This window comes from Salminus brasiliensis, chromosome 10, assembly GCF_030463535.1.
Source record: "Salminus brasiliensis chromosome 10, fSalBra1.hap2, whole genome shotgun sequence".
NCBI lineage: Eukaryota > Metazoa > Chordata > Actinopteri > Characiformes > Bryconidae > Salminus > Salminus brasiliensis.
Window position 1 is genome coordinate 13,366,273 of NC_132887.1, and position 61,597 is coordinate 13,427,869.

At 38.5% G+C, this 61,597-nt stretch overlaps 5 protein-coding genes across 5 annotated transcripts in view; 3 read left to right on the forward strand and 2 right to left on the reverse strand.

The window, feature by feature from the left end:
- fndc4b (fibronectin type III domain containing 4b) overlaps positions 1–8,744 on the forward strand; it is a 9,520-nt gene extending 776 nt beyond the window's left edge. The window contains exons 2-6 of the mRNA XM_072689284.1: positions 4,903–5,018; positions 5,201–5,405; positions 5,946–6,035; positions 6,286–6,422; positions 7,174–8,744. Coding sequence (XP_072545385.1) covers positions 4,903–5,018; positions 5,201–5,405; positions 5,946–6,035; positions 6,286–6,422; positions 7,174–7,215 — 590 coding nt within the window. The 3' untranslated portion in view covers positions 7,216–8,744. The remainder of the gene's footprint in view (positions 1–4,902; positions 5,019–5,200; positions 5,406–5,945; positions 6,036–6,285; positions 6,423–7,173) is intronic.
- Positions 1–11,641, reverse strand: part of gckr (glucokinase (hexokinase 4) regulator) — a 22,941-nt gene extending 11,300 nt beyond the window's left edge. The window contains exons 1-2 of the mRNA XM_072689285.1: positions 11,439–11,641; positions 9,387–9,462 (exon numbers count right to left, since the gene is read on the reverse strand). The gene's annotated coding sequence lies outside the window, so the exon portion shown is untranslated. The remainder of the gene's footprint in view (positions 1–9,386; positions 9,463–11,438) is intronic.
- Positions 10,643–16,246, forward strand: znf513b (zinc finger protein 513b). Its single transcript, XM_072689278.1, has 4 exons — positions 10,643–11,858; positions 12,727–12,855; positions 12,989–13,693; positions 14,071–16,246. The coding sequence occupies exons 1-4, from the start codon at positions 11,819–11,821 to the stop codon at positions 14,859–14,861; spliced, it is 1,665 nt and encodes a 554-aa protein (XP_072545379.1). The 5' UTR covers positions 10,643–11,818; the 3' UTR covers positions 14,862–16,246.
- Positions 16,247–26,388: 10,142 nt separating this feature from the next.
- plaat1l (phospholipase A and acyltransferase 1-like) lies at positions 26,389–32,398 on the forward strand. The gene is made up of 4 exons (XM_072690341.1): positions 26,389–26,463; positions 27,618–27,747; positions 30,352–30,605; positions 30,862–32,398. The coding sequence occupies exons 1-4, from the start codon at positions 26,455–26,457 to the stop codon at positions 30,925–30,927; spliced, it is 459 nt and encodes a 152-aa protein (XP_072546442.1). The 5' UTR covers positions 26,389–26,454; the 3' UTR covers positions 30,928–32,398.
- Positions 32,399–39,517: 7,119 nt separating this feature from the next.
- Positions 39,518–60,665, reverse strand: ephx2 (epoxide hydrolase 2, cytoplasmic). Its single transcript, XM_072690342.1, has 19 exons — positions 60,461–60,665; positions 60,303–60,387; positions 59,971–60,127; positions 58,681–58,871; positions 58,255–58,377; positions 56,268–56,336; positions 54,532–54,627; positions 54,313–54,391; positions 52,622–52,656; positions 52,482–52,508; positions 49,735–49,820; positions 49,427–49,538; positions 48,219–48,293; positions 45,641–45,677; positions 44,526–44,628; positions 43,895–43,964; positions 43,391–43,471; positions 43,199–43,257; positions 39,518–39,793 (listed from the first exon to the last, which is right to left on the reverse strand). The coding sequence occupies exons 1-19, from the start codon at positions 60,556–60,558 to the stop codon at positions 39,709–39,711; spliced, it is 1,668 nt and encodes a 555-aa protein (XP_072546443.1). The 5' UTR covers positions 60,559–60,665; the 3' UTR covers positions 39,518–39,708.
- Between the last annotated feature and the right edge of the window lie 932 nt (positions 60,666–61,597).

Below are 61,597 nucleotides of genomic sequence, written 5' to 3' on the forward strand. Positions count from 1 at the left end.
GGTCAAGATTCAGTTCAGTGTTTGAAACTCTACAGAACTGTAATTATATTACAGGGATTGATTTGGCTCAGAAAATTTCCAATATTAGGACAAATGAGAAACATGAGCTTTTTTAAAAACAAAAATTGCTTCAAATAATGCAAAAAAAAATCTGAACTAATTTTAAAACCTCCAAAACCTTAACACTCATAACAGAACAAGAAGAATATACAGAATATATCTGCTGCCATTTATTTACATACACTCATCACGGACAGGCTTTCATTGATTTCTCTGAACTGTTCTTTTTTCATAGAAAGAATAAAAGAGAATTTGGTGCACAAGTTTTTGAAAATCAACACAGGATCAAAATGATACATACAGTCGCACAGATGTACATAGAGCACATCCAGTATTTTGATTAAATGTCCTTTAGCAAGACGCACCTTGGCCAGACGCTTTTATGGCCATCAGCAAGCTTTTGGCAGAGTTCTGGTTGGATATTTGTCCATTCTTCTTGACAGATTTGGTAGAGTTCAATTACATTTGTTGGTTTCCTGGCACAGAACCGATCTTTTAGCACAGTCCACATATTTTTAATAGGGGTGAGGTTAGGACTGTGGGAAGGCTATTTCATACGCTTACCGATCTTTGATCCATTTCTCAACCACCTTTGATGTTGTCCAATTGAGTCCAAGTTTCGACCATCTCTCTGATGGTTTGAGGTTATGCTGCAGGATTCTCCTTCTGCAATATTCCACCCACTTTATGCAGTGTACCAGTTCCACTGGCAGCAAAACAGTCCTAAAACTACCACCGCCATGCTTAACAGGTGGTTATGTTTTCTTGGGGTTGAATGCCTCATTTTTACTCATCTAAACAAATCTCTGGTCATTGTGGCCAAACAACAAAATCTTTGTCTCGTCTGACCTTTCCTCCAGATGTAAAAACTTTTGGTGATCTTGGAGCTGGAGCTTCTTTCTACATACAGTTGTTTAAACTAATGTTTTTGAAATCTGCAGTTATTTAGAAATTTCTCTCTATTTTATTGTACCAAGTGCTGGTCAGTGCAATAAGTGCTGTGAAACTAATCCTTTTTACTTATATATACTATACAAGTATAGTATATATACTATATTACTATATATATATATATATATATATATATATATATATATATTTCCGATCCTTTGTGTATAATTTTGACCTCCTGTTGATTTCAGAAAAAACACAAATGAAAACTATTCAAATCTGACTTTATTAGTTTATTTTATTTTTAAATGATTTCATTTATTAATAAACTGGTCATTGGGGATGCAGGAGCTATTGACTGTTCTATTGGTATATTCTTAATTTTAAAACATTGTTTTATAAACATGCTACATTTTACATACAATGTTAAACTATAAAAAAACAAATAATAACAAAAAATGTTAGTAAATTCACCTGGATTAGCATTATGTAGTATTATAGAATGTATCTGTAGATAACACAAGTTATAAATACAGTAGAATTAATAAAATAGAGATATTTTAGTGTGGTAGTCCAATGTTGCCTGAACATTCTGCTGTTCTGAAGCACAATCAATAAGTACATCAGCAAACAATAGCTTGGTCGAACATGGGGCAATATACAAGTATTCCAAATCATTATCTGCCAATACTGCTATGATTCCTGTATCATTCTACATCCCTACTGATCACTGACAAGGATATCCACAAAGACATGAAAATGAGAGACCCTCAGGAGAGAGATCCGTGATTCAATCTAAAATATTGTTTTGTTTCAAATGCTTATTTTTACCCCCAAGCTTTTAGTGCTGTATTGAAATTGTTAGACCCTTAGTCTCAACATATGTGTTTTTTATGGGCTGTTCACTCACATTGGATTTATGCACCGTGGATCCCATTAGGAATGTATTTTTATTCTTAGTGTTTAATAAGGGAGCACTTGAAGTGATTGAATTGAAAACTGTCACCAAGCCCAGCACAAGCAGGCATTAGGGAAATTGCCTTTACTCAGCTAGTTGTTGTGTTTAATTTAATGCCTACGTGGTAGAACTGAGAAAGGACCCTTTTGTAGATCATGTCATGTCAATGAGCTGTAACTAGCAGTCCAACAGAGGAAATGGTGCATGAAGTCGACATGTGCAGAATAATATGCCAGATTTTGCTGCTGAAGTCATTGGCATGGCTCAGGATACATTATCATGATGTATTGTTTTTCGTTCAGCTTTCATATTTTCATATTTTATGTTTTATCTTATATACTCAGTAAAAAGGCTCCATATGAAACAAACTTTGAAAAAATAGCTCTGCTTTAAAATTTTGTCTTGTACTCAGAGACTGATGTTTTCTGGCTCTGATAGCACTGTTTGATTGAGCTGTACAGAAAGTGCATGCATTTAGGTTGGCAGTTACATCATATTTCTTTGAGGAATTAGAGCAGTCTGGCCAGCATGCACTGAGCTTGCTCTCCCAGCAGCAATTTGGGATCGGCCTGTCTTTGCTGCTATTACCGTAATTTCCTTTCTCATGCCAGCACAGACTTTGATGTAGACTTCCAGCAATTTCATTTTCGAAGAGTAAAGTGTAATAACTACTAATGCGTCTTTTTCTCTTAATAATCCAGTTACGCCTGTGATGTAAAATGCAGGTGCAGTGAGTTGTGAATCTTTTAGCTGTAACTTAAGTGATTTGTAAACTTTAAAACGTTAAAAGAATATAATGTTAGAAGTTAAAAGAATAGAGGAAAGCCCTTAACTTAGCTTAACCCTAACTGTGTCTTTAACAGTAAAAAAACAACAAAAAAAACACACCTTGCATGTCCATTTTTGAAGCTACTAGTTGTTTTTTAGTAAGTATTAAAATTCCACGATATATGGACCAATTGAAATGCTCAAAAATGACTTGGAATGACTTTACATGAACTTCCATTGAAATTATAATTCCATTGTTAAAATGACAGATTTCTACAAAAGTAATGTCAATGAAAAAATTATATATATGTTTGCATAAATATTCACACCCTTCAAGGCAGTATTTAGTAAATGCACCTTTGGCTGCTATCACAGCAGTAATAGTCTGTGTAGATGGGTCTTTAATTCAGGCTTGCACATCTGGATACTGCAATTTTACTCCATTCCTCTTGGCAAAACTGCTCAGGCTCTGTCAGGATGTGCAGGACTTTGTCATGAACAGCCCTTTTCAAGTCCAGCCACAAATTCTTTCTCTTTTGGACTGAGGTCTGGGCTTTGACCTGGCTACTCCAGAACATTCACCTTGTTGTCTTTAAAGCATTTATTTGTATCTTTTGCTGTATGCTTCAGGTCATTGTCTTGCTGAGAAATAAATCTTCTGCCAAGTTGTGGTTCTCTTGCAGACTGAATCAGATTATCCTCTAGGATTTTCCTACATTTTGCTGCATTAATTTTACCCTCTACCTAAACAAGCCTTCCAGGTCCTGCTGCAGAGAAGCATTTATTGTAAATATACTTGCTCACTTGTTGGCAACAGAAAAACAGAAGTAAATAAAAATGCTTTCTCCAGGGTGTTTCTGTTGTTTACCTGAACAAAATTATGTTATACCTACAAGCTCAAAACGTTGTTAATACAATCTTCCGAGGTGGACATGAAGGCAGCACCATTTGCCTGGACACCTGTTAAATTGAGTCAGTCTCTTTACAGGGGATGAATATTTATCAATCACTTATTTTACATTAGATATTTTATCACATTACTGTAGAAAAAGACCATGATTTAATTTACAAAAGCAATAAAATGGGAAAATATCCAAGGGATATTTACTTTTTCTAGGCAATGCATCCTTATGTCTTAATAGCCTCATATACCCACCCTTTCAGAAAAATAGAGTCTGTGCTGAAGTCTCATTATATGGATGAGTGAGCAGAGTTCAGTGATCAGGGCATTGGATTGCAGCTGCCTTTGTCCAGTAGTGTCTTACTCTGCCAATTACAGAAGAGAACGAAACTCGGAATTGATTTGCATAATGGCCACAAGGGACTAACAGCTAAATCCAGAAACTGCTACATATTCATACATTCATGATAACTTGACTTTTCTCTGACAAAAACTTGGCTCTAATGCTTTTTTTTTTTAGCAAGAGACAATCTAATTAGAATAATATAAAACACTATACAGTCTCCAATGTGCTTATTCAAATTAAGTGTTTTTAAACAATATTCAATATTTTGTGAAGAACCTTTAAATTAGTAAATAAACGAGGTTCCATATGGTTTGTCTATGGTATTGCTCCAAGAACCATTCAAGCACCATTCTTTTCAGAAATGAGCCTTAAATATGGTTGTATTGGTTCTAATGGTTTCTATACAAGCTGCTGAATCTTGGAATTGAAATGAATAAATATGTGACTACAGAACATTTTATGACATTTCATTCTAAATCTACATTTATAAGTATTAATATGGAGTTGCCCACCTATCTAGTTGTGAAGAAAGTTTTACCAACAACTTATTCTTTCCAAACGTAAAGACAGACTGCACTGCTAGGTGCTTGGTTTATATATTTGTGGCAGTGGGCCTGAATAAAACACCAGAATTCAGTGATTCAGAGGAGGGTCCCAATACGTTTGTCTATATAGTGTAGTATAGTGTAGCACAATTGTTGTTTACCAAATTAGTGCTTTAATGATTTCAATTCCACATTTCAGGAATGACATATTATCAGTTTATATTTGGACTACAATAACCTCATAATGCTGTCATACTTTTTAATACTGTATTAGCCCAAGGATAATATCAGTGAGATATGCTGTATGAGTGAATTTGTTTTAGTACAGATATTTTACTTGAAAAGAATGTCTGTTTTAATCAAATGAAAGAAATGAATGATGGACTGTGATGTTAAAATTCTAATAAATGATTTGTATTTGTGACTCCCACAGATCGGCCTGCTGCTCCTGTCAATGTATCTGTCACTCTCCTGAGGACACATTCACCCACTGTGTCCTGGAACATCCCAGAGGGAGAAGCTGTAATTGGTTATGCCATCTCACTACAGGTTCAGAGATGCCATTAAAATGATACACAGCCCTAAGGGAATTCATTGTCTCAATTACTGTTGCATTAACTATGCTCACCTCTACAATAAATCAGATAATCTACGGTGGGCCTACATGTTGGTTGTGCTTAGTCTGTGTGTAATTTGTGTGTGTGTGGTTCTAAGTGTTTTGTTTGTTGCAGAGGCAGGATGGCCTAATGCAGCGGTTCATCAGAGAAGTTAATACCACCAGTCGCGCCTGTGTGCTATGGGACCTTGATGAAAACACAGATTACATTATTCAGGTCCAGTCCATCGGACTGCATGGAGAGAGTCAAGCCAGCAAGAGGGTTCATTTTCGAACTCTTGAGAAATCAGAGCATTTTCAGGCTAACCTGGTGGCTCAAGGTAATCTTAGGTTGTAGTCTTTATACACTGATCAGCCATAACAGTAAAACCACTGACAGGTGAAGTAATTAACATGACTTATCTTTTATTGGCAGCTGTCGCAGGGGAGTATATATTAGGTAGCAAGTGAATAGCCAGTTTGCAGAAAACGGTCTTGTGGAGTCCATATCTCCTTACACCAGGGGTGGGCAATTCCAGTTCCTGCATAGTTGTGTGCTTTTCCTGGTCAAGCATACCTGATTCAACTGACTGGTTAATTGTCAGGTTTCGTAGGTTTGTTAAAGCAGGGAAATTAGCTAACTGTGCAGGCCCCTGCTGCCTACCCCTGTCTTACACAATACTAGGCAGGTGGTTTTAATGTTATGGCTGATTGGTGTAGAACTACATAGGCTGCTGTCATTATGCTACACACAAACTGATTTTGCAAGATGCTTATTATATAATTATAAAATATATTTTATATTATACTTGTGTATGAGTCATAATGTCCTCACCCATACAGTCTTCTAATGTGTGTGTTTGTGTATGTAATCTGGTCAGGTGACCCATCAGTAGAAGGTCTAGACATTTCCAGAAGCCTTCTGACTGAAGAAATGGTTATCATCATAACTGTTCTACTAATGTGGGCAGGTGAATTGCTATTCTCATTTTGGGTTTTAGTTTGTTGATCCTGTTAACCATGTGTTTGATTATTATTACAGTGCTGATTTAATATTTTTACAATACAATGAAGCTGTTTTTCATTGAGTTTGAATTTAGAAACCCAGTAAAAGCATCTATTTGGTTTTGAGCTTGTTTGTGTAGTGCCTGGTGAGTATTTTAAGGTCAAGGAGATTTGATCTGCTTCCTTCTAATCAAAGGTATCTGTGTCTTGTTGCAGCTGTGATTGCTCTATTCTGTAGGCAGTACGATATTATCAAAGACAATGACTCCAGCAACCACAGCAAGGAGAAGACGAAACCACTCTCTGTACACAGCACCCCAGACTACCGCAATGGGGGTCTGCTGGGGAGCAAGGTGAGATTGAAGTATATTAATGATGGCATCGGAGCAGGGGAGCACACTCTGAATTAGCCAAGATCTACATTGGCCAATATTTTCTCATAATGCCTGTGTGCATTTAATTTGGATAAAGAACAAATAAACAGTGGCATTGTCTATATTTCCTGTTGCTTTAAAGAAAGGAAAATAAAATTGCCTGTGGGATAATTTAGTAGTAAAGTTTGAACAGAAAATTTGAAAAGAGCATGACCATTGCACCTCACATTAAATAAATAATATTAATACTAATCATAATAATATTATGCTTTGTGTATAGAGAACTTTGTTATGTTCTCTATGTTAAGTGTTTTACAGATAGTGATAAAGTTGAGTAGCAGCAGTTAAAGTTATTAATAAAAAGTAATATTATTAAAATAGACTGAGACACTTAACTAACAAATATATAAATGAACAAATTAAAGGACTGAGTCATCCTTGAGAACATATATGTTTTTTCATATAATAATCCAGGCCTAAAAAAGCCTAAACAAGTGCTACTCATTAAAAATATTTTTTAAGCCCATTATGATAATGGATAATGAATGAGGGATGTATAGCAGTGTGACAGGGATTTATCTCTATCCTATACATTATATTGTGATAGTTACATTTTTTGGTATTTTGACAATTCTGTAGGAAATTAATAGCAACCACTTTGTTTATTTTGTTTGCTTGTTTCTTGTATACAGTAATCAATGCTGTCGTGCTTGTTCTTATTTTTTCTTAGTTCCAGAGAACACCTTCATCAGTTAGCATCATCAAGGTCTGACCAGCACAGCAATGGGGAATCTGGTCTGTCTGGTTCTCAGGACGGAGTGCATAATGCCTTCTTTGTTTGGGAAACCAAAATAAATCACTGAGGCATCTTTCAGTACTAATATCAACCTGCTCTGCAATACACTACCAACAACTTGCAATACACTGTATTTTTGTACTGTATTCTAATGACAAATAATCTGCTGAAGAATGGCAACACCGCACTATCACTGCAAGGAATGTGACTATAAGAAGAGAATGTGTACAGAAGAGAGTGTGTTCACTAACACAACATTTCAGTTCAATATAAAATCCCAATCAGGATGGGGCTCAATTACAGGCCTGCATATTAACCTTACAGGTGTAATATATCAATAAAAGCGATGTCAAAGCCTAGATAAACAATGCATGCTAAATAATGCTGTTTATTATGAACCAAGCTAAAATCTTCTATGCAAAACATATACAAATGTCATGTCTATGGTCATTTTAACATGCCTAGAGGAAATATATCTGTGTACCATCCTGACTGAGGTTAAATGTGATCACATTTTACCATAAAATGTGATCATATTTGATTCTAATGATGCAATGTGTGACTAAGATATATTTATTCTATATGCTAATTAAAAGACATGGATTTCAGCTCAACCAGCAAAATCTTAAATGGCAATTCTATGTGTTATTATGTAGTGAACACATGGCAGAGTATGTTAGGCCCAGTTACCAGACACACACTAAGCAAAGTCCCGGGCGATCACACTGTTTACTGGGATCCTGAGGTTGTTAGTAGGGATCCTCAGTTCTACGAGTAATCTGTTTCATGAAAGCCTGCTTTTGATGTCAAGCTGCAATGAGATATAATGTCAGTAAAACTGCTGCATTTCAGTGGTAGTGTTTTAGCTTAGTGCTATGCTCTGTATAGAATGTGTTGTATTTAAAGAACTGGAGCATTAGAAGCAGTGGCCAGATGTTTTAAAGATAAGATGTCCTGTGTGTTGGAAGGGAATGGTAGTTTTGATGTAATGAGCATTTGTTTTTCATTGAGGAATTTAGTATATATTTTTTTCCAGTTTCCTGCCTAGTTCTGGATGGAGTCTATATTCAGAATGCTCTGTAGTAAAAGACTAGGCTTAATTCTTGACTAGGAAACCAGGCCTTTCTGTATATAAGGAGGTTCAGTTCATGTGGTTCTTTCAGAGTGCATAAGCACTAGTTCGTTTGGTTTAGATTTACTTTGATTTTATTTTAGTGGCTATTAGGTTGGTACATTTGCCACTACTATCAATGTTAAGTCACATTTAAAACACATCACAATAAACTGAACTATAAACTCTGTATGTTTGGTGTTATTTGGGTCAGAATAGACTAAAATGACTAGATGAATAAACATTAGCTTCTGTATTAAAAGATTATAAGGTGACTATATAGAGGTCTGATTGTTGCCCAACACCTTTGATCTTACGCTTAATGTTGCTTGGTTTTGTTTTCTTTAATTTGTGAAACAAACAGAATAACAAAATAAAAACAAACACATTGTGATTCTATGTGTGATGATATCCATTTCCTTGAGTTCTAGTCAAGAAGGCCCAGTATTTACAGTGGCATACGTACACTAAATGCCCAAATGTTTGTGGACACCCTTTGTAATGAATGCATTAGCTACTTTAAGTTGCGCCCACTGCTGACACAGCTGTGCAAATGCACATACACAGCTTGTCTATTCCCTGTAGAGAAGTACTGCCAATAGAATAGGACTCAGATAAACATGAAACTATTGGCACAATTCTGTGCACTGCATTCTCTGGAATGATGTTGGGGATGAGGTGGAGTGGTGACCATCCAACATCCTGACCTCAGTAATGCTCTCACAGCAGTGCACCAAAATAGAGAGAGTGCAGTAGAGACAGTTACTCCAACAAGAGTCAGATCAAATCTTTTTGTTGCTGTTGTTAAATACCCTTGCTTTTGGAAGAAACAATGAATGAGGAGGTGACCCAGTACTCTTATATATTGTACCTACAGCGATTTTTCTTTTTTTTTACAAGGGCCCTTTAAACAAGAACCAATGTTGAAAATACATTGTTGAGCATTGAATTATCAAATACACAAAATGTAGTTGACTAATTATTAATTATTGAGAATATTATATAATGTAATTATATAATATAATGATCTACTTACATTTTATTTTTTAATGAATAATTGAGTGCTGCCCTGTCCAGAGGGTATTTCTGTCTTGCTCCAGACCCACCGAGACCTTTGCCAGGAAGAAGCAGATAAGAGAATTAATTTATTAATAAATACATCTTTAAGTGACTTTGTCAGTGAGTGAAAGTTGTTAAATGTGTTATGGGATCAAGTAGCTACATACAGTAGATGACTCAGTAGAAAGGATGTTTTAAGCATGAGATGATAAACAGATACACACGGATGCACAAACAATATGATTTTATGATCATATTACCTTTATAGTGAAATATATAATGAATAATAATGAATAATAATGTTCACTATATTAAGTGTAGTTATGGTGGACTCGGGTGGGCAAACCTTGTCTATAGAAGGTTATAAAATGTCTTTCTTTTTACTTATCATGCCTATTTGTAGATTGTTGGACACAAATGTTCGCCTATCGAATCAGTCCTTCATTAAGTGAAGGATGATCAAGAGCTGCTGGTGGAACGGAACAAATCAATATAGCGGCCTGAGCTCACAGAGGGTCAGCAGCCAGACCTGTGTTCTAAACGCATACCAAAATATCAATAACTTCACTGAAAACTACATGTTCTGACCGCTGCATTTATATTTATTTATTGTAATGTTACAGTGCATTACTAAGATACACTATATGGACAAAAGTATTGAGACGCTGGTTTCTACATTGTTTCTTCCAAAATCAAGGCTGTGAAAAAAGGCTTGTAACCTTCTCTACTGTCCAGGGAGGGCTTTCTACTAGATTTTGGAGCTTTGCTGTGAGGATTTGAATGCATTCTGCAACAAAAGCGTTTCGGATGATCACCACCCCACCTCATCCCCAGCTCATCCGAAAAAGTATTGGATGGAGCACCATTATTCCAGAGTACACAGTTCCACTGCCCCACAGCTCTAGCCTATGCCTGGTATTAGGCTTGGTGCCAATAGGTTCATGTATCTGCTCCAGAGTCCAATTCCATTGGCAGTGCTTCTCTACGATGACTGCAGAAGCTCTCCGTGCATTGGCACATCTGTGCCAGCAATGCGTGCAACTTAAGACAGCTGAATGCATCCATGAGAAGGGGTGTCCACAAACATTTGGACATATAATGTTCCACTGAAACCCTGTAAGGATCCCCAGAGGATGGTTTTACAGAAGGCCTCTAGAGGGCCCCTGAAGAACCACCCTGAGGTTGAGACACACGCGTAGGAGTGAATCACTTCCTCTAGTGGAGGCTCTGCATTGTTGTCAATATGAGCTAGCTGGCTATCTCCAGATGAGTGCAATACACAGCTGTTAGCTAGCCTACTAGCTATCTAGACACACGCTAACGGTAATCACTTATGTGCCACGGTTTATAGCTAGCTAGCTACATTAATAAAGACGGCAAGGTTAGCTAACGTAAAACCTGGGCGTTTTAAAAGCTGGAGCTCTCGGGTCTAACCTTAGCTAGTTATACGGACGCTCAGTGTTGGGCTAGTTAGGCTAATGCTGGATGGCGAGATGTTTAGAAAGTTGGGCTAGAAGCACTTTCAGTTTAGCTAGTAGCTAACTGTATATCTGAAGGTGTCGGTGTAGGTTAGCACTACTTGCGGTCAGTTACCTGGTGTTAAGTGCCAGCATAACAGTCAAGTTAGCACTCGCTAACTAGTTATAGCATAGCTACACAACTAGCTAACTGGGCTGCCCAAGACACTTAGCGCTAGCATAAGTTTTGCCTCGGTAGATAGATATGCTAGCTAGCGCTAGCTAACTGTTGGTCAGTGGCACCTAGCTAGCTATCTCTATGTGTCTCTTGGTATTTCAGCACACCTAACATAGAGCTGGGTGTGCTATCACAGTCCACTCTGTCATATATTAGCTAATAAGCTAGGCCTTGTTGTTTAATAGAGAAGACAGCGGTCATTTTCCTATGTCGAAGTTTTATTATTGTAGCAAGTAGCGAGGTAGCCTGTCATCATGAGCTAACCACGAAATACCCGAACTACTTAGCGAGCTAGCTAGCTGGCTACTTCAGCTACAGCTGGATAGATACCTACTAGCTAAATGTCACAAGTAAGTTTGACTTGCTCTCCACTTTTCAGTCTAGTGAAGTTCCCGTCCGCCCTGCTGTTGTTCGTGTCCAGCTGTCTTTTAGCTAGCTAGCTATAAAGGTTGACCGTGTTCTTCAGTCAGCAAGAAACCGTCAGACCCTGGTGCACACACGTTAGCTCACGTCTGCTGCTAAGGCAGGATAACTGCGCTCTTATTTCATGAAGTTACGGAGGAAAGTTGGCAATGGCCATGACGAGCAAGTTGATGACACTGATAGCCCTGTCTTTGTCTGGCGGTGGAAGAGGAAGATGACAGTGTGAGAGGGGGAGGAATGAGCTGATTCAGAGTCGACCAGAAGAAGCTGTAAATCGGAGACTGCTAGAAAATGCCCAGAAGAAAACAGTCAAACCCACAGCCGGTGAAATGTAAGTATTGCCTTTAGCTACGTGTGTGAGTTAGCCAGTTAGCCAGCCAGCCAGCCAGCCAGCGTGTAGGTGTTTCTAGTAGCTAAGGGTGTCGTGCCGGACACGGTTGTGTCCAAAGCAAGTTTTTGAAGATGTGGTGAACAGATCGGCTCGTCTGTCATGGTGAACAGATGACCATGCCTTTTTGACATGCCTGGTCAGTAGAGCCACATGCGGTTTGAATGACATTAGCCAAGGACCTGTCGCCTTTATGGCCTTTATGGATTTAACAAACCACAGATTGAGTTCAAAAGCTGAGATTTATGAAGATTACACGGCTGTTAAAACATAGTTTACTAAACAGCACCTTCTTATCTTGGGTGTGCTGAAACAACAGACTCGGTGCTATCTTCACTTAAAAATGTCCTGCTGACTTCCCCTCTTCCTTTGACATTCTTTCCTAACTCCATTTCCTCTAAGCAAACCCCATCTCTGCCAAGAGCCTCGGCGCTAACCCATCTCTGACCTGCTTGCGTACCCCTCCCTGCATTTATCTGAGTCCTTTTCATGGTTCCTTCCTCTGTCACTTACTGTTGCTGCTGCTGCTGCTGCAGCTCTCCTGTCCTGTCCGTTTCCTCCCTTGTGCTTCTCTCAATCTGGAGATCTCGCTGTTTGTTGAGAACCCACACTTGTGGTCTGGGATCTGTTGACAGCGACAGGCATTTGTTTGACCTTAAACTGATTAAAATGCAGTGGTCAGTGTATTTTAGTGTGTGTAAATAGATTGTGAGTGAGCTACGACGTAATGTGTGTGTGTGTATATATATATTTTTTATTATTATTATTATTATTTTTTTTTTTTTTTTTTTTTTTTTTTTTAAATTTTCAGTGGGATCTGAAGATGGTGTTGGTGGTGGTAACCCAGAGAGCCTGGTCCTGGAGAGTGATTTCCTCCTTGGACAAGACTTGGCATTCGGAGAGAATGACTACAAGATCATAGGATTTGAGAGAGACTCTGGTTAGTAATGCTTAATGTCCTCTGTGCATTTCTTTAGCATTCAGTCTAAAAGGAGGACAATACATTGCTTTTTTATTTTCAAAACTCATTATATTACTATGTGAAATGTTCTGGCATTTCTTTCCAAATTCAGTGACTGCTGACATGGGAATTCCAGCGTATGCCTTCAGTGATGAAGACTGCTCGAGTTACAACCGCCTGAGCATGGAGAGCGACTTTGAGGACCCACGAGACACTGAGAGCGAGCGGGAGGAGATGAGTGGTGACGCTGTCTTTACAAGCTACCTCTCCTGCAGGCGGTGTGGCCAGATTCTCGGTGATCCTCTCAGCGGAGCCCTGGACATAGGGCTGTACTGCCTCCGATGTGGGGGTGAAGAGAGAGGCGAAGAGCGTGATGTTAGACGAAGAGAGGAGGTTCTGCCTGCAGAGGGCTCAGATGAGAAAGGGCACAGAGGGAGGTCTACTGCAAATGGCTCCTACAAAACCTTCTCCTGCAAACTGTGCAGCTTTACCTCGCGCTACTCCAACCATCTAAAGCGGCATATGAAAACGCACAATGGCGAGAAGCCTTATCAGTGCCAGCACTGTGCGTATGCTTCAGCTCAGCTAGTTAACTTACAGAGACATGTGCGTACACATACTGGGGAGAAGCCATACAAGTGTGACTATTGTACATTTGCCTGCAACTCCCTTGGCAACCTTAAGAGGCACCAGCGCATGCATACTCAGGAGAAGCCTAACAAGTGTAGCCAGTGTGATTTCTGTGCAAGCAGCAGCCAGACCCTAAAGAGACACATGATTAACCACAAGACAGAGGAGTCAACACCAATGGTGGAAGGTATATCAGTCTGTATGCTCTCACATTTATAACAACTGCCAGATATATGCCTCACTGTGCTATCTGTTTCGTACAATAGAATTAAAACTTAAAAGTGTTCAAAATATGTAAAATTTGCAATGAAAATACCAGATGGCCACTGTTGTTTGTCATAAATATTGCGTGCTTCTAGTTTAAAAGCTTTTCTGTACCCAAAGAGGAACTACACAGTGCACAGCATGCATTCACAACCGTGTGCGTAAAGGGAAGTAACAGTAGTTGACTTCCTAAAACTGAATTCCCCACAATGAGGAAGAACTTTATTTTGCCTATGTCTTACTGAAAACCTGTTCTTTTCTCTCTCTTGGTGTTTCTCTCTCCCCCTCCCCCCTTTTCAGAGGCTGTGGTGTCTGATCTAACTCTACACATCAGTGGTGATTCGGAGTTTCTACATAGTTATGGTAACCTGCGTGCTAATCGCCATCCCCCCAGTCTGCTGGACACGGAAAGTCTGGCCCAGGATCCAGACCCTGGGCTACCTGAGCTGCTTTTCCCCTTCACCTGCCGCGTATGTGGCTCGGTGCTGGAGGACGATGAGGGCACGGCCACACAGATCTGTGGCAAGTGCACCCTGGACATGCTGGCTAAAGGCTCCCCCACCAGCCCAGAGAAAGGTGACAAGCTGTACTCCTGCACTGACTGCAGCTTTATCACTCAGTACCCCAACCATCTGGCCCGTCACATGAAGACTCACAGCGGGGAGAAGCCCTACAAGTGCCCGCAGTGCGACTACGCCTCTGCCCACTTTGACAACCTGAAGCGGCACCACCGCGTGCACACAGGCGAGAAGCCTTACAAGTGCCATCTATGCGACTATGCCTGTGGAAACCTGGCCAACCTTAAACGGCACGAGCGTATCCACTCAGGTGCCAAGCCCTTCCAGTGTGCCGTGTGCAACTACAGCTGCAACCAGAGCATGAACCTCAAACGCCACATGCTGCGTCACACTGGCGAGAAACCTTTCAAGTGCCAGGAGTGTGCCTATACCACAGGACACTGGGACAACTACAAGCGCCACCAAAAAAAGCATGGCCATTCCACCGATGGGTGGATCAAAATGCCGCTACCAGAGAAGGAGGAGGAGGAGGAGGAGGAAGAGGAGGAGGAGGAGGAGGAGGGGGAGATGTAGCAGAATGAGGAAATGTGGATTTAGTTGGTTCCCTTTTTTAAGAGCTCTTATCTACTGCTCTTCATGTCTAACTGATGTTGCCTTACTTGTTTTCACATTGCAAAGGTGCAAACTATACATGGCAAGAGTGCAGTTTTACATTTGTGCCTTGCACGAGGTTCTAAAAAATCCACCTTTAAGTTCATTATTGTACTTGGTTCTTCTCTTTTGACAAATTATTATTAATAGTACAACCAATATTGTCAACAGTACTAAGTCTGAAGTTTGTGTGGACAGTTGTGGGACAATAGTAGTGAGTCTGGAGTTTGTGTGGTTCTAAAAAGCTTTGAAAGGGATGTGAGGGGATTTTTATACTGCCCCCTACATGATTTGAGCTAGATTGCATTAGGCATGCAGACCATTCACATCAATTTAATAAACATATATAAATTAGTTTTTTAAAGAATTCAAAATTTCTCAATAAACTTTAACTATTTAAATGAAACTACAGGTATGGATCTCTGTCCTTATGAATTACTGAATGAACAAGTATTGCGATAAAGCCTATCACACTCCCTTTCCCAGGTTGACACCACAGCTTTTTGTTTTTGTTTTGAATTCTCTCTGTTGTGGATTTAATTACACTGAAAACCTCTGGTGGCTGCTAGATTGTGTAGAATGCACAATGACGGTGATGTTTAGGTGCCTTCTTTGGGAGGTGATGTACACCGTTCCCTAATTTTACTGTATCGGGTGCCACTGCAACAATGCTGCACTGATGTGGGTGGAAGGGATTTTCCTAAGCCCCCAAGCACACGCCTCGTTTTTCCCCCAGGGCATTAAAGGGACACACTTTTGTTTTTATGTGTGGGTGTTTCTTCGAGTTCATTTAGTTTTACGCAATACCTACTGTGAAATGATGAGGTTGTCATTTTTATTTTGTGTTTTTTTTTTTTTTTTTTTTTTTTTTTTTGAAGAAAAATGAACTTAAGTTTGTTTGTATTTTTCACTTGGCAGTGTGCACATCTGCATACTGAAAGAAAAGAAAAGGGACCATGTTTTGTTACCAATATTTTATTGAGACAGACATTACATTTCAAAACCACCCTGATGATTGTAGGTGTGAGATGATTAGTAGTCTCTGCTTTTTGTTACAAAAAAAGGGCAAAGTGGTTATACAGTGGTCAGGAAGATCACAATTAAGTCATTCAATAAAATCAGGGACTAAGTCAAGACACAATATGCATAATAATGAGCATGTGATGTTTGGTTTGTTATATATTGTTCAAGATGATTATTTATGTATTGTATATTATTTTGTGGTCTGCTTTGCTTTATTGGTCTGAGGACAAGTTAAGTGGCCTTTGGCTTTATAATAAAAATGTTTTTAATTTTTTACTACAAAATGTCTTTTTCTTCTTACTCATCCTTGAGCATTTGCCTCTGCTTGCCTCTAGAGAGCAGTATAGTGCTCTGTAAAATGCAAAATGTTGACAAGGAGAAAACAATAGGGCCATGTGTGCATCTGTTCCCTTTTAAAGAAGTGAAACTGATTTTAATACAAGTGAACACAGTGTAACATGTACTTCCAGGTAAAAAATTAGTGTAATAGTAGCAGCGATGGACCGTCTCGTGGGCTGAAATCACGGCGCAGTAGCTGGTTGAAGGGGACCAAACCTCACTAAGACTCCTGACTTGGTTCCGTTTTACCAGCCACTAAGACGTGCTGCCCAATGTAGAGATGAGGAGATGAGATGGGTGATCGGTTTTTACTGAAATCGTTTTACATATGAAATAACAATAGTTGACTTGTTGGTGAGACATGCCTTGATATCTTGAAGCCCTACCTCAACTAAGAATGAACAGCTTAGTGCTTGTCCATCAGAGGAAAATAAACCCTGTTCAGAAAAAAAGGACCCAAACAATCCCTTATTTTACACTGATAAAATGTCATTACTTACAACATTATTGTGCCATCTTCCCCTGTCAAAATGAATGAAGGCATCATCTGTACAGAAGGCTTCTTTGAATTGCTACTGATTATGTTTGACTGTTAAAGGCCAAAAGCTATTTTCTAAAATTCCCTATATAATTTTGCTTTTGCTGAGACACTGAGTGTGTAAATATATGTGCCATTATGTTCTGTATGGAAACAGCCCACCCCAAATTAACCTTCTCCCACCTGTCCCTCTATTTATAAGAGTAAACTCTTCTCAGGGGCAGCACCTGTGTTCTGTCACTCAGCCTGCACCATCCCTGGCTGTATAGGATGTGATTCTGCTAGCATGCATGTTATGGAGTGCTCTTTGCTACATATATAACATGCTGTCCATGTGCTGCATGAATGACCTAGTACTGACTTTGACCCTCCCTCTGAGCATAAAAAAGGCAAAATAGACGATGAATAGATAATATATAAAACGTTGCACATCACCAAAGCAACAAAGAGAAGGATCTTTGAGCTCTTGTTTAATTGGTCAAGCTTGGCTTACAGTATACTTTGTCCAGGTTCTTCTTAGATGCCAGGTATACCACGATGATCAGGTCCCTCTGAAACCACACACTTCCTTACATTCCATAGCTGGATTCATAATATGGGGATATAAGGAAGTATGTCATCTCAAAGAGTAAGTACTGAATTTTATAAATTCTATTTGCAGACTGGGGAGTTTATACTAGAACAAGAGAGTGTTACCATTCCATTCCAGAAGATCCCAAGATATAGGAAGCTGTTGAACATAAGCAGTTTGAAAATGTAAAAAAATCAATGGGTTTTGGCACACGATTGGATGTACCTTTGTATGGTAGCATGTAATATGAGCAGTAGTTTTTTAGTGCTTGGCCCCCTGTTGACCCTCTTGTAATTTTAAGGATAATTAATGTTCTACTAACTACTTGGTGGGCAATATACCATTCACTAGAAAGTTTTCGTTTGACCTTCCTGACCTAACAGACTCAAGCATGGTTTATCCAGCTGAAATACACCTGAAGATAAAGACATTGGCATGTTCTTCACATTCTTGGCACCAAAAACAGTAAAAAGTAGTAGCAATTATGAGGCAGGAACATTTAACTGGCAAAAAAATCACCACCTGAATGCATCTGAATGCAGTAAACTGACTTCACTGGAAGCCAGTGTAGATCACCACATTACTTGCCCATCCCTTGAAAGCCGGTCCCTCACTCGAAGTGCACCTAAATACTAAAAGGTCCGCTTTGTCCGCCTCTGTCTGTCCCCTGTCCCCTGCACTGCTCTGCCGTCCATATCCTCCTCCTCTGCAGTCGCCTGCTGGACTGAATCCAGGCCAGGCTTGCCTTCTCTGCCTTTTCTATGGACTGCCCTCCCCCTCGCTGGCGGCCGTCCACCTGTCAGTGTCCTTTAGAGGCCTGGGCCTCTCCTGCACCTCCTGTTCCCAGCCCTCAGCGCTCTGACAGGGCAGGCCAGCCTGTGAAATCACACCTCTCAGCTGTTCACACTACACTTGAGACACCCTATACCCCACTGGCCACTCTTCCACAGAATGTCAATACCTCCTCAAAAAAGGATGGCTTCTGGGGGGCAGGGTGGGCCGGGAGACAACTGTGAGGAGCTTTTATTGGGACAGTGGAGCAGAAAATGGTTCCAGGGGCACAGCTGAGAAAGGAGTTTGTATTTTAGGTATGGCATACTCAACTTTCCAGACACCCCTATGCTCTAATTAACTACCTATACAGCACCACTGGCCAATAATTGAGAAGTAATAAACACAACCTCTGGAGCTAATTGAACATAAACCACAATATCTTCAGCAAATTCTAACACTCAGTTACTTTCATAAAAAATAGGCCACATAAATGTGGCCTGTGCAAAAGTATGAGCACCCTAGTTGTTTTGACAAGATATTGATTAACAAATCAGGCTCTTCAAACCTTGTGCTAACATCCAGCAGCCATGGCTTTCTCTAAGCAATTGTATAAAAACCTGAAAACAAAAGTAATCATTGCCCAGAAGGCAGGGGAAGGCTAATAGAAGATGTTTTATAAAGGTGTTTTCGGCTTTTAAAAATGGCAGTTCAGGGAAACTGTGTCGGTCAAGATAAGATCTGTATTAGCAGGAAAACCCTCAGAAAGAACTGCCTATATGCTGGTAAGACAGGCAAAGTTTAACTGAGTCAGGAAGGTAGTGCATTGTTCCAACGTGGAGAGGTGCTTGCATAAATATAATCTTCATGGAAGAGACATAAGAAGAAAACATTAACTGCAGCATCATCTCAACAAACTCAACATTTGAAGTACATTTGGGGAGAAAAGGAACTGCATTTTATAAAAAGGATGCCTTGTCAACTGTGAAGCATGGGGCCGGATCTATCATGGTTCAGGGTTGTGTTACGGCTAGTGGCACTGTTTAATTTAATCAAGTGGAGGGAAGAAAAAAGTCGGCAAAAAAACAGCAAATCCTGGATACAAATATCAAACCATCTGTTAGAAGGCCGAAGCTGTAAAGAAGGTGGCTTCTACCACAGGATAATGATGCAAAACATACCTTACAACCACCATAGACAACTGGAAGAGACAAAAACTGATGTTTTTGGAATATCCCGCATAGAAGGTTTCCAATGAACCTTATATTCTATATATTTTTATTATTGTTATTTTATTTATTTAATAATTGCTCTTTGGGTGTAACTGGGACCTTGAGATCTCAATTTCATTCCACCCATGTACCACATGCAACGCTAATGACGATAACGTCTCCTTGAATCCTTGAATCCTTTATTGGTTATGCAGTTTACCAACATATTTCCAATACAGTAGTGTGCTTCACACTCATGCAGACTCATGTGCGGCTCTGATGTGCATGTGTGCTCTGATTTTACAATGACTGAGCTGCTGCAGTTGAGCGGGGCAGCTGACTGAATGCACCAGATGAACTCATATGAATTTCCCTCTTTCATTTTCGATCATTCCATCCAGAGGCATCCAGTGGCTGCAGGGGTCCCGTCCAGGGCTGGAGGTGGAAACAAGAGAGCGCAGGAAAATGTGGACATGGAAGCACACAGCCTCATGGCTGCTAAGGTCAACACCTGTGCTCTAAACTCAGCGAGGGAGAGAAGGAGGGTAAGTGAGGAAGGGAGATTGGAAGGGAGGGAGAGACAGAGTTATAAGACAAGCTCATAGTTATTACACACAGTAATATTGAAGTCCAACACTGGATCTATTTCAGTTCTACACAGAAGCTGAAAATAGACTTGGCTCATTTTGTGGGTGCTCAGTCCCTGAGTGAGATGAGTCCCAGAGAAATTATCATGAAATATTTGATTAAGATAATTAATGCCCAGTGACTCTAAAACACTGCCTATGAACTGTCATGTCCTTTACATTTTACATATTTAATCAAATAGATTCCCCTATTGTTAATCTTTCATAACAGCACATTTCACATCACATCCAAATTAATCCATAAAAAACACTTTTACTGTCACATAAAATCCCCTTAACTGCCTTTTCTCCCTATTATATGAACACTCACTGTTGAAAAGGCTAATAAAATGATCCCAAATTACATGGAAAAGCCTAAGCCATTTTTACATGAATATACATTAAAGATAATTTAATGTACATTCATAAAAAGAGTTGGTATTTCAGAGATACAAGGTTTTCATATGACAGTGACAATGTGAAAGTGTGGGAGGAAAAATGTGATGTTAAATCGATTGCAGACAATTTACTCAGGGCCACCTATTCTCAGGGTCTTAAACCATGCTCAGCCTGACCAGTGTTTAAATGACTTGCTACAGAATGTAGCTCATAATAGGGTCAGCCAGCTTATTTTTAGGCTGTTAAACAGGGGTGGGTGGTGGGGTGGATAGAGAGATAACTTTGTCCTCCATTCAAGAACTCATTTGTCATTAGATGTCCAGCTTAGCAATGGATCCAAACCAGCCGTTTCATCCCAGTATATTGTGCCTCACATGGTGCAATGCCTGTGTTCATTTTGCAACATTGCAACTGATGGGATCCGTAAGGGTTCTGAAATGAATAAAGATGTTCAGGACCTGGCATAGGGCTGTACATCCAGGGCTGTCTTGTTCAGTTTGAAGAATACAATAGGCCTCAAATTATATAATGATTGAAACAGGGGCAGAAGAATTGATGGTGCTGAAGATTAGATTAGCTTAGTCCAATGCTAACATAAAACATAAATAATAAAAAAAACCTTAATAAAATACATAAGTGATGTTCTGTCTAGTATATATATAAATACTATAAATCTGCATTAGCCTGTCACATTTGTCTGTCCTTTGTTATTGATGCAGTTCTGCTCGGTTAAAGTTGACTTGGCAGCAGCTTAGCTGTGTTTTTGTTATAAATGTACATTCTTATTATTTATTCACTTGTCATTCTCTGTATACATAACATGAACATTTTGCACTGTGACATTGTATTTCAGAGTGAAACAAGGTATCAGAGAGGGTTCCACAGCTAGCTCAGTGTCTTTGGTCAGTGGTAGGTGGGGGTTGTGAAAGGGGGAAGAGAAATATGACTTTATCTGTTAATATCGTTTTTTTTAATGACACAATAAAAGAATACAAGACATTTCTGACACCTATTTGGACTGCATATTAGGGGTTTCCAAGATCTAGGACCTACCAAATGCAAATTCAACATTTAGTGTCTCTGCCAGACCTTTTGTCTTTTTAATTAGTGATGGAATGATGAAGGAACAAGCCACACCTGGCCATGAATCTGCGTATCAGTCAGTTGTCCAATTATTTAGTTTATTGACAGGTTGATTTCTCAGAAAAAAAGATACTTTTAAGTGATATAATATGATGAATTGTGCTGTATATGAGAAGGGACATAAACAAAGGTAATAACTGTTACGGCTGACTTTTTGGAAAGACAAATAGAAGACAAGAAGAATGAAATGTTTCATTATAAAGCACATCGTTCTTGTGAAAAAATAACGTGTTTAGAAGTGAACTTTTCACAGGCAAAATTTTTCAGTGTGATATTCTAATCATGTTTGCAGTTATTAAACAAATAATGTTGCTGTGACAGACTACACATGGTTTTAGGATAAAACAATAATGTCACTTTGACTGGAACTGCAGTCATATGACATAGTGTGACTGTGTATGAAATAATGAGTTAAGAGAGACAGTGACTCAGTGCTACATCAGACCTTTGACAGGTCTTCACAAATGACTTATTCACACACGCGTGCTGACTCATTAGGGCCTGCAGCATTAAAGGAGAGGAAGCCCCTGTTGTGTGCTGGCCAGTTGCTGGCCCTGAGGTTGATACAGCTGTTCACTGAAGGGCCACACGAACAGTCCCTTAAAGGCCTGCCATTGTGTATGCTCCTATCACAGAGGTCAAAGGTACTGTAATCAACAGCTAAAAACAGGTGGCAATTGTGACTGGGCAGAGCATGTGCAGGTTTCCCCTTAGTCGGGCAGTCTTTCACAACACTTGATAAATTAGGCTGTGTGTGTTCAGCTCTGTGTAGGGCGTGTCTATTTAGTTGGTGAGAGGAGTAATGAATAATTCCTCACTTTATTAGCACTTGCGTTCAGAATGTTAGGGTTAGCGCATTACACTGAGAGGACAGCAACACTATACAGTAAGAAGTTGGAACCGTTTTAAAACTATGCAAAATTATACTACATGTCCAAATGTTTGTGGACGCTATTTAATTTGCACCCATTACTGACACAGACATGGAAATGCCCACACTGCTTGTCTAGTCCCTGTAGAGAACAATTGCTAGCAGAATAAGACTTTCTGGAGCAGATAAACATAAACATATGGGCAGCATGTCTAATACCAAGCATGTATAGGGGGATAAGGGGCATAGATGGGTATAAAGCCCCCAAGAATTGAGCTGTGAAGCAGTGGAACTGTGTTCTCTTAGGGATGAGGTGTGGTGGTGGTGATCATCCAATATCCTGACTGCACTAACGCTCTTGATGCCGAATGCAACCAAAGCCTCACAGCAATGCTCTAAAATCTAGTAGAAAGCATCCCTGGACAGTAGTGAGAGTTATTCTAATAAAAGCAGAATTAACCCTTTATTAATATCCTTGATTTTGGGCGAAACAATGAATGAGCATGTGTCCCAATACTTTTGTCCATATAGTGTATGTGGTTTCTATGAGCAATTAATGCCATAAACCAACCAATTAATTGTATTTTTATTCTGATGCAAAATAACAGGCTTGTATAAAGGCTTGTAACGTCACATTCAAGCATCTTTGGCCCCAACTAAAGTCACATACTTACTATTTATACATCAAAGAACAACTTAAAGCACTTCATAAATGTGTTCTTTGGCATTTTTAAAAGTGTATTAGTGTCACTGTGCCACTGACCATTGTATCACTAGAAAAGTGGCGGATGGCTGTTGAGATTTGTATTGAAAAGAAAGTGTTGGTGTTGTGACTGACTAAATGCTAAAAATGTTTTGGTTCCAAACAGAACTGACAGCTGCCACATCTCTCTGGAGACATGAGCAATAAACAGCTCATCCATTTTTGAAAGTTAGAAATATTCACCAGATGACTTATAGCACAGGGAAATAGATGAGGATGCAGTGCTTTAAGTGGTTTAAGTGGCGGATTGCTTGAAGTTATAGATTAGTAGCTGCCCTGGTGACAGATTATCATAAAACCCTGTCACTGAGACAGCCCCCCCCCCCCCCCCCCCATTCCACAGTTGAGAAGGCAGCTGGGGAACTGCCACACCTCACTCAGGACACACTGAGGGAGCTACACATGGTCCTCAGAGCAGAGCAGGTGGAGCCTGACCAGAGAACCGGCCTCCTCCAGCAATGTCACCTCTCTCCAAGGCCAGGCTTTTCAGCTGGGATGTGATTAGTGTTCGTGTTTCATATGCCCCATCGCTTAAGTTCCTGCGAGCTTTGGGGGGGAGCAGACATGCGCATTTAGCACATTATCCAAATCTCTGGCATGCCATGCAAGCCCTACTGTTTGCTCTGGCCCACGACTGCTGTTTCTTCCCTTGGATACTTGATGACAGTTGTGAGGTCATTTGTTTTAAAAGACACAGTATAGTGCATGTGCATGTGTTATGTGAATCTGTGGAGTGACAAAGCAAAATATTTCACACAAGTTTTTTAGAAAAAACAAACAAACAAATAGCTTGTAGCTAAATGTTGAGCTAAGAAGTGGATCTAGTCTAAGAAGAAGATCTGGTCTGAATGTTTGACTCGTTTGATTGTTTTATTGTGGGAACTGTAGTGGTTGTAGTAGGAGTATTGCTTTGCGAACTATAGTCCTGTTTGTTCCTGTTTACGGACACATATTAAACATGCTAGTTTACACATTACATTGTAACTAACACTGACTGTGTTGACTACCTCAGGGTGGACTAAATGGCACTAGATGAACAAACTATAACTTTAACCACTGCTCAAATAAAATGAAAATGAAGCTAGGTTAGTCTTTTATTTGTAGTTTTGATTTATGTTTTATTTGAAGTTGTTTCCCACTGTAATGTACTTGCACCAAACCATGAGGTTCAAATCTTTTTTAGCAATTTTTTGTCACTCCTCCCATCTTCTTATCCGCTTCTTGCTGGTCAGCGCCGTTGTGGCCTACCCAAAATTATTAGGCACAAGGCAGGAATAACCCCCCCACCCCCCCACCCAGACATGACAGCAGGTCTATGAAGGGTATTTTTAAGCTTTTGAATAAAATAAAAATAAGAAAAATAAGAATAAAAATAAGCACAATTTTAATGAGGTTTCTGCATAATAACATAGTTAAACAGTAAACGGTATCATTAAGAGTGATTTGGTGTAAAATGATCTACTGTACAAAAGAATTTAGAATTTTTGAAATAGAGTTAAATGCCTCTAAAAGCTACATCACAAAACATCATTAGATGTAATTGACACAAATGTCTAAATATGTCTATTATAACACAGTTTAGTTTAGTTTAGATAGGAATTTACATGCAGGGCATTGCTAGACCAAACCACCCTTGAACATATACTACCTCAGAAAACAGGTTCAGTAAATAAGTTAAGTTATATTTGTGTGGGTAGCATTGTGACCTCTTGTATCCTTCACCACTCCACTGTAAGAAAGCTGAGTTAATTTTTCTACACTGTTAAAAGTATAAGATGCTTCAAGGAACCTTTTTCTTTTAAAAACCTTTACTTGAAGGTTCCTCAAATCACCTGAAGAGGTTCTTCCACAGTTAAGATTGAAGAACCTCCTAAAGTTCCACAAGAAACTTCAACTTTTAACAGTGTACAACACACTATTTCACATAAACCACCCTGCTTAACCACTGGAAGTTTGGAAAAACGATGGGATTTCCCTTTAAGCATTCAAAAAGTTCTTTCAGTTTTTATGGGTCTATATTTAACATTGGGTTTTGAAAAAAAAAACACCCCAGAAGAACTGTCCTTTCTGACAATTTTAAGTGACTGACTATGGATGGTGCCATGGATCATCTTCCTCTAAGAACAGACACTGTATCAGCTGTGTGTGCAGAGTAAATTGTGGCAGAGATAAATTACACACAGCTTTCTCAGACTTTCACACAGTTGTGTGATTGGCAGCTGCTACTATTAAGAAAGCCCATATCTGTTTACACCATCCTCAGTGCATCTGAACATCTGACACATTGCCCCCTGCTACTGTGGTTCCAAAGTTCTGTGCATTCTCTTTACTGTCTCTCTTCACATTCATATTTAACCACAACTGCCTTAAAGACTTGTCTAGCTAAGGTTTAATGGGTATCATGGACAGGCATGGAATGCCCTTATCCTGACTGACCCCTTCCTAAATAAAATATTTGCTCCAAGTGAGCCGAGTGAGTTGCCTGACATTATTTGAATTACGTTTTTATGTTAGTCCTTTCCTCCCTCAATGTGGCCTGTGCATATTTTTAGATCATCACCTGAGTGATCTTTTCTTAGGACTACTTTTCAGTGTGAAAGGTTAAGTTAGTGTTGTGCTATGTCTGCAACATGGTGGCATTTGCATAGAGGGTTTTGCCCGTGTCAACGGGACAAGCAGATGTTTCCTGATGAAAAGAGAAGTTTAAGCAGAAGAAAGAAGAGAAAGAGATGATAGCGAGCTCCTATCATTAGTTTCATATGTAGCTTGGATGGCATAGCTGCAACCCTCATGACCTTTGGGAAATAGATGATTCAACCCTCCAAAACAAATGTTTGCTCTTCCGTATGTTCTCTGTTAGGATGTTACAGCTCGGCCCAATAAATATCATCTAATAAAATAAAATTCATATCGTCATTTCAGCAGGAGGATAAAAACCTTGACGTTGAAGCATGATGTTGGCCACCAGCAGCTATGCACCCCAATCAACAATTGTTTGAGATTATTAGGCCATGCTTCCTGGGTGTAGCTCTCAGGAAACGGTCTAGTAGTGTTTTAAAAATGCATCATTGCATCAAATATTCACTTGAGTGACCACTGTTGTAATATTTTCACCGTGGGGAGTGGGAAACACCCCAATGTAGCCATTGTCATTAAGAACACCTCTGATTAATGCTTCATTGCCTTTGAGGACACGAGAGTGTCTCTGTGCATCAGCAGAGTTCATCACACGGAAGAGGTCGACTACACAGCTAGCAGAAATGGGTTTGGTATGTTATTACTTATTGTATTAGGATTAAGGATGTATAAAACCAATACATTAGTATACATGCATTATGAGACTCATATTCTAGTCTAAACAAACATTATGACTGGCAAGGCAAGGCTGATTCTTCTTAGCGTAGCTTAGTTGTGTACTTACAACCGTCAAGTTGTCTCTTGCTTGTTTTTTTAGATTTTTTAGATTTGTTTTAGAACAATCGTACTTCTTACTATATCATAAAATTCCTATAATTCATATCAGAGTCAAAAATATATAAATATATTCACATATATATAAAACAAACTTCCCCTGTGTGTCAGAACAGCAGAGTCGCTCGCTGCCTTCAAACGCCGACTGAAGAGTCCAAGAGTACTCGGGCGTGTAGTGTCGAGTATTATGGTCTCTATACTGACTTGTATTTAGTAGCATCTAAGCTAACAGGTATCTTTTGGATCCTACTCTATACAAACTAGCTAAGGGTATTTTTCTAAGTAAACAACAGTTTGCATTGTTTCAGTGTAACAACCAGTTACATAACTTGCTTCATAGGGTAACTAGCAAAACTGTTCTGAAAAAATGAGCTACAAACAACTTTATGGTAATAAATACACACCTACATGTACATGCTAAGAAGAATCATCCTTGCCTTGTCAATCATTATGTGTGTTTTGACTAGAATGTGAGCCATATTATTGGATATGAATTATATTACATTTATATTTAATGCATTTAGCAGGCGCTCTTGGAAAAGTGTTTCACACTGGTTGTTATGTAACTGGTTGTTACACTGAAACAATGCGAACTGTTCTAACATTCTATGCCATTTTTATCAGTTTTGTGAAATATTAGTTCTAGTGAAATATGAAGTTGAGCGTGAGCTTACACACACACAGACACACGCGACTTTCAGAGCTATTCATTGATTATTCAATAGTATTCACCATTACTAGACTATTGCAGGAATGGCTTTCATTGCTATACATTACTATATTACTAGAATGTAACAGTTTTTTTTCCTGGAACTATATGACCATGTCAGACTATTTAGAAATCTTTATTTTTAAGAAACAGAAACAGAAACATACAACAGAATACAACAAAATTGTATATGATGTTTTTTCCTTGCCTGTTCTCTGAAATAATAAAGTTCTTGACTTTCAGAAAAGTTCACGGCCAAAGCTCTACCCAGGAGATATTCTTGAATTCCCTCGATGCAAGTATTTCTCCCACTTTGGAGTTTACTACGGAGAGAGAGATGGAGTTCCTTATGTTGCACATTTGACATGCAGGGGTAAGATATATACACATATGATTTGTGCATAGACAATACATTTACTGAAACACATTCACATATACACAAATCAGCCATAACATTAATACATACATGAAAAACATTGATTATCTTCACCTACAGTGGCATCTGTCAAGTGGCATCTGGTGGGTATATTAGGCAGCAAGTAAACAGTCAGTTCTTGAAGGTAATGTGTTAAAAGCAGGGACAATTGGCAAACGTAAGCTAGATAATTGCCTCAGAGCATTTCCAAAACGGCAAACAGATCTTGTGTTTTTTTTCCTGGTATGCAGCAGTCAGTACCTACCAAAAGTGGTCCAAGAAAGGACAACTGGTGAACCAATGACAGGGTCATGGACATCTATGGCTCATTGATGCAATCTGTGGAGATCCCACCTCACAATTTACAGGACTGTTGCTAAAGTCCTGGTACCAGATATCACAAGACACCTTCAGATGGTGCTAATGTTATGGCTGATCAGCGTACACTGATGTATCAGTTTATACAGCACATGTACTACTGTACTTACACTTATTGGTCATTTTGTCAGATATATATACCCTGTTGTAAAATTTTATTCACAGCAAATGCATAATTTGTCAGCTGATCTTTTTAAAAAAAAAACTTAATATGCTGCTTGAATTAATATTCAAGTTCTTTAAATGAATACCTGGCAGATCTTTTGCTATAATAACTCTTGGGGTAATTTCCCACCAGCTATACCCTCTGTTTAAATGTTTGCTCAAGGTTGTCTAGATTGTTTAGGTGACAGATTTCAAATAGCGCCAAAAAGTCTCAATTGGATTGACTTAACTTGGCCATTGTAGAACATTTACCTTCTGTTGTTTAACCACCCATGTGTTGCTTTGGCCTTGTGTTTAGGATCATTGTTCTGAAAAGCATCCTCACAACATGTTGCTACCACCATCAAACTTTACTGCTGGAATTAGGTTTGAAGTGTTGGTCAAAAAGCTCAAATTTGTGTCGTATCACCACAAACCTGCATTCCGTAATTTAACTAGATCACTTTTAATTAGATGCTTTCTGGAACACGTTTAACATGTTTTTACTTCAGTCATTTCTTCTGTGATATCGATGATCTTGATATAACACCTTCACTCCAGTCTCTCCAGAACTCTGTAGTTCCTTGTGATTGATGGCTTCTCTGTGGTTTCTCCCACAAGTTCCCTTCTTGCTCTGATGCTTGTGTTGGGTTTTCCTTCAGATTCACAGTCTGACCAGTGATATTTGAATTAAGGGGTCCTTATTAAGAAAAGTTAAACTTCCTCACCAGTGGTGGCTAAATATAATTAGTCAAGTCAACTTTGTCCTTGTTGTGAACTTCCACGGCACAGACATTGAATACTTATGTAGACATCATATTTCAGATAATACATACCCAGAAGAAATTTTTATTGCTCAAATGTTTTGGAGTTTGTTAGATGCTGCTGTTAAGATGAATAAAACAGGCCAAATAAAACAGTAATTAACCGCAGCAAAACTGCAAAGGCTCATATTGAGACTCCGGTCTTTAGTGTTATTATTTTTGGCAAATCTTAGCGCAGTGTGAAATCTGTCCTAAAACTCAAAAGGAGACTCATGTCCAACTAAGAGTGTATAACTAAAAGGGGCCCTAAACATGTATTAATTGAGTATTTTGGCAGATGAGATGTAAGCTGTTCTCACAGCTGCCCAGCGGCAGGTGAAGACCAGAACCAGCTGGTTCCGAGACAGCTTCTACCCCCAAGCAATTAGGCTGCTGAATGGTACAGTAGTGCAGTGTATCAGTCCAGGCTGTTAGAAAGCTATCTCACCGTTCTCATCACACAAGATACCTCATCACACCTCCACCTCATACAAATACGCTCTGCCCCTGCACCTACTTACTAACTTACTGGAACTGTGACCAACTGCTCAGTCATACTGCACCCACCAAAGACTTGTCCCCACGCACACTAAACTTGAATCGCTGAACTTTATCCAGCGACTAAATGTAAATAGTAATGTAAACATTTTATAGATTATATTTTAAACCTGTACATTTTCAACAGTGCAATAATGTGTGTATAGAGTATGTACAGTGTAAGTAAATATATATACATTCTGTATTTTTACTACCATAGGGGACTATGCACCTGAATTTTTTACTCACCTATACACCTATGTTAATGTGACGTGACGATAAACTTGAGTTAATTTTGTGGGGCCCAGTGTAATATCTTTTCATTGGGGCCCAAAATCCCTGGCAGCACCCCTGCTCACGTGATTACTGAGGTCTTTATCTCAGGAGATACAGTTGAGCAACATAAGACTTATGTTAAAGTCTCCTCTGTCTTTCCATCTGATCTCATTGTTGTCTAGGAGAAACTACAGAGATATTAGGAAGATGTTAAGGATAACAAGGATTCTCCTTTTCCATTTTTCTTTGCAAGGCATTGTATTATTTGGGTGGTGGATCCAAACAGCCCAATAGTGACACCAACATGTTAGCTGTATGTTAGTGTGTGCACTGCATTATGACCCTTTTATGAATGTTGTGTATAAGTGTATTCTCTTAGTGCAGCATTCTTGAAAAATATGCATTGTCTTTTAACATCTTTTAGATTCTGACACAAAAATCCTCCTCTTCGGCCGGGCTTTGAACTCCTCTGTGAAACTGGAGCCACTTGATGTTGTGGGGAAAAAATACAAAGTGAATAATTACCTGGATGAGAAACACCCACCTCGAGACTTCTACTCTCACATCAAGCCTGAGATTGAAGATGCCATGACTAAAAGCATCACCTTCGATATCCTGTTCCACAACAGCGAACACCAAGCGACAATGTTACGCTATGGGGTCAAAAAGTCAGAGCAAGTGAGAAAGGAATTTTACACTAAACAACACAATGAATTTGATGTACTTTTGAGTACCTGTTACATTATTTTATATACTTCCATGACATTTGCTTCTATTTATGAAATAAATCTAATACAATTAGGTTCCATAACCCAGTTTTATTACAGTGAATCACAAACTATGCCAGATGTAATGCCTTGTAATCTAATGCCTAAAGTTCTTCCTTAAGAGTACAAATATAACTTTCTGTCTAATTCTTTTTAATTGTTTCCAGATTGAAAAAGTCTACGCGAAAATAGTTCCCACCTGGCGTCAACCGTTTGAGAAGAAAAAGTTTTGAGTAAGTTTATCTAGGTTTGGACCTTATGAACAGATTACTGACTTCTGATTACTAAAATCTGACAACTGACTACTCCCCTTTTCTTTATTACTAATGTATAAAATGCTCATAATAAAGATGTGTTAACAATGTAAACTATTCCCATTTGTAAAATCGGGAACAATATTGGAAGCTTTGTTCATTTTCTACTTGGAGGACTTTTGTACCAGTAACACATCCATGCCTCCACTTGGGGGCACAATTGAGACATGCATTACTGTTCTAAGGAAGCATTCAATGTAAAATCTGTAAGTTAACATGTATATATAAATAATTGTGACCTGAGTTTGGATGAAATGACTTACGAACTCACTACCACCTCTGAAGCTCTGGAACAGTCATTCATCTTTCTATCCCACCAACTTACCATCTCAGTTAGTGTTCTCATTACTGCTGGGTATCACACACTGACTGACCACATGTAGTCTATCAGCAAGATCAACTATTTCAAACTCTTATTTCTGTACACAGTTATACAGTTATACAATCTTACAATAATATATTATGTATCACTGCTGAAATTAATCCTTGTATCTCCAAACATGTAAACTGACCATAATTTAACAAGCCTCAACTTAACTGGATAACCATGCCAGAGACACTCTGACCAATATATACTAAGTAACATACATCATTTTGAACCATTTGCAGTTTTTAAAACATGAATGACAGCAGAATGTGTATAAAGAAATGAATAAAGTGGAAATTGAAGTCACTGCGACTGTAATAACTATTCTCCATGATCAAAAAAATTGTATCCATTTTTGTGCTTAAACAAAAGATCTGTATCAGAACACAGAATCTACACTCTGCTGGTATACTTCTGGAGATACTTTTAAATACATTTAATTACTGTTGGTTTGTTTTTTTGTTTCTTCAATTTATAATAAATTGTAAACATTTTATTGTGACCACAATTGGAATTAAAATGTTATAAACATGAAATGTTACATGCAGTAAAACATCCTCCCGATTAAACTGCTCTTGTGTGCAAAAGTGCAAAAGCAAAATCAGAAAGCAAGGAAATGATTTAATTTAAAATGTATTTGTTTTTTACTTAAATTTTGTTTTAGTGATTTTAATACTATAGCACTAATTCTTACATTTTATTACATTAAACTCCATTAAGGTATTGTAAAATAATTAATAGTTAAATTACAGACTTTTAAATTAGCAACACACTTAATGTGTAAACTACTGTGCAGTTTGTTTAGATGAACATCTGGAAATTGAGAGCTTACTGATTGTTGGTAACGATAGTTGCTAATAAATACTGACCAGTGGCCTAAAATAGACCATAATACAACAGAAACCACCATAAATCTGTATAACAAAAATGTTGCATCATTACTTTTCATTCATATGGAAATCATTTGAACCTAAATCCATTTTTGATGTATCACCTGCTTTAACAAGTACACAACAATTCAGCCTGATTCTTTTTTTATTTTTGCTGAGTATTTTCTTCTTAGGCCTCCAAAGGAAGCCTTTAATGCACAGTAACAATATATGGTCAGTCAATATATCACTTCAGTACCCTAATTCCCTTTTACAAAAAAAATAGAGCAGCAAAAAAAGAAAAGATCCATTTATTGATAGGTGTTTCCATCATTTTGTCCACATCCTGCATTTTTCATTAGGCCTTTAGACATGTTCTTTAGATAAATGGAAGAACATGCTGACCAGAGAATTATTCTCGCAAGACTAGAGGTAAGAGGAAATAATGCCTAATGAAAAAGAATCTGGCCTGGTCATGAAGCTTGTCAGGGTGAAACTCCAAACAAGCATTAATAAAAGCCAGGTTATACAAGACCTTCAGTGCTGACAGCAGGAGACAGACAATGGCTTTAGACCACTGACATTCAGCGCTTGAGTGATTATTGATCTTTCTGGTTTGTGACATGACTAAGGATTGCGTAAGACATAGGAGGTTTAGGGTGATGTATGGTCTGATTATTTCCTCAGCCTGAGGGAGGTAGGACACACATGAGCAATAAGCAGCATTGAACTAAGGAAAGCATTCAGATTAACTGGATATTAAATTCAGGCAGCTACAGAGCACTGCATCATATCAAATTTTGGAAACCATTACAAACACTTGTTAAACTATGGCATTAAACACACTATATACTAATATTATACATTGGAGGCCTCCAGCAGAACCTGACCATCTCATTGTTTAACATCTGTTTACATAACTGGTTATGTGAATATGGCATGTGTAACGATAAAGATAATTAAATAAATCATATATTATCCACTGCTGTTTTTATTTAGTGTACAACCAGCAAATTTAATTTTAAATCAAGCAAATTGACCACATCTACACAAAGTTATAAATAAGAAAATATTCCACACACAAAATGCACATTATTGTTTCAAATATCAACTATAGGTACAGCTGGCAGTGTGTTAAATGATATACATCTAAAACACATAGATGACTTATGACTTACATGACTTATAAAGTTAATGTCATCTCCTAAAGAAACCTAGGTTTAACCTTCACTCTCCCATGTTTAGCTAAGGATTGTCCACAAGGGGGAACTATTAGCTCTTAGGTATGTCTTAGACAAGAGTTATTCAAGAGTTCTTTAGTAAAGGCAATTACAAAAACAAAGGTTTTTTAATGATTGCTGTAGATTAAACCATTAAAATGGTTCTATATAGCAGCAAAACAGTTTCACAATTGTTGTGAAAAGTCGAAGAACCTTTTTTCAGTACTATATAAAGGCTTTTTTGCTTAGAGTGTAGATTTCATTTGAATCAATGAAATAGAGATAACGCATGTCAATAGGATCATATGAACATCTGTTTGCAGTTATTTTTCATGTGAGATATGTGTTGCACTCAACTATATATTTTTCCAAGAATAGCCAAAAAAGTGTATATATATATATAGTTCATAGCAAAGCCTTCCATGCTTTTCCAACTTAATTACTGACTATATTAAAGCTTTCCATGCTTACAAAGTTTAGACAACCTGCTTTACAAAACAACACAATATAACAATCAAATAATAATCAAAGTAGCCCACTAACACCAAACACCAAAAATGAAGTAATAATAATAATAATTCTCCATTTATTTATCATAGATGGATAGATAGATTCTGTATGGTGAAATAGAGGAATTGACATTCATTTGCACTTAAAAAATAATGTGTAAGCGGTATTGGGTTTAATTAGATCAATAATTAGCATAACCCAATGTCTGTCATATTTAAAATTATGTTTGGTTACATGTCTGTATATTGTAATGATTTTTTTTTTTGTTAAAAAAGATGAAATAAAACTTTAAAGGCCAACAGCCTCATAGCAGTACCACCACGGCCCAGTGGGATTTCACTGGCCCTGACAAAGAACAACAGCAGCTCTCCATGTACCACAGCAGAGCACCTCATCTGCAGTGCAGCTGCTGGCTGTCAAAGACACTGTCGTGCACTCACTGGACACTTTATTAGAAACCCCTACCTTGTAGGTCCAGACTGTAGCCCATCTGTTACAATGCAGCATTTGTTACAATGTTCTAGCCTTCCTTCAATGGTCAATTTCTGACCAAAGGACCAAGCTTGGCTGGATATTGGGCTTATTGGCTAGTCTTGATGTAGCAGCAAGACTGCATGTGAGTATAACCTCAGCAACACCACTGTGCCTGAGGTCAGAAAATGATGGAGTACAGTGTGCAGATGTACAACTATAGTTGATGTATGATGTACACTGTATGGACAAAAGTATTAGGACACCTCTTGTTGATTGTTTCTTCTGAAAACGTTAGGGTATTAAAAAAGAGTTTGTCCTGCTTGGAACTGTCTCTACTGAGTATTGTTGTGAGCATTTGATTTCATTCACCGACAAGAGCGTTAGTTACATCAGGATGTTGCACCAGCATTCTCCATAGCTCAAAGCTGGGAGGGCTTTATACCTCTCTAGACCCTGGTCCTGGAGGTTTTCCCTTCTCCCAATACACCTGGTTCAACTAATGAATTCATTAAAGATCATTTCAGAGTTGTGGGGGTGTGTTAAAAGCAGGGGACCCTCTAAAATGTGCAAAAGCCAGGGTTGAGAAACCATAGGCGATAGCATTAGGCATTTGTTTATATTTTTCTGCTCCAGAGAGTCCTATTGTATTGGCAGTACTTCTCTACAGGGTCTAGAGAAGCTGTGTTGTGTGTGTGTGTGCATTTGCACATATGTGTCAGCAATGGGTGTATCTTAAAGTAGCTGAATACATTCATTAGAATTATGTGTTTCTAATAAAGTGGCTCTATGTTTTAACTCTTACATTGGAAAACTGCTGTTGTGTGATACTTTGCTCTGTATATAGCAAATTAAAGATGAATTAGATGGGAAACGCCAGTGTCCAGTGCCTTCTTACTGTCCCACATTCTGAGGTTGGCTGCTTAAGACGGTCATCTGTGTGTTTCATTTCAAAAGTCAGTCAAACTAAATAGGCACTTCATAATCATTTGCATAATTCGCTTAACTATGCTAAATCTCATGGCCATGTCGCTATTTGAGGAAGTTAATTGGTTTAGGCACAGTCACAGTGCCAGAGCGTTTAAGAGCCTCCTTCTGTAATGAGCCTGCAGTAATGCAACTGTCCTGCTGTATTAAGTGTGACACTTCACCAAGTCGCAATCTTTTAGACCAATCTGAACTTTAATCACTGCTCTCAGAGACAACTCTTCTCATCAAGTCAGCTTCACCGTTTAATGCCCCGACCTGACAATCAATGATGACAACAGAGGCTGCATTAAAACCCCTGAATCAATCAAAGACAGACAGACAGAGCGATCAGGCTGATTTTACCAACCTGACTGTCTGTCCTCTGTGCAGTGGAAGTCTTTGAGCCCAAAATGTCCAGTCCGCCTCACATGAACTTAAAACCGTTACACAGCATCTCTTTTACAAACCAAAAAATGCTTAAACGCTTCTTCTATGGTACCCCTTTGGTTGAAGAACCCATCGAATCACCTTCATTTTTAAGAGTGTAAGGAAATGAAATAGATCTGAGGAATGAAGTTTTGCACAAACGCTCCTTTGATGCTTTTATTTATATATTTTAGTTTCATGGCTTTGGAAAAGAAAAGAAATCCCTCAGGGAAATAAAAGGGAAAATCACTCTGAACAAAGTCACTGAATCGGAACAGTAATTTCATCTGTTAAGGCTCATTCTCTATTGTGTGCTGTGCGGATGGTAGATTAAATCGTGTAATAAACTCATTGGGGGAGTGCATCGCATGTACAAACGCAGCTGAGAGCTCAGCAGAGACTCTACTGGTGTTTTTGTCAACTGGACAGCAGTTGGAAAGCTTTCCTGGATTGAATTATTAGTCAGTATACTGCTGCAGATGAGCACATGTGCCTCTTTCTCTTTTCATAGTCTGGGTCTTTACACTGTGAAAATTCACATTCTGGGAAAAAAAAATCACTTTCATTCACATTGAAAGCTGAGCTGTAAGGGTTAAAGTGGAGGTTCTGGAAACATACTGAACTCGTTTACCCGTTATATCTTATATGTAGAGCATCAAAAAGTCATTTTTATTTTTTATCATAAGATTTTTCAAAAATAAAACTACTTTTTGTGGGTGAGGACTAGTACCACACACCTCCAAACAAAACAAAAAATATGTAACTTTTTACCTTTGAGAATGTTTGAATCTAGACATTTACTACGATTTACTGGGAAAGCAGCATTATCCAAAAATAGCTATTTCTTGCTCCTGGACTCTCCCTTACAGTCGGAAAGTAAAATTAATGCTTTGAGCCACCATTAAAGGATACACATTTTACATGCATTTCTGGACAAGCTGAGAGATACAGAACCTAACAGAACAGAAAATGTATAAATCATGTGGACTGAGGCAGAACCAAGTTACACAGTGCTGTAGCAGATGTGTAGCAGAGCCTGGAGTAACAAAGATTTGCCTAATACAAGTCAGTGGAGCATTAAAATTATTCTCTTTTAAGATAGAATTGTAATATGTATATATATATATATATATATATATATATATATATATATATATATATATATTTTTTTTTTTTTTTTTTTTTTTTTTTTTAAATAAAAATATCTATATACACATACACACATAGCTTTAATAAACAGCTATGGATACTTCAAGCTGGTCAAACTAATCAAGCAGTTCTTGACCGACATAGGGTCTGTTTTTACTGGATTTAAGATGATTTAACTGGTCTACCAGCATGACAAACCTAATCAGGCTAGTCCACCACTCTGACCAAGCTGGATGACCACCATATCCAGCATGATTAGCATGATCAACACCTTTTTAACCACCTATACTAACAAAGACCAGCTTTGACCATCTGGAACAAGCTACAAGCAAAATCCAGTGTTAAGCTGGATTGTTCAGCAGAGTTATTTCTTATTTCTTTTATTTTTTGCTGTTTTTTTCCCACTACTGCAAGAAAGAAACCATGGCTGCTGCAACCTGAAGAACAGGAGCAGACGACAGACAAAGGCAGAAGAAGCTGCAAACTACACTACCAGATGGAGGGTGTAGATAGGTGTAAGGCATGATGCAGTAAAGCAGTTACCTTCCTACCATGCTCTGTGAACATTAATAAAAACACAGAGCCACCCAGTTAACTTCAATCTGAATCACAATGGCTAGAAGAACAGACCCAAGAGGGTCCATTATTAAGACACGGATGGCAGGAGCTTCAGCCAGTGTTTCAAACTAATGTGACGTCTGCATTGATCTGAGGGAAAGAAATCAGTAAACAGGGTTGTAAATACTGATCTAAAGTATTTAGTGCATTTAGTGACCATGATGCTTGTGCATTAGTGTGGATATTGTCTGTTCTAAACTAACTCATCATTTACCATTTACTCTGGTTTATTTTGAACTTCCAGTTATCTGGTAGAAAGTCATTCCCTTCCGTTGATCGTCTCTTTCACCATCTGTCCAGTTTTTCACTCCCCTGGACAGTGCCGCTAAGAATCAATGGCCATGGCTTGCAGGTCTGAATTGGCTTTAGTAGTGCTGATGTTGTGTGTGTGACATTCCTCAGTTTGACCCTGCAGACTGTCCCTTGAGAGCACTTATCCTTGCTGTGAAAGCCTCAAAGTAAATCCAGCATGTCAGTATTGTCATGCTTCTGTAGCATCTGAAAAGGGCTTGATTCCCTCATTAAACCATCTAATCAATTACAGTTAGACCCCTTTCTGTCACAGACTAAATGATCAAACACAGTGTTTCACTCTAAAATTAAGAAACTCCTCCTCGAATCACAGTGCTGGTAGTATTTTCCAAAATGTGCGTTTTTACAGTGTCATTGAGGCAAAGCACCAGAAGCTATCTCCTATAGCGACTTTAGCACTTCAGTAGTTTTTGTAGCTGCTACTTTTATTTCACCAAAGTAACTAGAATATTTTTACATGAAGATGGACTCAGTCTAGTGCTTAGTACTTGAACTTAGTCATGGTGAGGTACTATGCATCTCTACTTAAAAGAGCTGTCACCCACTTTTGAGTCAAAATCAGCTTTCAAGGAGTTTTCAATGATTTTTACGATTGTAATGGAGATGCATGAGTGAAGAACCTTTATATTGTTTTAAGTGAAGGTTCTATATAATATCTTTGTTACAAAAATGTTCTTAATAGAACCACAAGTGGTTTTTAATGGTGGCCCCCTGAGTCCCCATATTATGACAGCTTTTATAAAGCAAGCAAAAGCTGAACGCACAACAGCATTCATGGAGCCACAAATACAAATTTAAAAGGGAGAACGTCTCCCTTCATGCTGTTGTGTTCTTAGCTTTTGTTTGCTTACTAAGTGCAGTGGTGATGTGACTGAGTGGGCCACAATCGGTTCTATTCTACAGCATTGCTCAAAGAACCTACTGGAGCACCCTCACTTTTACAACTGTAGTACTGTAGTATCTATTACACCGATCACATGAGGGTTCTGCTTATAGGTTCCATTTCCCTGTCTGATTATAGAATTACAGACCAGCATAACCTGCTTCACTGATTCAGTACATTATGTTTTTGAAAAAATACAAACATAATACGATCGTGACATTATTAAGGGACCCTTCAGCCACAACCCCTGCCCTTTCATGTGCTAAACTTTTGACTTCATTCTGAAAGGATCACCTGTTTTAAATGGAGGAGACAACGGCATGCTGTTTCTAGTGCCCCTTGTCTGCCTTCCTCTCCTCGGTTGATTAAAAAGAGGCAGACCCAGGTCATAGTAATCAACTTGCCTTAACAAAGAGACCTGCACTGTGTTTTTAGGGGCTGGTTTCCATGACTGTAATCAAAGCTACACCTCAGGAAATGACAGCTAGCGCCTTGTTTCCAATCTTGATAACAGTGCAAGCTTTGAATGGGTTGATTACTGGCTGTGAGGAACTAGCGCTGCACCGTGGAGTTGGAACAGGATTAATGTTTCCGCTGAGAGTTCATATCAGGGAGGTGATATGCTTTTCTCAAGCTGTTTTCTGTGCACACAGTGATGAAGATGCAGTTTATTAAAAAGACACACATGGCCATTTATTGTTTTGCTTTGTGCGAAGCTTTTAATAAAGAATGAGTCTTGGAATTTAAAATGCAAAGTTCATATGATGTAAACTAATCATGTTGAGAAATAATGCAGTGCTCTAGATCAATGCACAGTACTGTAAAAAGCAGAAAATTATTATTGAACATGAAAGACTGCTAAATCCCAGCTGCAGCTGTCCATTCCCAAACAAAGCTAGGGTCATCTCACAGTTTTGGGAAGACAGATATGGATGCTTTCTCGTGGGTTTCTTTCAGCCAAGAGATGATGATTTTATTGACCTCGGCCGGCCTGATGATCACAACAAGAAAAATTAACACTACAACATGTGGTTCACTGCAAACTGTAAAATAAGGTTGGCAGAGCGGAGACCTGAATTTAAGCACACAGAAATGTTTAATATGTCTTTCACCTGTTTAACTTTCACCCATTTACCTTTGGTAACCTACTTACCCACTTACTGCAGTCAGTACACACTTACTACAGTCATAAAGCATTTACTACAATCGTTAAGCGCTCATTGCACTTGTGACACACTTGATACAATCATAAAGCACTTAATGCATAGTTACACACTTACTGCAGCAACACCAATAACGCTACATGCTTCATAAAGTAGTAAAGCACTTACTACTTTGTTGTAACACTTCGTACTGTCCTTACACACTTCATAACATACTACAGTCATTACACACTTACTGCTGTTGTTACACATTAAGGTCGTAACACACTGCTTTAAAAATACTATCTTACACTTAGTATTGTTACACACTACTGTCAACACACGTACTACAGTTGTAACACACATGGTTATAACATTCTACATCACAAATCCAGTGATTAACCAACACTCTTAAAAATAAAGGTTTCTGAATGGCCCTATGGTAATATGGTTTCAGGAATAAAACCTATGGTACTGATTAAAAGACAAACCTTTTAGGTTCCCTTCTTTTTACAGACTGTACGTAAATAGCCACTAGATTATTCATTCATTCTTTAGAAGGAAGCACATAATTTTTGGAAGGTTCCCAATGTCAAAAAGTCTCCAACTGCTCGATGCTTTTAGAGGAGAATAGGGGTTGAGGTTGAGACACTTTAAAAAGTATTTTGTTGAGAGGCTGTGCTCCATGGTCTCAGGCCAGCTGAGTGGAGAAGATGCTTAAATAATTGCTCTTCCAGTGCTGCCCTAATAATGACCATAATTAGAAATATGGCTTGGCTATTATTACAGAAAGACTTGGATTACTCACACACTGCAAAAAAGATGCATTTTAATTTAAAACAGGAAGCAGCCTGGTTGCATAATCGAGTAGGTTAGCAGAAACATTATTTCTCCTATATTCTGCTAATTTATTATTTGAAATGGAAAAACATTTTTTGTTCAATTTAATGGATGCATTACCCCCTTTAACTACAATGCCTGACATGGTGCCTGCAACTGCATCATCTGTCTTTATGGTAGTGTGTATGGGTGAGAGGTAGTTGTAACCTAAAGCATGCATTACTTCCACCACAATGACTTTTAACGCTGTGGGGCTTTCTAGGTTCATTTGGGACATTGTAACCCATTCACTGCATTATACTAGTGCAGTGTATTAACACTTATTGTCGCTTAATCAATTATTTGCAAGGCTCCAGAACCTCACAATATGTTGATAAACAATGCATCTGTTCTTAAAAGGGAAGAGCTCAGCAGACCAAGGCTTTTAATCAAAGTCAGGGTTTGAAGAATTTCTTCTGGTGAAATGGATTAAAGGTTGGGTTGTTTAACCTTGAGAGCAGTGGGTGCTATTATTTTCAAGATTTGTGGTTTGACTGTAGTGACAGCAGATGTTTTAACTACCTTACATGTGCCTTGACCGAGTTCACAATGCCGAGCCTGCACGATCCTGCTGAAATCGTGGATTATGGTTTCTGCTTTTAGGTCATAAGCATAAGAGCCTTCTTTGAGATTAATGAAATTATGACAGATATCAACACATTGCCAATATATTTTGTAAATAAATGGCAATCTAATTTTGTATGCTCTCAAGTACAGGAAACTGATATAAAATAAAAATGACAAAGGGTCAGAAGAAAACTGAACTGAAAATGAGGTAAATAAGTAGTTTTTACTTGAACAAGAGCTTAATATTTTTAAATCACTAATGAGACTGTAAATCACAGACAGATCATAAAATGTAAGCTCCTGAAAACAATAACATTTTATTGAACTTTCTGGGCACTTCCTTACACCCTGCCAACAGTCTATTTATATGTCTTCTACCTGCGTCGTTTAAATAGCTTGCAAATATATCTACGCTGATAGGCATGGTGTCTCGAAATGAGGTGTGTTCAAGTAAATTTCTGGCGTGTTGCTATCTTGGCAACTGAAAACACAGTTGCGCCATTGACTGAAAACACCATAGGCAGACGTTAACAGTCAGGCGTTCATTGATATCTTGGCAGTCGCGGCGCGTCTCCAATGCATGTACACCCTCGCTTGTTGCGCACACATGGACACGCAGCAGTGCACAAACCCACAGCCTGTGGCAGTTGGCAGCTATGCAAACTTTTCCATCAACAATAAACAGAAACTAAAATATAAAATAACATTATTCTAGAGGCAAGACGCTCCACCGCTTTAGCAAGCCTTTCCAGGCCACGTGTGATGTGCCACTGAAATAGCAATCCGCCAAAGTCAGACCGCACCTGGCTCTTAAAGGGAATGTTAAGTGACATGCTGATTGGTTTATAGCACTTAGTACATGCCTTATGAGTGGCTTTGAGCCGCGCAAGGCGTACTCTTCCCATTGTTACAGTAGCAAAAACACAGTGACGCCCTAAATCCAGCTGTGCGGTGTGCGGTTGACGGCATGTCTAAAGATTTCTAAAATAGGGCTGAAATGTTAAAAATGTTCTTTGGAGCAATATCACAGAAGAACCACGAATAGGTGCTTACAGAGTCCCCTTATAAGTCAACTCAATTGAAAGCCTTCAAAAGAAAGACTCTTTGAGTGGTTCAGGCATTGCTGCAAAGAAATCTCTTTTTACTGAATAATAAACCATACAAGGTTTAATCAGGTTCATTAAAGAAGACTGTTACAGATGTACATAATATACTGTATGTCCAAAACTGTGTAGACACCTACTCCTTGACTCCTATAACTGCTTTTAAAATAAAGGGTAATAACAAGGGGGTTGTAACAACCTCTAAAAGCCTTACACTGGATTTTGCAAAATTGCTGTCAGGATTTGATGGCTTTTGGCCATGGGCATGAGTGAGGTCAGATACTGCTAATGGATGATCATTTATAGATCAAAAATGCCACTCAAAAGTATCCCAGAGATATTGGCTGGAGCTCCAATCCTCTACACTCCACTACTCCACAGCCCAGTGCTGAGGTGCTTCATACCCATCTATAGATCTACGGCACTGGGCATGGTGACTTTAGACTCATGCATGGCTGCTCCAGGGGGTCTGGTTATTGGCATTAATGCTTCTATGGTGATTAAACAAACAACACAACTGGTTACCTGTGTCAGTTGTGGGTGCACCGTAAAGTAGATCAATCATTAAAAGGAGTGTCTGGCTATGGTTGTCTGTATCGTCTCTATCTGAAGAGCATGTTTTTATAGCCATTTGGATGGTCATCGGATGGCCAGCCAGATGAACGATAAGCCCTTGATCTGTACAGTATTACAAAGTTTACGTACCTCTCCATCTGGGTCCAGTGTCCACATTTCTCAATATGGCCCCTTGCCAAATTAGAAATCTTCAAAATACAACACACTGAATCAGCTCGAGTAACCCATATTTCGCTGCGTTACATGATACAGTGTTGTGTAAAAAAATTTTAAATGATTAAAAGATGAGAGAAAGATGTAAAGTCTCAACAATAGACTTACAATGTTCTCCATGCCAGCGCTAAAGCTGGGCAGAAGGACCTTGTCCTTCCCTGCAGTCACCATCAACGCTGGAATCAGGATCTGCATGTTGGAAAAATGTTGGATGTGTTCTGTACCATTGACACTAAATCACAGTGCAAACAACCAGTTCAGACTCGATAAGAACAGCAAGAAGAGCAACAATTTCTGTCTTTATAGCAGGCAATTGAACAGAATGGCCACTGAGGGGAAGAGCCCCGCACTTAGTGAGGCTTGGTTGTGTTCTGCATTCACTGCATAAGGAAATATGTTTATCAGAGATGTAGCGGGTGCAACAGAGCACTTCAAGCCTGGCCTCTCAAGAGCAGATGTGAGGGAATAGGCAGCGGAGGCCATCTGTTGTGTGCAGTGTGCATGATTGTGCTTAATTCCATGCGAGTTTGCTGAAGTGCAGGGCTCTGGGGTGTTTTTGACAGTGATGGTGTCAGAGCTGGAGCAGAACTAGAGGAGCAGGAGCACACTTGCCTTGCCCCTTGGCCTCGAACACAGCCAGCGCCAGTTCCTCTCCACATTACGATACCAGTTGAGAGGACCCCTTTGGAGAAAAAATATTTTCTCATTGCAATAGGGAGAAACTTTGACAACCATGTGTGTGTGTGTGTGTGTGTGTGTGCGTGTGTCTGTGCATAATCAAAAGCACAAATGCTCACTTTAATATTTAAGATTTTTAAGAACCCCTCAAAAAGCCTATAGCTCTCCAGCGGGCTGAAAGTGTAACTTCTATACCAAAAAAATAGCCCCACCAGTTTCTACAGAAGTTACACCAGACCTTACATCATAGTGTGTAATAAGCCTTGGAGTGTTAAGGGGTTGAAAATGTATATTTAAAATATATTTGATTGATATTTGTCATTTAACAACCTTTCAAATCCAGTTTCATACAGTATGAAAACGCCAGCTGCCTTCCATTGTGTTTTCAGGACAAAATGACAGATACAAATTGCCCAAAAAGACTGTTATGAAATGATTATTTTAGTGACATAATATTTTGTTACAAGAGTAACATCAAAACATGACAAGTATGAAGAATATTCTACAGTATGAGCAGAAATGTGATCATGAATTTAAAGACCATTTCTTCTCTGTCTCTGTGTACCTGAATCCACTCTTTGTGAACTGCTGCACATAGTATTGCAGAGCCTCCTCACTCAGAATGGAGCTTCTAGGAACGTCCTCTGGCAACCCAACAAACAGACCTCCTAAAAGGTACAGGAAAGTACAAATGATGTACTGTATCACAAGACCCCATCCAATGTGCCTAAAAAGAGTAGTTCAATTCTCTGGAATGTTGAAGAATATGAACAATAATCTCACAGGCTACACAAAAAAACACCAAGCAGTATTTTAAAGTACACAACACACAAACAATGCAATTAAATAAAAAATACAATTAACATTAAAGATTAATTTACTTGTAGGTTTGCTGATGCAGTAAAATTAATTCTACAAATATGTAAATGCCCATTTAGGTCCAGAACTTTGAGACCACTAGTGAAAATATTTCTTTTCTACATTCTTTTCTTATTTAATACAATTTTCCTCATAAAATGTTTCACTCAAATATAAAAATTTAAGTGAAAGTAGAATTTGTATTTTTACCTGCACATTCACTAACTTTGGAACTGTGGGTTAAGGATGTGTTTAGTTTCAGGTATTCTTCCAGGTACTGCCAACTTAGAAAATATCCTTTCTTGTTGGAGTGTGCTTTAGTTTGTGTAGTTTACCAGTGCCCTCCCAATTCTGGAGATTACAGGAGATGGGATCTGTGTTGTGGTGTGCTTGTTTGGTCAATTTTGCCAGCACACACTTTTTTCTTTAACTTGCATGTCTTTTTTATGTGACTGTACCACAGACCATTTTTATTCCCATCATTTATATTACTATTATTAGTATCCAATAATGATCAAGTTACATGGTATCTATTTTGAATATGGCCATATCTAGGACTTTGAATATGCAGTTCTTGTGATCTTGTACATAAAAATGACCTATATCATATCAGGGTCAGTCATGCCACAGCACATCTGGAGCAGGGAAGGTTAAGGGCCCAATAGTGGCAGCTTTGCAGCTGTGGATACTGGACCTACAAGCCTGTGATCAATAACCCAGTGCTGTAACTGCTAAGGTGTGCGTGTGTGTGTTAATAAAACAATAATAATTCCACTGTAGTCCTGAACGTCTGGACCCAACTGTAGCTTCACACTTTCTTACCTTTCTTACAGACCCCTGCAGTACTCACTTTAACAGCCTGTGACAAAGAAATACATATAAAAGAAAGCTTCACAGAAAAGCCAAACACAAAAATGATGGGGTTAAAGTCAAGTTCTAGAGACCACACCATTCTGAATGGAGATTTAATACTGGAATGAAAATGTAGCCCAGATTTGATTACTCTAAGGGGATAGCAATTGTTTGTACAATATCTGAACTACACCACACTTATGATCACTCCTGATTTCTCTGTCATATAAGCCTTAACCTTGTGATGTTACTTGGAAACATTGCTTTATCTTTTGTTCTATCCTGAATCTTTCCGGGGCTCCATATTGAATGTTAACAGTTATTAAATATCTGACTGATCTGAAATCTCAGAATTTAATTAGTTCTCACTGATACCATCTCAAGTCCCTGTTTAAGTATTTCTTGGATTAGCTGCTACTGAGTGAGATGATATCAAATCTATCACACCTTTGCCCTGCTTATAACGACTTGGAGCTTCGGCTCCTGTAATAATGTCACCACGCCCCTTTGTGGAGCAAATGACATTTATGGGTGCTGTGCATGTGGGGGAGGAACAAATGGTGGCAGTAATTATTGTGCAGCATTTCTGCGAGGTCTTGCCCCTCAGTGAGCGGATGATATCCTCCATTTGACAGGGGCAAGCGTGGAGATAAAAGGCTGCCATCAGCGCAGGGTCCCTGACCAGGCCCCCACGCCACTGGCCCACGTACTCATTAGGATGCGCTGCGGCTGTCTTGGCTTGGCTGAGTGATGGCCTGGCTGGTCAGTAGTGACTCATTACACCAGCAGCGAAGGCCTGGATTGAGGGCCTTTATGTGGCCCTCATTACGATGCCAAGTCACTCAGCTACAGCAACACAGCCTGCTGTTTGATCTCCATCAGCACTGCGTTCTGACGGCCATGATAAACCTTGTAAATATGGAAAGCCTGCCGACACCACCCGTGATAAAAACTCTGTATGCACTCTTGACAGATCAGAAGAGAGTTCACAGGCATGTAAAGCAGACACCTTTTTTTCTCCCCTTCACACTACTTTCATCCTCAATTCCGGGTGCTATTCTGAGATAGGAGCAAGATTAAGGCTCTAGGGCATATCTGTATTTTGTTCAATTTAAGGAAAAATGCTTCGACAGCAAAATCCCCATAGATGGCACTTCTCTGACTAAGCAATATTTAGTGCATGTCTTTTTGTGCTGAGCCTCATAACCTCTTTCAAAGATTAAGTGAGTACATAAGAAAGGAGGTTTCTGAATTAAGACCTGACATTTGTGGTGTAGAACTGACCTAACACTCTCAGCAAATTCCATGTGCTGTGTGCTTGATTCACTGCAATGTCTGTAGGCACTAGGAGTATTAAGCTAGTCTGTTAAGAGCAGTTACTCAATGAACCTCAACTAACAAAAGGTTTCCTCAACTCAAAATCTGCCTTCAAAATGCACATTACCTGAGATTTATTAATAGCAAATGACTTACTGCATTGACACACAAAAAAACATTTTAAATGTGCCCTAGAATGTCATACATCCTGTATTTTTCCTGACATAGTTGAATGTTGAGAGTTTGTTACATGGAAGTGAAACACCAGAAACCTCAAACACTGTTGTGTCCTCCTTCCAAAGAAAATCTGGCCAGAGTTTAAAAAAAAAAAACGCTTCTGGAAAATACGATGGTGTTAATACTGGGGAGCAGCACATCACCTCCAGTTTCTGGTAGTTATTGGAACACAAATTGCTATGTGAACCAGACAGTGTTTGCAGTGTCTGCACTAATATTCGGCATACTTTCAAGCAAAAGGCTAAAACGCTTTCACAATCGTACCTCTTCATTGTTGACATGGAGAGACAACATCCTAGACTACCTCAGCTAAACCCAACTGGAGCTAAACACATGCTAGAAGGGAAAGCCCTGTATTTATTGCCAGCGCTGTAAACCAGTGAAAACCAGGGTTGTAGATGGGCTTATTAACTGAACTCTGAGCATTTTCCACCCCAACCAGTCACGTGCTTACTCTTAATACATCAAAAGACAACTTACAATGCAATAACTTACAATACATGCATTTCTTTAAATCACCTTTAAATGCCCTAAGCCAGAGGTTTTCAATCTTTTAGTAAAATGCCTTACTAATAAACTGAGAAGTTAGGTGTGTTAAAGAAAAGAGGAGGAAAAAGAGGCAAAATGTAGGCCACTAAGTATAGCAGTCTTTGCCTATTTTGTGGGAGACATATAAGATATAAGATATTTGTTTAAGTCAAGAACAAAGAGTATTCAACAGCTTTTTCCCTAGATCTGTGCATATTTTACATGCCTCATGACAATTATTGTAAATGTGTAATTTGCCGTTCTTTATTCTAGTGCTATATATCACTATTATATGTCATATATTATCCCCTTTATCCTCTCATGCACTTTTGAGTGGGCCCCATTCCAAATGCATTTTCAATTCAAGAAAAATAGAATCCTTGATTCTCACTGCTCATCAGAAAATTGATACACTAACCTGAGACAGGTAGCTGTGCGATTACACAATTTGCACTGTAAGACTTACTTGGTCATCACTACCAGTGAACATTAGTTTGAAAGTCCTGGCCAGGTTCTTTTCCAGCTCAGCCTCTGCCACACCCTGCTCAGACAGGCAGAAAGAACACATGTACATGGTTTCTGTTTTTACATTGATGGGTTTTTTCATCCTAATTTAAAAGGGGCTTTGTGTATGATGTGCTATAGAAATAACAATGCTCTACTTTGCCTTGCCGTATGACGTCTTAAAATTTGCATTATTTAGTTACTGTAGTGGTTGCTGAAGTATTGTAGTAACTCTGCTTCATCAGACAGGACATATTTACATTTACAGTCAACACTTTCATAGAGTCTTTTATAAAGAAAGGGGAAATATTGTGAAGTGAGTTCCCTTAGTAAATATTTTATAAAAAGAAAACTTACAGCATTCATATTTTTATCTATATCAAAAGTAATTATTTCTATTTCTTCCACCAAAATAATTTCTTCCAATTCAAAATAAGTGAATCTAATGGAAAGACACTAAACAAGCATAATGTACAATTCCATGTAAGGATGCAGTTAGAATATATTTGCATTAGAACTTAAGGGGTTTGCATCCTGTCCGTTTAATACGCTAGAATTTGTTTGACTACAAATCCCCACACCCCCAAACTAATCAGGAGTTCAACAGCTAACAACTAAACTAATTAATACAATTGCATGGATGAATGAATTCAAACACAACTGCTGTTATTACTGGCAAGTGGGTTTTTGGAGGCAGTAAATCACATAACTTTGTACTTATCTAACTTAACAGTAATCTAATCTACAATGGTATTTTTCTAGGTATCATGAGATATCAAAGGTATCAAAGTTTTTTTGGAAGCAGAGGTTTCCTACATACCAAGCTCTACATATCTGATGCTGATGTTACTCAACATGGACTGATCATCTAAGTCCGATAAGAAAATACAGAAACTCCAAATGCAAAAGTAATTGTTAAATAGCTATGCTATTAATGAGATTCAAGATTAAAAGATTAAACATTCAAGCACAAAGAGAGTCTTTCAATACATAGACTGCGTGATATGCGTTGAGGTGAAACTTTTACAAAGGATGCAATTCAAATTATGAGGACAAATTTTCTTCCATATTTTACACATTGTGCTGCACTAAATCTAAACTAAACCGATGACGGTTGTATTGTCCACCCCTACTTTGAATATTTTCACAAGGCACAGTATGTTCACTCACCGGCTCCTGGAAATATATTTGATAGTCAAAAACTGGCATAGACTTCAGCTTTTCCATTGCATTCGTGTTTGGATCAACAGGAAATAGTGGAGTGTTGAGAGAAGCCACAGCCCTTGAAAAAAAGATAATTCGAAACAAACGATCAGTACAAGCAAATTTGCGTGTCCAGATGAAGAGCTTAACAGAAACAAACAAGGTCTTAACCTGACCACAACTTGTAAGCTATATTATACAATTTACACTTGACAAACACTGCATTTAGAGTAGTCCACTTGGAGTAGTATACTGGATGATTAAGGACTCCATACCTCAGTCTCTCTGGATGGCACCGAGCCATATTCCAAACCAGCACACCACCCCAATCATGGCCCACCAGAGCAACCTGAGCAAGGCCCTGAATTTAAGAAAGAAGACATATAAAACACTGCCCAGACAGTCGTCATTCTTCCATGAAAAATACACAATGTCCAAACGTTTGTGGACACCCCTTCTAATGGATGCATTCAGCGACTTTAGTTGTATTTATTGCCGACATAGATGTGCAATTGCATACACAGCTTGTACAGTCCCTGTAAAGAAGTATTTACAATAGAATAGGACTTTCTGAAGCAGATAAACATATTGGCACCATGACTAATGCCAGGTGTGGGCTAGAGGGGTACAGGGCTGCCCAGCATTGAGCTGTGGAGCAGTAGAACTGTGTTCTCTGGAATGATAAAGACAAAGACAACCATCTACACTATTTGTGACATTTTTGTGACACAGATGAAATTTGGCTTTCGCTTTTTCCCTAACAGTGTGTACAAATGGCTACAGAAAATGTGCTATCCTGCCTTAGTTGATTGACACTAACCAATTCTAAAGAGCCAAAACAATTACAGTTCACATTACCCTCTGTTTCTCTCTGAGGAGTCAACTCCACTTCAGTCAGAACCTCACAAATCAAAACAATCACTCCAACCACCAGCATAATTCACTTTACTCTGGACAATATTTACTTGATTAGACTGCCAACAGCAGTGGCTAATTAGAGGATAATGACTGTCCTCAGAATAGGGTGACGGTCTTGCATCCACCCCCTTCCCCCACCATCCTGTTATTCTCGGAGAGTAAATCATATCCGTTCAAGTTCAACCCTGCTATTTGATGTCACATCTTCACAGTCTGTAATCTCTTCAGATGTTGAATTGTTTAACTGCATTTACCATACCATATACACTAGAAATTAGTCTCTAGGACCTAGGAAAAAACTGACAAATGATTGTTGTTCTGATTGATGTTATACTTAAAATTAACCTTCTAATTTTTGGAATAAAGAACTGTTAAAAGAACTGTTTCTCAAAAATACATTAATATTTCTGTCAAAAATTCTGACACAAAATCAGTCTACCAACATGCACAAAGAGAAAAGCAAACATGCTTCTAAGAGCTACAGCCAGAAAGGTGCAGATGCTGGCAGCATGTTTGGGTCACCAGGTCTCCTAAACATGATTAGTTGGTCACACTGAGCCAACAAGCTATTTTAAGGTTTAGCTCTAGACTCTGCAAACCATGAAATTAGTGGAACTGGACCAAATTCGATGACAAGAGTGAAAAAGAACTTCCACAGAAAAACAAACCACCAAAAGGACTGTGAAGGGAACTGTGATTGATGCCTTGTAAACTTTATAAAGTCACAGGGCACCACACACTCAAACTCCAGGACATGTCAAAATTTGTCAAGTCTCTGCAAAATATCTACACCCTAAGCAAAACGCAGTACCTAAAAAGGAGTACAGTGGAATGGAGGCCTTCCTGATGATATATAAAACTCTTTTTAAAAGGTCCCTCTACAAGAGTTGATAGCCACTTGGGCATGAGAAACGCCTTTTTGAGTTGCCATGATTCTAAATAGAATCAGTACCTTCACTAAAGAACTCATTTTGATAAATGATTGACAGTGGATCTTCAAACAGGAAAATTATCCTTTTTCCTGTTTGAATGATCCTTAGCCTCTATTGCAATCCACACACAAACAAAAAAAATAAGAGCAAAAGTCAACTAGTCATCAGTTTCATCAATGATGTTCTACATGAGGAGATTTTTTTAAACCTCAATCTCAGACTGCTGCTGGTATCTAGTGTGCTCATGTATTTTACTAATTTTCACTGTAAGATCAATAATATCAAATATGTGTCAAACAATACCCCTTTAATAACATTTTACTATTATAGTTAGACTTTGCTCCCGTCCCTTCATACTTTTTAAAAAAGAGCAAACAAATTAACAAGCCTACAGGTTGCAAATGTCTTATACAACACCTGGGACTGTTTCTACATGGGCTTACTAAAAATAAGAGATCCAATCTCTTTCACTTTCTGAAGAAATACTGGAGACATTACTGAGGGAAGGGTATCATATGTCTTGAGTTTAGACAAAACTGGCCCAACTTGAAGAACTGTTAACCAAACACATGATGGTACAAAGATAAAGGTGTAGAACTGCTGATTTATAATGCAAATGTGAATGTCATATTTCAATACAATAGACACATTTCAGGCATAGTAAATTAAACTTAAATTAAACTTGGGAATACAATGAACTAACAATTCCTCAATCAAATCTGCTAATCTCCTGGCACCACCAAAGGCAAAACTCTCACACTGCTCAACCTTGACTCTTACAAGAGAATTAAATCCACTGTAACAATGTGTGTGAGTCAGCACTGAAAGGCAGTGTCTGTGATGGTGAGCTAAAATGTATGAAGTCCAGCAGGAAAGCTTCTCTCATAAACATCTTTTTGTGCCTTCTGGCCTGAACAGGAAGAGGAGAATGTTGGACCTTACAGAATATATTCATTCAGTCTGGAATCCTGCAGCTAAATTTATATTTCAAACAAAGGTAGTTATAGTCAGCACTTTCTAGTGTCCTGAATATCCTGCATTTTCAGAGACTGAATCTTACTTATTTAGTTGTTGAACGTTCTATATTGAAATATATTAATGAGTTGATTTTCATTAAATTGAGTATATATACGCATTTGTGTGTGTGTGTGTGAAACAAGTAACATACATACCAATTTATCCAGGAAAGTCACCAGATCCTAAAGATGAAAAATATAAAATGAAATGAAATGTTATATGAAATGTTATGCTAAAATAATTTTACTCAATTTCTGCATGTACAGTGGTGTGCGCAGAGCCTTAATGACCTTACCTGTGAAAGATTTTCTTGGGAATACTCCTCAATCTCTGCAAATAGATAATCAGAACTGCTCAGTCTACCTGTTCATATTCAACTACAATAAAGCAACAAAAGAAGCAATAACTAGGCTGAAAGCTGCTCCACAGAACACTCTCAGTCAGAGTCCCAAAAGACAGAAAACACTCAACATGTAAGGTATTAAAGAACTGCTATTCTTATTTTCATTCCCAGCATGGTGTCTAAATCACCATACAACATGAACAGACCCAAAATACAGTAAGCCAGGTGTTATACTTGCTTGGAAATGCATGCTGTTTTTTAAATTGAATGTGTGGCACATGACAACATCACCAATATAGAAAGCCACATGACATTAGATGCATGGAAAATAATAAAGTATTAAAACCATCCTTTAAAACACTCGGTTGATAACAATGTTTAGAAAAGCAAAAAAGACCAAATTAACCCACTAGATCCTGTATGTAAGCCCTCACTTCAGTTCTTTACTGCCATAACTATATATTAGTGTCATAATGAACATCAGTTTTATAGGCCCCAGAATAGAGATATGCTAAACCAAACAGTAACCAAATATTTCACAGTAGTTTCTGCATTAATATTAATAACTGAATAATATATCTAGGGTTCAAGGGGTTAACAAATGTATTTAAAAAAAAAGCTCTGTATAATGTCTCTCATATCATGTTGATGTTTCTTACTGTGGAACATTACATTGTTTAGATGTTATGCGGGTCCAAGAGACCATAACCAGATGAGATGTCAACTTACGCCCTAATTAGTTGTTGGGAATTCATAATAACCAAACTGGGAGGGAAAAAAAAACATTACATTAAAGATATATATATATAATAAATGTTTATGTATCCAAATATGCACATAACAAAATACTGGATATTGGCATCAGCCCACAACTCCTAAACCAATGTACTTCTACTTTATAGTCATTTTAAAATTAAGGATTAAATCATACATCAACAATTTGGTTGTGGCCATTACAAAGATACAGTAAGTGTAAGGGAAGGCAATCTGGCAGGTGATGGTTTATCATCAATGAGGTGTACTTTCTTTTTCATTATCTGCCCAATTTGCCTTAATCTATTTTGTGTAATCTTAAAATATAACATAACATAATATTTATCTTTTGCCATGGTGGTTATATTATATGTGGTCATCATAAGCTCAGTAAGTCATGGGAAATCTCATGGCAAATACAAAGTAATGGCATTGCTTCTCCATTGCATAAATTTACAAAGCAGTAAAAAGTAACTCTTTTCTTCCCCTTAAAGCCCAAAAGATCTACAAAAAGAAGATCATTCAACAAGAGCTGAGCCAGGATTAAAATGCCACTAAAATACTGTCTGGTTCACATATCAAAGATCTTACTGGTTTGAAATTCAGAGGGCATTGATTAGAAGGATGAGAGTGAATGGCAGAACTGAAGTGATAGGGAGCCACATTTCCAATTTGACCATATACTTTCAGTAGCTTCATAAAACCCTGATTTTATTCCAATCTAACTTCTAAGAATGCTTTGGCGTCTAAGTCTTTGGAAATAAGGCAGAATATAGATAAGGTTAGTAGAGATATGGCGTAGCAGGAACAAACAGTAAGAAAGATAAAAATTAAGACATTTAAAAAGAGCAATTCATTGTGGACTGACTATAATTATAATGTGGACTGACCTACTGGAGCAGAGGAGTCACCATAGCCTTTCATGTCTGGAGCAATAACCCTGAACCCAGCATCAGCCAAGGCCGGAATCTGACAGTGGGAGAATTATCTGTCATTAATAGCTGCCCACTTTAACATGCTGCCTTGTTAGAAAAGCTTTTAGTCCACAAGACTATTTTGTCCATGTTTTTAGTTTATAATTGGCTTGGCCTTCCATGGCAATGTCTTACCTGGTACCTCCAGGAAAACCAGCTTTCTGGGAATCCGTGGCAAAGCACAACAGGAGGCCCATCCCCCAGCTCCACATAATGCATCTTTACCCCTGGCTAAAAGATATGAAAAGACTGTAACTCACCCTGTTGACTCCTGAAACTTTATGTTAATGTTACATGTTTGGACAGAAGCATGTGGCTGAGATGTGGTGATGGTCTACTCATGACAAGTCATTCATTTAACAAACATCCACACCTTATCCACACTCTTCAGAGCTGCTGAAAATGTTCTTTTTCTACTGTTACAGTTACAAAGAAACAACACAGTAAGGAAACTGCATGCTTTCACACCCTGTAGCGCAACTAATAACCCCTCCAGCACGTAGATGATTAAGCTCCATTAGAATATATATGGAAATATATATCACCTCAGTAGCAGCAAGCAGTGGAATAACAAGCCAGTCTAGTTTCTAGTTTTCTACACTACAACCCATCACTGAAAGAACATGTCTATAAGGGACACGGGACCACAGTGACACAGCTTGTCTAGTGCCTGTAGAGAAGTATTGTCTATAGAAAAGAACTGTCTGGAGCAGAAAAACATGAATCTATTGGCACCATGCCTGATGCCAGGCGTGGACTAGAGGGGTATAAATTTACCCAGCATTGAGCTGTGGAGCAGTGGAGCTGGAGTTTTATAGAATAATACAGTGTTTCATCCAATACTTTTGGGATTGGATAGGGAGTTGGGGATGACTTGAAAGAAAGCCTACCCTGGACAGTCGAGGCAGTTACTTTTTTTTAAGACCCTTGATTTTCGAAGAAACAGTGAATGAGCACAAGTCACAAGACTAGACATAACAAAACTGAATTAAATTGCTTCTTATACACAAGACAAGGCTAGAAACACCTGGGACAAGAGCTGGTAACATAATATACACAGTTGAGGGGCATGAGAAATGGTTTGAGATAGGAGGAAGCAAAAAAACACCACAAGCATGAGCAGTTTGATGCAACAAGAGATAGGACTAGGGAGGAAAACAATGGCAAAGCAGACAAAGACAAAGAGCTAAAAATCATTATAATCTTGTTGTGCAATCTCTGCTCTAACACACCTTTTTAACCACAAAAAGGGGGTGATAGCCAATGATATGTCTAAGGCACTGTATAGTAAGTAAAAACACAATAATGTATGCTAGGATGGCTCCAGGTCTGGAACTGGTCTCTGATCAAGCATCACATTAATCACAAGTAACCTGAAACATATAGACAGTATTTATATTTACTGGAGTATGATAGATTTTAGATGCATGACTACTAGGGGTGTAAGAAAATATAGATATGTGTCTGTATCATGATATGTTTTTCAATCTATTCTCATAGGATTTTTAATAATTAATAATTTACATGCAAAAATTGGTGGCAGACGGTGGTTTATTTTGTGTTGTGTTTTTAACAGCTAGATAACACCGTTGTCTTATGGAACAGAGTCCACTGTTCTGCCTGCATAAAAAGTCAATTTTTCTATTACTCAGATTTTATGCATACATTGGTGTTTTTATATATGTTTTCATAAAATATATAATAAATTATATATATAGCCTTGGATTGCAATATGGTTTTTGGCAATATATACAATTGAAGTCCCTGTATCGTGATACGTACCATATTGCCAGGTTCTTGTAAATACACACCCCCTAATAACTACCCACAACCAAAAATTACACTGGCATTATGATGCCACATTACTTTACCTTGACAGTTACATATCCATGGCTGACTTCTTCAGGACTACAAGCACGAGGCTTCTGCTCATCTGTAAGCTATTGATGTGACAAAACATTAGTCATTTGAACATCTGACACTAAAAACTGTACATCACAGGAACAAGTAAAACCTTTTCTTAATCCTGACATTGCATTGACCTGCTGATCTATGTTTCAGCTGCATATGCCCCCCTAGCTTTATCTCCCATTTCTTTTCACACCGCACTCTAAAAACATTTGTTATAATCACTGGGTGTCTTCATTGTTTTTTAATTTCATTTCCATTTCAGGTGACTCTAGTATATGCCTAAGTCTGGGAATGTTTGTCATGTGGTTTAAAGCTTTCACAGGTTGCCAGAAAAAGCTCATAAATTATCATGCATGTTACAGAATTGCAAAAAAAAGCATTGCATAATGACACTTTAGTATAGCTGTGATACCTACTTAATTACACCATAAAACTGCTTTAAAGCAACATAGCCTAGTGATCACGCAACATGATAAACATGATTATTTTAAAGGAATGACCGATAGTCAATAAAGAGTCCACAAAGAGTATAACAATGACAAAATGGTCACAGCTTTCATGACCATATGACAAATGCAATGTTTTACATTCATCTAATTCATACATCTAATGTTGTGGCCACTGTAGAAAAAGTTAAAATTCAAGCTAAAAAATAATTATTTAGTAAATGAGTAAATGAAACTATTAAGGGTATTTCACTGAATTGTCATATCTATGACCCTTCGTACAAAATATTAAACTGAATTAATACAGAAATGTATTCATGTGTTGATATACACAAAATTGTTTGTTGTCTTTTTTTTATTATTAATATAACCTTAATTTCTGACCTACTGGATGTGATTTTAGTTTGCCTTCACGGGACAAAAACAGACACAGCATGCCTATTAACATTTCTAATAACATACCCAGAGTTTTCAAAAGAAGACTGCACAGGTTTGTGCCCCCTTCTTGTTTGCAGATAATTCGAACACTAGTAACACTTAACCAACCACACAGGGTACCACAGAAATTAGCAACCACCACTGCCTGGAAGTGAGAACTGCATGGTAATTTTGCTTGAGAACCACTTGCACAATCAACCTGTTGCACAATCAAACAATCTTTCCAAAGCACACTTTTCTAGTTGTCTCTATGGGTTCTTTAACATGTTCGACATAAGTTTTGTAATACTGTTAAGTTTTTAAGTGTAATTTTGGTCCTTAATTTAGAAATAAAACCTTACCGGTCCATTTATATATTATTTTGTGGCACTAAAAGATTTTTTAATGATTTCAAAACAAATAAATGTTAATGTAAAGTTATCTGTGATAAACAGTGCACTATGTTTCACCTGAATATTTGTTTCAGTCAAAATAATCAAAAATGGAAGCTCTTTTTACTCAAACATGAGTTGTATGAGCTCAGGTCAATGAGGTCTACAGGCCATTAACAGAAAAGTTCACAAGAACCTCAGCTAATTAAGAATCTCTCACAACATTAGGTGATAACATATGTATTATTGTGGATTTTTAATCATATATAATGAGCCAAGAACACAAAACAAGTTAACACAAAATGAACACAACAGGTGGGTTAAGATTCAACAATAGTGTGCCTGACAATCTCGAACTAGTACAACAGACACTGCTATGCTGATAACGGATATCTTGCCTGGCTTTTCCATTAACAAATGGGGTTTAGAGGATCTGATCAATTGTGCAGCAACAGAACTCTACACTCAGTAACTGCATACACATGAAGTGCAGTTGTACACATGAAGTGCAGAGTTTAGGTTTATTGCAAGCCTATTTAATAAACTGGCAGTTACTCAGTAACTAAGTAACTAAGTGTTACTTAGTGAGACCAGCAGACTCTTTAAAAAACAACCAAAAAAAACAAAACAAAAAAGATCAGAAAGCAGCACTTAGTGAAATACTGCTGGTCAGAACTAAAGCTGCTGATTACCTTTATCCCTGTAAGTGTTTCCATCTTCTTCAGTGCTTCACTGATCTCAGTAATGTGAACAGCAGTCATGCCCAAGCTCTCAGCTGTCTGCACACTTTCTTCAGAAATATCCAGCCAGAGAGCCTGAACAAGAACAATAAAGATAACTATTTTTAATAAACAGTATTAGCAAATATAAAAAATTGTAGTTATACTGCAATAAAACTGGAGTAATTCTAATCATGTTAGAATAAAGAAAACAGATCTACAACAAGTGTTTACAAATTAGTTTTTTTAGTGTAGGTAAGTATGATCATCAGGTGGCTCTGCAAACATTTGACCAATTAGCTGAATGCAAAAACCCATGTAACTAAAGTAGGGAAACAAGGCTCGAACATATATGATTTGCTCATATTTTGTGTCTCAAAACAAATACATAATTCCTACCTCATGCGGTTTAACATGTAGTTTATCCAAGGCAGAGTGGAACATAGCAGGTTCAGGGAGCTTTGCCCCAATCTGGCAGGATCGCACCACCAGATCAAAATGGCTCTCCAAGACGTAGAGAATTTTAGCAACACTGTCCCTCTGAGGACTGTCATCAAGCCACATATTGGCCAGGACACAGGTTCGTATGCCTTAAGAACAAACAAGAGAAAACGAAACCATAGAATCGTTCACTAGTGGTACTTTATTTGTTTATGCACATTTTGCGTTTAACTTAATATATACATCTAATACATCCACCTGATTCTTCTGACCTAACTTAAACTCTATCTTATTATTATCCTGGTATTATTTTGAATCGCAACCTAAAACCTAAACCAAGATTCTTCAACTCCTTGAAGGCTGGTGCTCAGCACAGTTTGGTGGTTTCCTTCCTCAAAACATACAATATATACCCAAATGTTTGTGGACACCCGTTCTAATTAATGCATTCAGCTACTTTGGACCCGTTCTTACACCCTGCGCAAAGGGTGCACGAATCGCGGCTCATCTAAAGATCGCTAAAATAGAGCCCTTTATGTTTCACCCATTAAAGACACATATGTGCAAATGCACACACACATAGCTTGTCTTATCCCTGTAGGAAAGTACTGCCAATAGAATAGGACTTTGGAGCAAATAAAATGTGGAGCAAATAAACATGAACATGTTGACACCTTGCCTAACACTTTGCCAGACGTACGTTAGATGGGCATAAAGCCCCCCGACACTGAGCTGTAGAGCAGTGGAACTGTGCTCTTTGGAATGTTGGTGCTTCATCCAGTCATTTTGGGATGAGTCAGGGAGTTGGGGATGAGGTAGGGAGGTGATTATCCAGCATACTAACCTCATTAATGCTCTTGTCACTAAATGCAATTAAATCCTCACAGTATTGCTCCAAAATTCTTTTTATACCCTTGATTTCAGAAGAAACAATGAATGAGCAGGTGTCCCAATATTTCTGTCCATACAGTGCACCTACTAAACCTGACAATTAACAGACACTGTTTGAGTCAAATGTCAAACTGTGCTGGAAACCTTGAAAGAATTGAAGACCCTTGGTTAATGTTTTGAGTTGATTTGTATGGTCCTAAACCTAATCCAGGTCATAATCCTAACTAATCTCATCCTAAAATCCACCAGATACTTTAACGTTAATGAGCAGAAGATCCGTACATAATCTGTACAGGGCTATTCAAACCCAGGCCTTTGTGGAAACCTGTAATTCACAACAGTTATTCTGCTACACACCCTGGCGCTGAAGAGTGGCAGCAGCATCAAGCAGCAGCCCGTTGAACTCCACCTGAACTACCTCATCAAAGAGCTTCTGGGCTGAGAACTGGGCAGGCAGAGCGAATCCCTGACTGGCTGCCTCCTTCTGACACTCAGCCTCCAGCTCAGGGAGCATCTTTAAGCAATGGACCAAGAGAAAGATCAAAATCAATAACGATGCCAAAAGCATTTGGAAAGTATTGACATTTCCCAATGTTGTGTATAAACCTCTCAGTGTCCTAAACAGACTTACTAGACATCAAGAATTGAACTTTGTACCATGTGCAATCACGGAGAGAGCAAAGTTTCACCTGTGTAAGGGTGAGCTTTCCTCGATCAGCTCGAAACACGGCGTTCTCATTGCCTTTCTTCACAATGGTGTTCAATATGAAATCCCTGGAAGAAATATGACCTGCTTTAACCTGCAACAGTTTCATCAGGAGCCAGAAAAGGAGAGTTATACACTTACCTGGGAAGCTTAAGAAGATTTTCCACTTTACGAAAAGCCTGTAGCGGGTGAGGGGTGACCACCCCACCCCACAGCCCGAACAGCACAGCTTTAAACATTGAACTTCAGCGTGAGGACAAAGCTGTGTGACCCGATGGGTGCTTTAGATAATGAGTGCTATCATTTCTACCCCTTTGTTTATAAATACACACAGTAAAGTTTGGTAGGCAGGTCAGCTTTTTGTCATGCGGGTACAAACAGGGCGGAGAAACCAGTCAAAAGTAGCCGAGAGGGCGGTGCTGGGGGTCAGATGTGCTGTAGCTCCAGCTGCCAGCAGGAGACGCAGATCTGCTCAGTTTGCTTAGTTCTCTTTGCTTTAAGTCCTATGTCAATATTTTTTGCTACGCGGATTTTCCCCATAAATGTTTTCATTCGGAGACTTATTTAATTAATCCCATTCATGTGCATAACATATATTTAGTATGATAATGTCACAGGACTGAGCTAAGTGACAAAGATCCTTTGCATTAACAGTGTTACTGTATCTTGTAATGTAATATTTCTTAATTACCTTCTCAAAAATCACCCTAATCATCCATGACGCAAAGACTACATTTGTTGTACAAATGTAATGGCAAATTAAATGGCATTAGATGCATTATTAGAATAAAAACACTAAGAATATGAACATATCCGGTTCACATCTGAATAGATAACAATATAGGTAATAAACATATAAATAAATAATTCAGTAAATATAGGCACTGTGCTCTGGCATGCTCGGATGATGCACCAAATCAGTTTAAGATGTCAGACATGAAGAATAATTGGTTAAAACCTTAATGGCATTGGCACGATGGTTATACATGTTATTTGCTGTGGGTCTGCTGTGCAACATCAGCGCCAGAATGAGGGGAGGAAGGGGGGCTTTCTCCTCTTGCTGTACCCTTGCCAAGGGAGGAGGAGGGGGTATTTTACTATTGTCATTAATAATATTATTATGTTTCTGTTACAGAATACACGTTTGGTGAATGCTGTATAACATGTACAAAAAAATGTTATACAGGGGGGGGACAGGGCGTTCATTTGACGCCCTGTCCCGGGGAATTCCTGCTTTGCACCCGATGATTCCAGGTAGGCTGAGGACCACTGCAGCAC

Excerpts from the sequence above, each read along its gene's own strand:
- znf513b (XM_072689278.1), top strand. The coding sequence starts at position 11,819 with ATGCCCAGAAGAAAACAGTCAAACCCACAGCCGGTGAAAT. Across the intron at positions 11,859-12,726 it reads AAACCCACAGCCGGTGAAAT|TGGGATCTGAAGATGGTGTT; the intron begins GTAAGTATTGCC and ends TTAAATTTTCAG. Across the intron at positions 13,694-14,070 it reads GTCAACACCAATGGTGGAAG|AGGCTGTGGTGTCTGATCTA; the intron begins GTATATCAGTCT and ends CCCCCTTTTCAG.
- plaat1l (XM_072690341.1), top strand. Across the intron at positions 27,748-30,351 it reads TGCACATTTGACATGCAGGG|ATTCTGACACAAAAATCCTC; the intron begins GTAAGATATATA and ends AACATCTTTTAG. Across the intron at positions 30,606-30,861 it reads GGGTCAAAAAGTCAGAGCAA|ATTGAAAAAGTCTACGCGAA; the intron begins GTGAGAAAGGAA and ends AATTGTTTCCAG.
- ephx2 (XM_072690342.1), bottom strand. The coding sequence starts at position 60,558 with ATGTTTAAAGCTGTGCTGTTCGGGCTGTGGGGTGGGGTGGTCACCCCT. Across the intron at positions 58,872-59,970 it reads TGCCACTCTTCAGCGCCAGG|GCATACGAACCTGTGTCCTG; the intron begins GTGTGTAGCAGA and ends TTTGTTCTTAAG. Across the intron at positions 48,294-49,426 it reads AAATATATTTCCAGGAGCCG|GGTGTGGCAGAGGCTGAGCT; the intron begins GTGAGTGAACAT and ends CTGTCTGAGCAG.